This window comes from Leptidea sinapis, chromosome 14 (assembly GCF_905404315.1).
Source record: "Leptidea sinapis chromosome 14, ilLepSina1.1, whole genome shotgun sequence".
NCBI classification, from domain to species: domain Eukaryota; kingdom Metazoa; phylum Arthropoda; class Insecta; order Lepidoptera; family Pieridae; genus Leptidea; species Leptidea sinapis.
Genome location: NC_066278.1, coordinates 11,931,589 through 11,992,536, shown reverse-complemented (window position 1 = coordinate 11,992,536; position 60,948 = coordinate 11,931,589). Strand labels below are relative to the sequence as shown.

General features: G+C 34.8%; 5 protein-coding genes across 7 annotated transcripts; 4 read left to right on the top strand and 1 right to left on the bottom strand.

Annotated features, from left to right (window-relative positions):
- Positions 1–2,579: 2,579 nt before the first annotated feature.
- On the top strand, positions 2,580–29,303 carry LOC126967954 (O-acyltransferase like protein-like). Of its 2 annotated transcripts, XM_050812669.1 has the most exons (13): positions 2,580–2,829; positions 6,576–6,864; positions 8,600–8,776; positions 9,614–9,693; positions 15,960–16,153; positions 16,869–16,983; positions 19,400–19,614; positions 21,193–21,386; positions 22,155–22,290; positions 23,491–23,677; positions 25,228–25,370; positions 26,936–27,047; positions 28,390–29,303. In XM_050812669.1, exons 1-13 carry the CDS (start codon positions 2,640–2,642, stop codon positions 28,494–28,496), a joined length of 2,139 nt encoding a protein of 712 aa, XP_050668626.1. In that variant the 5' UTR covers positions 2,580–2,639; the 3' UTR covers positions 28,497–29,303. The 2 variants fall into 2 exon arrangements, with proteins under 2 accessions (XP_050668626.1, XP_050668627.1); XM_050812670.1 differs by lacking the exons at positions 16,869–16,983; positions 19,400–19,614; positions 28,390–29,303 and adding an exon at positions 28,114–28,347.
- Positions 29,304–31,792: 2,489 nt separating this feature from the next.
- On the top strand, positions 31,793–35,741 carry LOC126967986 (UDP-glucosyltransferase 2-like). Its single transcript, XM_050812742.1, has 4 exons — positions 31,793–32,661; positions 33,391–33,619; positions 34,407–34,623; positions 35,441–35,741. The coding sequence occupies exons 1-4, from the start codon at positions 31,798–31,800 to the stop codon at positions 35,712–35,714; spliced, it is 1,584 nt and encodes a 527-aa protein (XP_050668699.1). The 5' UTR covers positions 31,793–31,797; the 3' UTR covers positions 35,715–35,741.
- Positions 35,742–37,224: 1,483 nt separating this feature from the next.
- LOC126967974 (KIF-binding protein-like) lies at positions 37,225–40,246 on the top strand. The gene is made up of 2 exons (XM_050812708.1): positions 37,225–38,302; positions 39,210–40,246. Exons 1-2 carry the CDS (start codon positions 37,336–37,338, stop codon positions 40,034–40,036), a joined length of 1,794 nt encoding a protein of 597 aa, XP_050668665.1. The 5' UTR covers positions 37,225–37,335; the 3' UTR covers positions 40,037–40,246.
- Positions 40,247–46,118: 5,872 nt separating this feature from the next.
- Positions 46,119–56,362, top strand: LOC126967945 (uncharacterized). Of its 2 annotated transcripts, none has more exons than XM_050812658.1 (8): positions 46,119–46,142; positions 46,399–49,121; positions 49,300–49,362; positions 50,603–50,933; positions 52,185–52,853; positions 53,983–54,134; positions 54,822–54,995; positions 56,179–56,362. In XM_050812658.1, exons 1-8 carry the CDS (start codon positions 46,134–46,136, stop codon positions 56,324–56,326), a joined length of 4,269 nt encoding a protein of 1,422 aa, XP_050668615.1. In that variant the 5' UTR covers positions 46,119–46,133; the 3' UTR covers positions 56,327–56,362. The 2 variants fall into 2 exon arrangements, with proteins under 2 accessions (XP_050668615.1, XP_050668616.1); XM_050812659.1 differs by lacking the exon at positions 46,119–46,142 and adding an exon at positions 46,169–46,320.
- Positions 56,363–57,853: 1,491 nt separating this feature from the next.
- Positions 57,854–60,016, bottom strand: LOC126968009 (acylglycerol kinase, mitochondrial). The gene is made up of 3 exons (XM_050812789.1): positions 59,752–60,016; positions 59,363–59,661; positions 57,854–58,698 (listed from the first exon to the last, which is right to left on the bottom strand). Exons 1-3 carry the CDS (start codon positions 59,859–59,861, stop codon positions 57,860–57,862), a joined length of 1,248 nt encoding a protein of 415 aa, XP_050668746.1. The 5' UTR covers positions 59,862–60,016; the 3' UTR covers positions 57,854–57,859.
- Positions 60,017–60,948: the final 932 nt, after the last annotated feature.

The window sequence follows — 60,948 nt, the reverse complement described above, 5'->3', positions numbered from 1 at the left end:
AATTTATCCTGACAATGTCTACAATCGAATGATGTCAAAATTATTTGTAATTTTATATAATTTTAAATTCTGTTTACTGTTTGTGTGCTATTAGATGTAATTTAAGTGTAAATTTAAATATTACACAGTGACACTGTTTAAGGATATGAAATGAGGACATAAGGTCCTTATGTCCTTAGATCTATCTCACTTTGTCTTATTTTGTGTTTAAGGTTGTATCTGTATTTGTTTCCAAATAAATAAGTTTATGATTAAGGTTACATTATCTTCCCGCAAGTTCAAACAATAGATTAAATGCGAAGAAATAAACAAATGCTACACCCATATATATATATATATATATATATATATATAATATTTCATCATAATAAATATTAAATAAATGTAGAATGTAACGCCTTACGATTTATTCATAGCAATATTGGCTTTACGATATTACGCTGCCAATTTTTTTCCAGGATATATTTTTTCCGAGAATGTACAGGCCTTTTTCTGTACGACAAAGTATCATGTTGTAGTTTATTTTGCATGTCGTTTTGTGTTGCAGATATGTGTTTGAAAATGTCTTTCTATCCCTCGGAAACATTTTCTAAATTTATGATGATAATGAATGTTCAAAATTTCAAAATTTTCATGAAAAGTTCAAGTTCAAAATTTTAATGAAAATAAGAGACGAAACGAGCAGGACGTTCGGCTGATGGTAATTGATACGCCCTGCACATTTCAATGCAGTGCCGCTCAGGATTCTTGAAAAACCCCAAAAATTCTGAGCGGCACTACAGTTGCGATCGTCACCTTGAGACATAAGATGTTAATGTTTTATATTAATAAGTTAGTTAATTATTATAAATATAATATTTATCTTAAGTCTGTAATCAATTAGATGGCTATGGGATGTGGGACTCCTGAGGAGATCACAATGTGGGTTCAATTAAAAAAAGGAGTAAATCGGATTAGAGTGCGCTCAACACCAAGGAGCCTGGGACCCGGAGAAAAATCTCATCGATTTTCATGAAAAGAGAAATCTGTGTGTATTGACGTACGAACACAAGAAGTTATTTTTCGTCGTGATAAAACCATAATCATTAAAAAAAATATTCCTCGTGCTATTTTACTTTGTAGAAAAAACAATATTGTAATAAAGAAGGTATTAAATACAACCAATGAAAATATTATTTTTCCGCATACTTTAGTTAAATAACGTGTTAATAAATATCACTAAATTATAAGAGGGGTTGGTTGGTTGTGGTTCAGTAGACATATGAGTTAAAAGAGGCTTGGTAGCTTAAGTATGCTAACGTCACGGTGTCGAATTTGCGTGACGGTGTAACGTGCGCATCGTAAAAATATACTACGATAATTTTTCCTTAACGCGCCAAAAAAAATAACTTTACTATTATACCAAGTCTTGCCATATATACAGAAACAAAGAAGAAAAAATTTCTATTGCAAATAACATTTATTACTTTTACCGTGTGTTAGTTTAATACTTAAATATAAAACAATTTAAAATATAAAAAGCTTATTCTACGTGGTCTCCATTGGCTGCAATACAGTCCTTTAAGCGTTGAGGCCAGTTATCAATAGAAGCGCGCACTCCTTTCAATGGAAAAATTCTTCACTGCCAAGCGTACGGATTGTTTTAGGGACTTCAAATTATCATGGCGTTTAGAACAAGCCGTACTCTCTAAAACTGACCATAAATCATAATCCAGCGGATTAAGATCGGTTTAGTGAAGTCCGACACGTTCGTTTCCAACCAAGACTACGTAGACCGAGCTTTATGTCCCGGAGCCGAGTCTTGCTGGAAGGACCATTCTTGGTTATATAACATGGTGTTGTTATGGGGCTTCACTACCTACTCAAGAATAATATCTTGATACACTTGTGCCGAGTTTTGATACGTTTTTCACAAAAGTATGGCTTTATATACCCGACCAAACCATCACTGAAGTCGGATAGTCCCACTTTTCACTCTGTCGACTAATTGGGAAGTTTCCTCAGAGCTTTTAGCATAAATGCAGTCATTTTCTTTGTTAATTAGTTAATTAGTATTGGCGCCAAAATAAGAAAACTCAATTTACAAAGATATAAAAATGACAGATTCCAGATTCAAATGTTATATTTTTTAGTTGTAACAGTATTTATGGCCAGACTGTATATTCTTTGGTATAACTTCAAAAATATTATCAACTTCATGGAGTGGGTCAAAGGGAGGTGTTGTGCCACAGACTAGCCGAGAATTCCATTCCTAAATAGTTTGTTGCGTCTATAAGGCCAACCTAAAATGCAAAATAGGTAGCCATATATTCGATAATAATCTTAATAAGTTAAAAGACAGAAGACATAAAGTTATCGCGGCTCTAAAACAATAATACTGTATCGATCTTAAGTAGATCCTTCCTTATCCATTTCATATCAGAATAAAATTTTACACGGAACTCCGCAATTGATTAAGCATTTATTGGTTGTAAATTTAAATTTATTACCGATAATTTTTTAATTGATTAGATTACAATAAATTAATAATTATTATACCCTTCCGTTTTGGCAGATGTGTCTGTGAAAAGAATACAGTTAGATGTTACTTTTGTGCTGTGCAACATGATTATTGCGAAGTGTTTGTGAAAAGTGTAAGAATGGCATTGACAAAAGTATTTTTATTGTTAACGTGTTTCGTATTTGGAGTTAAGTGTCAGGCATCGACTATAGATGAAATTCCTACTGGACCATTTGATCAAAAATTGTTGCAATCTGTTTTAAATCCAGAACTATGTGAAACGGAAATACGACATTTGGTTTGGCAGAATCAGATAAGTTTATTGGAGTGTAAGTTCTTTGGATTTTTTTAGTTGCAAGCTTTCATCTTCTGCAATTTAAATCCAACTACACCTAACCACTATAAAACAATTGCTACTTTGTATGTTTCAATTTTTAAATTTTGGTTATTTACACATAAACATCCTTTCAAAAATTATCAAACTTATCCTCAATAGCTCATACGAGCTCATATGAATTTATTTACTTCTTTGTAAATTTCTTCGACACTCAAAATATAATCACGTATTTGTGAGTTCCAAGCTAAGACATTACTTGATAATTTTACACTTATACGTTTCCTAATGCGAATTTTTTAAGGATAATCAAATTTATGTATACAAACGTATCCAAATACAAGTAAACTAAAAGTGACGCGAACAAATAATAAATTCAACTGGGCTCAATATCTGTAGACTATTGTCAGTTGCAACGATATTCTATTTAAATTTCAACAAAAGGCTTAAATCCAAATTCCATATTTTTTTTTCAAAATCAAAGAAATCACTTACTGAAAGTCAAACACTTCAAAAAGTACCTATGACTCACACTTGAGATGGGCAGAAGCAAGAAACTCAGAGGAGTTCTTTTTAACTTCCCGCTAAGAAAATTGTAATTTTTAAAAAATTCGGGAACTTATTAATTTTACCCCGTTTTTAGAAAATCGAGTTTTCATCAGATGTCGACGTTTTAAGGTTCTAGCAAGGTTCCCTGACTATTCCCGCAATGGTGTCTGTACCTCTGTATGTATGTATGTGTGTGTGTTGGCGCCATTCGATGACTTAGATTTAGGCTTACCGAGGCTTTACTGATCGACTGAAAACTGCGTGAAAATCAGTTTATTCATTCAAAAGTAATTGCGGTTTAAAAATTTATAAATTAGGATTTTATTTAACTTTTATCAGACTTATTAGATCTTTGAGCTCAAAACCATAGAACAGCTAACTCTTTGAGCTCGAAGATCAAACAACGACACAAATTATATTTTTGTGCTCGAAGTGTTCAAAATCGTCACAAGTACAACTTGAAACGTTTAGGTATGGAATTAGCGGGAAGTTGCAGGGATGGCCTTTAGGGTCAACGATTTTCCTAATTTTTTTTTCATAAAAATTCGATATACATTTGGATTTTCTAGATCTTGTTGTAAAAGCATATACATCGCCCTACAAAAGACTTACTAACTCGACATAACTGAGTAGTAGGCATGATAAGCTTACGTTTGTTCCTGGTGTTAACATTATGGTTATGTCAGTTTCTAGCAAATTCACTTATATGCCTATGAACATATTGAACTTTGATTAACGCGAGTGTTACACATTTTAATTAAACAATTTTTAAAGTATTAAAACGCGTGTAATTATAACTTTGTTATACCTTAGATTTTGCGTAAAAGTTACATTTTTATTATTATTTTAGTTAACCCGACGAGGCCTTAAAAACTTTAATTTGGTTTCACTAGGGGCTTATCAACAATTAATGCGGGTATTAGACTCATTGAACACATCTTTGACAGCTGGGAAGAATCACAGGATGCATATAATAGTGATTTTCATTACTATAACACTAGAAATAAGGAATTCCTTGTTACTAATTATAGTAGGCTTCATAAGACACATAATAGCTTTAAGGGTAAAGCACTTTTATAATAAAGTCCCAGCCAATGTACAGTCTTATTAGTATTATCTTATTAGTATATTAGTATTATCTAATAAGTCGTAAATCCTACTACTCCACAGCTGAATATCTAAGTGATCGGACAGCATGGGACTAAAAAGAATTCTAAAGGAATCAATTTTTAAAAAATAATTGCCTTTTATGCATTTTAATAGAAGTATGGGACAGCGCCGCTAAATTTAAGTTAAAAGAATAACAAGTAATACAAATCAAACTTATTAAAACACTTTTCCATTATCCGTTTCTAACACCTACAGAGAAAGTCTAAAAAGAAACTAAATTTATGAATATATTAAAAGTTATACAAATACACAACCTGCATACCTACCTACTAATTAGGAAAATTATAGACAAACAGATTTAACATTTTGCAAAAACGGAACAAATACAAAATATACGCAATAATGACCACGTCATACTGTCAAAGCCAAGGACCAATTATGGACTGAAATAATTACCTATGAAGATGCTAAACTATACAATTACGAAGATAGTCCATCTTTGGATATCAAAAATACAGTCACTTATAATTTATTCAAGCTCCGTTTAGCCAAATGTATTTTAGATGATACTTCCTTTGTCTAATGCTCACACCTATATTTAGTTTATCATACGGACGATTCATAGATTATTATTAATAAATATTTTTCTCATGTAAGTGACAGTTTGTTATGTTTTTAATGACAATAAATAATCTTTGAACCTATTTTACTCGAGGCCGGTTTAGTTCTCTGGGACATAGAACCGAACAGGGATTACTAACTCTCGTGCTGGCTGCAGCAGGTGAATCAATAGATATCTACAGAAGCTTGCTTTCCAGAATGTTAAATTACTAAAGTAATACTGTTTAAATAATAGGCAAGTACTGCGTGCGATGCTCGAATTCTCGGGAATCCTCTGTGAACTGCTAGATCACTTGGCGTTGCGTAGAGACGTCGCTTCATTGTGTGTCTTCTACCGCATTTATCAGGGGGAGTGTTTTGAAGAGCTGTTTGGTCTGATTCCTGCCGCTAAATCCCACCTCAGATCCTCACGTCGTAAATAAGAATATCATCCCCACAATCTGGGTGTGAGGCGTGTCTCCACATTGCGGTTTTCAAGAAACTTTCTTTCAAGTACAACCAAGCTGTGGAATGAGCTTCCTTGTGCGGTGTTTCCAGGACGATACGACATGGGTACCTTAAAAAAAATTATATACATTTCTAAAAGAGTGGCAACGCTCCTGTGATTTCTCTGGTGTTGCAAGAGAATGTGGGCAGCTTTGATCATCGGGCTATAAAACATCACGTGTAAGCTCGTTTGTCCTCCTTTTCCAAAAAAAATGTATTATGCAATTGCTGTAAAACAATTAATATGTAATTTCGTTTATATCGCAAAAACTAGCAATATTTAAAATTTTAAAGAAGAAATTTTTATAATATAATTGTCCTCACTCCTGGAAGTCAATCTCCATTATTTATAAGGTTTATATATGTTTTTTGTTTCTACATAACTTAATCTGCCTGTCTGTTTGTACGCGATAAACTCAAAAACTACTCCATCGAATTTCATGCCGTTTTCACCAATGGGTAGCGTTATTCGCGAGGAAGGTTTTAGAATATAGTTATTAATGTTTTTGTGTACATACATTAACGATATTTGTTGGAGGTTTCGGACAAAATAGCCGTCTGGGAGCTTTCAACGAAAACGCTACCTTTGAGATCTAACAAAATAATGTATGGTGGAATAGTGTATCTTATAAAGTTCTGCAGAAAGTGCGCAATGGCATATATCTTTTAAGGATAACATAATATATCCATTTTAATTCTTTTAAAATTGGGGATTAGAAACCAGTAACGTAAAAGCTCTTAACACAAATACGACATTAATCATTATCATTTCATTACTACATATTATAAAATCATTCAGAAATACGTTTTATTTTTCATTTTTAACTGTTTAGCTTTATTACTTATTTCCTTTGGCTACGAGAATAACTCGATTACTTACATCTTTTTTTTTTCTATTGACAGAACAGTGTCTGTAAAATCAGCTAGTTAAATATAAGGCATTAATTTATACGAATATATATTTTTCTGTTTCAGTTCTCGATGCTGGTATTCGAATACCAAGAAGTTTGTTAATGGGAAATTTTGTGGACCTAGGTAACTACGACCAATGCCTAGGCATAAAAGCGACCTCGCGAAGTCCAGCCATCGAAGGAAAGTACTGTACAGTCAGAATACCATTAAGTCAAAATTTAACTATGCCTTTTCAATTTACAAATGGGCAAATGAAATTAGTAAATGTACGAGACTTAATAACACAGCGACTCAAGAGTAGAGGTATCGACACAGACCGACTCATGAGAAATACTGAAGAAGATTTAGTTATGTGAGTTTTAAGCCAAATTCATTTTCCATTTCCATGGACCCATCGGTGAACCATATGAGGCTCCCGTCCTTCCACGAAACATTGTTATTCATCCAGTCGTCTCTAGAAAGTAGTTCCACGATAAAGTGTTTGACAGTGATTAACATGCCTAATATGTGGTCTCGCAAGACTGAGTCTTCTAAAATCCTAAGCGTTTGCGACATCCTGTTACATGGCGTATGTGATTGTTGGTCTCACAATTGCTGTGAATAGCCATAGGAGGAGCTATGGGCGTACTCCCCAATGTGTCCCTACCAGACGTCGACGTATACCCAAGACTATTTTAGCGTTTTTTACTGCTTTGTGGAGGTGTGAATTCCATGTGAGTTTCTGGTCGAATGTGACTCCCGGATACTTAACCTCAGCCGAGAATGCTAAAGTGGAGCCGTTCAAGAGACTTCAGTTTATTAAGTTTTCGTTTTCTCGTGAACGGCACAATTACAGTCTATCCTGCGTTGACTGACAGTTTGTTAGCAGTATACCACTGTGAGATGGTGTTTAGCGTTTTGACTTATGTCAGCTCATGTTTGAAATAGGTATTTTAATATGGCGACGAAGTAATAATCCGGCTAAGTTTTAAAGCGAACAGTTGCTTAAAATGTAGTGGATTTCGGCTGCAGGGCCGGGTATTTTCTGGTCGCTACTAATTTTCCCCTATCCTAAGCCTATGTGACCTACCTCTTCAAATCCCATATCTGGGATTCTTTAATAAAGTAGCTGTTGCTTTTATTTGAGATCCTTGAGTAAATGCATAATGTGTCTGAATTATGTAGATCTTACTTGTTTGTACTTACCATGTGTAATGGTTATTCGACATTCCAATTAGTACCAACATTCAGTTATGATAATATTAATAGAATCATTTGTAACCTGTTAATATTATATTGTTTTAGTAATTATATTTAGTATATTTTTTGTAATTGTAATATTATACAATCACATGCAAAATTTTAGTGATGTCACTTTATTATGATGTTGGTAATTTCGTATTATTAAGGTTGGTAGTGCTACGAATTGCTTTCGGCTATTGGGCACTTCTTGTTGGGGCAGTCGAAAGTATCAGACGTGCTGGCTGCTAGTCACCCGACTGCCCAATTATTTTAAATCATTTAATGTTACTTGTATATAGTTGTGATTATAGTGAAATAATTGTATATATATATTCTATTCAAGTGGTTCGTAAAAGTGATTTTATCATACATGTTACTTACACCATAAATAGTGAAGCTTTACAAACTCTTAATTGAAAACTTTTATTGCAAAAGAAAGAAGTGTATATATGTATAAATCATAGTATGTGTAATGTTCGTTGGGGACAGACCAACTCAACTATTTGTGCCGCAAAACAAAACACTCCACAACAACTTTTTTTAACTTAAAAACGTCATTAACTTTAAAACGTCAAGTCTAAATAGCTCAGTAGATTCACTAGCTACGACGTCTTTTATACCGAAATACATAAATGTTTGCACAGTACTTCCAAACCATACACCTCACCAACATCCTGTCCAAAGAACTGGTACAAATCGTATTTCTTATCATTGAAATGAACTTGCTTCCATTTTACAAATAAAAAGGCCGACAACACTCCTGAGATTCCTCAGCTTTTAAGTTAGAGCTTCTGTAAATAATTAACAATGGTTATTCTTATCCTCCATAAATATAAAGTTAAGTACTAAGGATTTTTTTGTTACAGTGAAGGTCTTCTAAATATGGAATTAAAGTTTGGTATTTGTTTACCAAAAACGTGTACACCTCACGAATGGATCACATATATGCTGACGAATGTCAGTATGGTAGGACTTAAGTACACAACAGAAATTTGTCGACTCCCCAATGACAAACAGTGGGTTGTCTTCGATACCCTTGCGACGTAAGTTTATTTTGTTTGCTTTTTTTTTATTTTATCAATGAATTCTTTTGTTTGTATTCGTTAGTTCCTTTGTATCCATATATTGTAACGGCTGTTCCCAATATACTGTCTACACATAGAGATAAATTATTACCTTCTACTGTCAGTAATTAGCTGTCCATAATATGAAGCTCTCCCAATATACCCTATAAGTCATCGCCAGTTCACTGTTGAAATATCCATACAAATTTCTATCCCTGGTAAGCTATACGTCGTCTCATTGACAGACAGCGTGAACGGATAAGATGAGTTACCGTCGATAAGTTTATTGGAACAGAAAAGTCAACGATAGTTACGATTTTTATCGCAAGTTGGCCACAACCGGAGATAGACTAAATATTGGGAGTCGCCGTAAGTCTGTCATATTTTGTTGAAGTTGTACTTCTTTTGGCGCAATGGAGAAAAATGATGAGAGTGAATTTTTACGATGCGCGCGCACACCGACACCTGAATTCTACATCGTGAAGTTAGTCTAGGTGGCATGAAAATCGATAACTATGTTCAAGTTGTATATTCTAGTATTTTTTTTGTCATCATATTATTTAACTATAAGTACTAAACCAGCAAACGTTGTATTGTCATATAAATTAGGTACCCCGAGCCCGCTCATTGTATGAATTGTCTTAAGTAATGAAATGACATTGACTGAAATATTTGTATTGCGTATATATTTTTGTATCATTGTTCTTATATTATTATTATTTTGTTAAATTTGAAGAGCTACCTCTTCAAATTAAGTTTCATATTTAATTTCATATTTACTGATGTGTAGATACTAAAACTTTATTATAATTTCAGCATTGTATTTTTATTGCTCGCTCTGATAACTGTTATCAGCACCAGTTATGATTTACATTGCACCTTTACCCTAAAACTAGGTAAGTGAGTTTCAATTTACAATACAAAAAATATCGGCATAAATTAAGATTACATAACGTATTATTGAATGCAAAATTTCATCTGCAATTGAATTTTGATCTTACCACAATCACGCTTACTACTAGAAACTTCTTTCTTGAGCAACTTTGTAAAATCGGCTCTCGAACTCTATAATTGTAATGTACTTAAAATAATATTCTTTCCTTAGACGAAGGATTGATCTCCGCTGCGCTCTAACTGGATTCCGCACTGTCTAAGAACAATAAGCTTATTTATTACGGCAACTATTAGATGCTTTTGTGCGCGGCATATTGACACTCAATGGCATCTTTCAAATTTTGTAACATACGCTTCGTGTTATTTTACAGTGAAATTAATAAAATACAAAATGCTTACTGATAATATTATGTGATCCCAGTTTCTTTCTTATTTCTTGTAGAATTATACGTATATATATAGACAAAGTTTTACTACGGACCGGGCATCTTCGTTTCAATTTAAAGCAAAGTTTAACAGAACATGTGGCACGTTAATGTCACACATTGTTTGAAACTGGCTCGAGTACGCCCACTTGGGCGTGGTATTAGTTGCCGCACTTTGTGACTACGCCTGCGGTAGCTAGTTGGAGCACAGCGGAGACCAATTAACTAAGATTCATAACAGATACAAAAACTCAAAATCGTGAGTAAAAAATTCAAAAATCAGGGTTTAGTTTTCGGCATTTTTCTTCACCAAAAATGAACTAACTGTAAGGAAATTTTGGAAACTGAAGACTGAATCATCCTGCGCCGTGTCTCCAACACGATACGATATTTACCCAACCTTCAAAACAACTATGATTCCTCGGGTGTTGCAAAAAAGTAAAAATAACTGTAAAAATTATTTTCTTAAAATGCTTATTTCCCAATACTGTGACCAAATAGGCCTTATGAGTGATTTTATTAACTCACCAAATAAATAAATGAATTTTGGAGTAGAGTCATTTCATTCATAGTTTCTACTACGTTTATCTTGGTGTGATTATTTACTTAGAATATAAAAAAAATAAACAATTTAATATTGGTTCGATAGTAGATTCGAGTAGATTGTAGAAGATAGATATACCATAGATATATAGGTACAACGAGATAGTGCGGGTTTTAGGTAGCCATGTTTTAGGGTACCTAAAATTATTTATTATCTAAGATAAATGTTGTGTACAAATATATAAACAATTAAAGATCTATTTATACCAGAAATTATGCGCGTTTACCAATAAAGTACTCCATTTGTCCTATGACCGCTCTTTGACAACACTTTTCTTAAAGCCTTGCCTAGTATCGGAACACTGGGTCCCAAACACGTAAGCGATTGCCAGTTCCGCGGTCATCTTGAACGCAAAGCCAAATTGGCTTTGAAGAAACTGGGAGTAATGAATAGAGCACGGCAATACTTCAAGCCGTCCCACATTCTAGCGCTCTACAAAGCGCAGCTCGGGCTAAATATGGAGTACTGTTGTCAGCTCTGGTCTGGCACACCCCAGTAGCAGTTTGAACTATTTAACCTCTTGAACGCAGACCTGCTCGAATCGCTCACTTTCTTTCTTCTACCGTAATTATCACGGGAAGTGTTTCGAAGAGATATTTGATCTAATTCCTGCTGCCGTATTCCGCATTCGCAAGACACGCCACAAATTAGAATATCATACCTACCTGGATGTGTGGCGTGTGATTTTAATGGATCTCTCTTCCACGTATATCCAAGCTATAGAATGAGCTTCCTTGTGCGGTGTTTCCAGGACGATACTACATAGATATGTGCGTACAACTTTTTAAGAAACCGGCAACACTCCCGTGATTATGGTGTTTCGGGAGAATATGGGTGGCGGTAATCACTTAACATCAAGTGAACCGTACGCTCGTTTCTTCACCTCTTCCGTTAAAAAAAAAGACAGGAATTAGAGGAAATGTGATTGTCTTGCATTTAAAAATAATGTTTACAGGTGATGTTCTATGCAATACAACCTATGCGAATTAATTGTATTGAGTATTATATACATATTTGATAAACAACGATAATGCAAAGCCCCAAATTAAGTCTTTTTATCGTAACCGGCATGTGGTAAATAAAATATTAAATATTAACAGGTCATAATGATAACAACAATATTATAAAGTTCGCACCGAACATTCCCTGATAAATACAAACAAATAACTCAAATTAAACGATAGAATAAGTAAATAAACTGCTATTATTGCTTGAACTTTTTTATGCTGGCGCTAATCTAAGGCGCCACCTTCACGAGCGAGAGAAATTATCGTGGTTCCAAATATTTTTATTATACACTTTCAAATTCAAATGTTTTTATTCAAAATAGGATGTGAGATCACTTATTGAAAGTCAAAAAAACTACCACCCATTTCAAAACGAATGTCTCAGACCTGAGAAGAATGGCTTTTTTTTTCATCAAAAAAATATGTTTACAAAGTAAAATTGTACAATTAATTAATTTATAATTTAATAGACTGAGGGCGACCGCTCCATTCCCAATCTATGGTATAATTAAGAAAGTAATTTATGTTAGAGTAACCTTTACCACACAAACGTTTTTTAACAATTCTTTTGAATAGCGTAATACTTTTGTTTTGAACATTTTCTGGTAAAAGCATATACATCGCCTCACAAGACTTACTAACTCGATTTAGCCGAGTAGTAGGCATTATAAGCTTATCTCTGTTAACATTATGGTTATGACAGTTTCTAGCAAATTCACTATCATACTACATTTCATTATCAAGAATATATTGAGAAGAAACGGTCAAGATGTTAATTTCTTTGACTTTTACTCTCAATGATTCTTTAGGACCTAGGTTATAAATAGCGCGAATAGCCCTCTTCTGCAACACAAATATCATATTAATATCGGCAGCGTTGCGCCATAGCAATATACCATAGGACATAATACTATGGAAATAACTAAAGTGTGCTAGTCGCGCCGTATCTATGTCAGTTAATTGTTTAATCTTTCGGCGTATGCTGCAGAACTAAGTCTGTTCGCCAATCCATCAACAAGGGGGCTTATCATAGACTTACAGTAGCGTATACATAAACAGAGATAAAGCAAGATTGAAAAGGTAAGCAAATCTATTGTTTCTGTAACCAATTTTGGTTGACAGGTCGTAAACAGTCAACCACGCTTGTCTTTAGCTTCTTAGTATTTTGACTATAATACCATAATCAGAATTGGTCACACATTATAGAGCTTATTCAAAAAAAGCGCGTACAAATAAAAAAAGGCCGGCAACGCTCTTGTGATTCCTCTGGTGTTGCAAGAGAATGTGGGCGGCGGTGATCACTTAACACAAGGTGACCCTCGTTTGTCCTCGTTTGACCAGCAAAACGTCAATGTATCCTTGGAATAATCAGGGTCTCAAATAGATTGCCGTACGATGAAACGCGAACTCATCAGGATGCAGTCGCTCGTGGAGGTAGTGCCTAACTTGACAGTTCTCATTTCTTGGTCAACGGGGAGTACCTAGGCTTTGATTGACAATGTTTTAAAATTTTAGATTTTAAATTTAATATTCTTTCGCAATCCATAATTAGCGATCAAAGATTTATATTCCTATCCATCTATAGATTTTGAAATTTAATTTGACATACTATTGAAAAGCAGATTCAGTATCAACTCACAGAAGATATAAAATCTGGACTCTAAATTATCTTAGAAATCACATCAAACAACGCCTTAGTTAGCTAGTCTGTAAGTTCAAAGGTGTATTAATTTTTTACGGAAGAGATGGAAAAACGTGCGTATGGGTCACCTGATGTTAAGTGATCACCACCGCCAACATTCTCCTGCAGCACCAGAGAAATCACAGGAGCGTTTTTTTGTGGTGCCCATGTTTTTTTTTTTTTATGGAATAGGAGGACAAAAGAGCGTACGGGTCACCTGTTGTTAAGTGATCACCGCCGCCCACAATCTCTTGCAACACCGGAGGAATCACAGGAGCGTTGCCGGCCTTTAAGGAAGGTGTACGCGCTTTTTTTGAAGGTACCCATGTCGTATCGTCCCTGAAACACCGCACAAAGAAGCTCATTCCACAGCTTTGTAGTACGTGGAAGAAAGCTCCTTGAAAACCGCACTGTGGAGGACCGCCACACATCCAGATGGTGAGGATGATATCCTAACTTGTGGCGTGTCGTGCGAAGGTGGAATTCGGCGGCAGGAATCAGGTTAAACAGCTCTTCGGAACACTCCCCGTGATAAATGCGGTAGAAGACACACAATGAAGCGACGTCTCTACGCAACGCCAAGTGATCCAGCCGTTCACAGAGCACTGGGTCCCCGACAATTCGAGCTGATCTGCGCTGCACGCGGTCAAATGCATCGAGCTGATACTGGGGTGCGCCAGACCAGAGATGACAGCAATACTCCATGTGTGGCCGGACCTGCGCTTTGTAGAGCGCTAGTATGTGGGCCGGCTTGAAGTATTGCCGTGCTCTATTAATGACGCCCATTTTCTTTGAAGCCAATTTGGCTTTGCCTTCCAGATGACCACGAAATTGGCAATCGCTCGAGATTTCGAGACCCAGTATTCCGATACTAGGCGCGGCTTTAAGAGAAGTGTTCTCGAAGAGCGGTGATACGACAAATGGGGTTTTTTTAATACGAAGGGCAGCCCGAGCTAGAGTGCCCGGGGAGGGATTCTCCAACTCTGGTAGAGCCGGTACCCTCCTGGGGTAAAATCTTTTTGAGTACCGCTGTCATATTCGGGTGGACGGGGGGGGGGGGGGGGGAATGGCCACCGGTCCTCGACACTAACCTATGCGAAACATATCGGCACTAGGCCGCTACTTCACGCCGGTATTCTGTGCGAGTGTGGTAATTAACCCGGACGAGTCTGGTCCGATTGTGCTGACGTCAAAAGACGGCAGCGTGACTCTCCCACTTCTAAAAAGCCCTTAGTCGCCTCTTACGACACCCATGGGCCTGGGACTCCCCGGGAAAAGTGCAGGCCATGTCGTATTGTCCTGGAATCACCGCAGAAGTAAGCTCATTTCATAGTTTGGTTATAGGTTTAAGAAACTTCCTTGAAAACCTCACTGTAGAGGAATGCCAAACATCTAGATGGCGGGGAAGATAGCCTATCAGAATCCTTGATAAAGATTCTATAAATATGAGCGATAACACATTTGATATAAAATATATCTCGTTTTTTAAAATGATACTTCGTTTTTTATTAGTATCTCAAAAACTACTGACATTTATGGAATTTCGATAAAAGAAAGAGGAGGAAATTCTTAGTAAAAAATAGTTCCATAAACGGTGATTACAGCAGCAAGTGGCCGAAGTCACCTTTAAGGCAAATGATGCCTGTACCAGGTGTCTCCGTTTTTCCATTTCAGCAATTTGTTATTTTTAACAAAAGTTTTAATGGCATGTTAGTGAACTACTAATAAAGCTATGAAATGAATATAATAAAGTTATGAAATGAATAAAAATTTACAATTTAAATATTTGGAAAGTCATATTTGAACACCGTAACAATACAGCGACATAGATTTACAATTACAATTTTAAATTCTTAAAGTACAGGAATCAGGAATGATTACAAGACTTTTAGCACTTATCAATTAAAAGATACCTTTATCATATGGGCATAGAACACCGGTGGGGAATTTAATTACATATTTATGGTTTGTTATTTTTTAAGTGATAGGATTAAGTATACAAATTTAATGTGTACCAAAATTAATGGACGATACGGGGTTCGAACCCGCGCCTTTCGAGTTACGTCCCAGCGCTGTAGATGGAGCCACAACCCGAGAGTTGAACAAACATACGATGAAGCGGCTTGCGGAAAGTTGGCTTAGTTGATAAAGAGCACTGGGCCGTAACCCGAGACTCGAGAGGTGCGGGTTCGAATCCCGCATCGTTGATAAGTTTTGGTATAAATTAAATTAGTATACATACTTAGTTATGTTTTTATACGTTTTTAATTAACTTCACGGCGCGATTTTAACCGACTTTAAACGGTCATATTTCTTTTAAACTTCGTAAATTTATCGGGGACCGATGACAATACATTAATTTGATAAAATTAATTCCATCTTTCGATTTGCAAAATAAGATTTTTGTTAATTTATATAATTTTATCTATCGTCGATAAGACAGGAGATGTTAATTTTAAATTTCTTTTCAATTTTTTAGTTCGGTTTAGTTTTAGTTCTATAGAAAGCTTGTTTTTTAGTTTTTCTCAAACTGCTATTTTTTTAATTTCAGATCCTAAGAAAATTAATCCGACAAACAGAATGTTCTCCCTGTATACCAACACAAAGCGTCTAGTGACATTTGGAAAGACTGCTAATGCTTTAGAGTGCCTGGATGGTATTCGCTCCGTATCTATGATGTGGGTCATCATTGGTCATACATTCTCTATGTATTCATCTTATGCAAATGTGCTGGATGCAGTAGATGTGAGTATGTTGTTTTTGTTAAGGGCGTTACTTTAAATCTTATGCCAAGTTCCATTCTCCAAGAACTTGGCATTTTTTCGCCTTTAGTACAGAGTCGCATTCTTAAGTTCTTCCGAGACGTCTCCCGGCGCGAGGGTGAGTCCATCGAGCGACCAAATTAGCAGCAGCTGAAAGTAGCGAACGCTCGTGAGGCGAATCACATCTGCCTCAAAAGATGTCACTTCGTGATGACCACGACCGCTCTGCCAAGAGTGTCACGAAGAAGAAGAAGAAGAATTCAAAACAGATAGAAACGGAAATCGGAAAACGGAATCGGTCAATCGGTCCTAATAAAGCTGTACACAAAATAAAATTACATCGTCTACGTAAACAATACATTATCAACGTAAGCATGAATGTTCATAAATTGAAAACTACTGCGACAAACTATGTAAAATTTTTACGGGACTAAATGGCAACGATTCTGCATCAAACTGAAGAAGAATCACATAAAATGTTTCATAAATCTCAGCGTAATACATACATACATATAAAAGATACCAATCGAATTGAGAGCCTCCTTCTTTTTGAAGTCGGTTAAAAAGAAAACTGGATCTCTTGCTAACATTGCGTACAATTGTAGGATTATTTTTTCCACTTTCTTTATTATGTAATACATTCTGGTGATTGTATTATGTATAGTAAACCTAAATTAAAACATAATTTCTTATTTCAGTTTTTAACATCAAGCGATTCAACCTGGATTAGTTCCGGTATATTTGCGGTGGACACTTTTTTCACAATGACTGGTATTCTGTTAGTTTACACAACCGTGGGAAAAATTAAACCCAGTAAGTTCTATTGAATATTTATTATATTCGTAAACTCTACTTTTTAAAGTTTTTATTCCATATCAAATCAAATTCAAATATTTTTCTTTAAAATATGACTTAAAATCACTTATTGAACGCCAAAAATAACGGGCGTAAGAAACTCAGCGGGCTTTTCTTTTCTTAATTACGTTACAATATAGGAAATATATAGATTATAAATAAATATATATATTTTATTGTACACTAAAATTTATAATTAAATAGTATGAGGACGTTCGCTCCACTCGTAATCTGTGATTTAATTGTCTTTCATGTTTTGTTTTCATGGTAGACGCGATTCTGAATTGCTGCGTTTTTCTTCTTTGTTTTAGAATAATCCCTTCACTCTTACTAATAAACGTAAACTAGCATAAGATAAGCATTACTCACAGTATTAAATGTCTGATACATAGCCAAATTCAACATTAGTAAAACTTTAAAGAATAAAATGAAATATTATAAAATAAAACATTAACACTGGCAAAGCAACTCTCGACATGAATATATATAAAATCTTGCCCTTACAAAAGTATTCAAAAAGCCATCCTGTATATGTAGGTCACACTAAAAGTTTTGCGTCACAAAAAAAACAACATCTTATAACCAAAATATTATGTTTACATTTTAAACATTTTTTCATGCGATCGAAACATATCTTAGACCAGGAGGACCACAGATCTGAAGGCATGTTTTCTACGTGCTGATTGAACGCTATCACTGCCTCTTCGGAATTGGTAAAAGTGAAACCTCTCATCAAATCTTTGATTTTGGCGAAAATACAGAAATCACAGGGTGCTAGGTCGGGGCTATGTGCAGGATGGGTGACGAGTTGTACTTTTTCGGAAGCTAAAAATGACTTAGTTTTGTTGGCCTTGTGTGAAAAAGCGTTGTCATGCTGTATGAGAGAACGCGGCTTTTTGGTCGTCTTTCGCGAACTTTTTTAACCTGGGTAAATAAATGGTAGAATACCATTTCGCATTAACTCTCTTTTGATCTTCAAGTGGAATTGTGCAGATGGGACCCGTAGCTGAGAAAAAAGATGCGATCATTTTTTTACCAACGTTTCTCGCCTGTCTTACTTTTGTTGTCCTGTTCTTATTTTCAAACACCCATTCACAAGATTGCTGTTTTTTTTCGCGTTTAAAACAATAATTTACCAGTGGGAGGCTCCTTTGCACAGGAAGCCGGCTAGATTATGGGTACCAAGGTAAGTGTTTCGGTCTGAAGGGCGCCGTAGCTAGTGAAATTACTGGGCAACTGAGGCTTAACATCTTATGTCTCAAGGTGACGAGCGCAATTAATTTTTAGGTTTTTTGAGAATCCTGAGCGGCACTGCAATGTAATGGGCATGGCGTATCAATTACCATCAGCTGAACGTCCTGCTCATCTCGTCCCTTATTATCATTTAAAAAAAAAATCGCGTTTTGTCTCCGGTGAAAATGTCGTAAACAGCATTAGTCTGTCCGTGGCTTCATTAGCAGCTGTAAGCACCATTCCACGCGCGCCCGCTTCTGAACCGCTGTCAGTTCATGAGGGATCCAACGACAATAAAGTTTCCAAACTTTCAATTCTTCGTGTAAAATTTGCATCTGGCTCATACCTATCCCTAATAGTCCTCGAATTGTCTCATAGGTAACCCGCGGGTTTTCTTCAATAAGTCGCTTAACAGTAGCCACATTATTTTCGTTGACGGCAGTTGAAGGCCGCCCACGCTTCAGAAATTTATCATGTAAAGAAACCTGACCTCCCTCAAATTCAGCAAACCATCGCCTCACCATGCTCAAACAAGGTGCTTCTCTCCCAAAAGCATTTTGAAGACGAGCGCAACAGTCTTGCGGAGAGAGAGAACTTTTAAAATCATAAAAAATCATCGCTCTAAAATCTTTTCGACTTAATTCCATTTTCGTTGCGCAGGTAGAACTTTGATGTGTGATAAAAAACAATTGATAAGTTATTTAGCGCCAATTGTTTATTTTATTAGAAGGTTGCAACTTTTCAAAAAATATAACATTCAAAATTCAAAGAGTAGTAGATAGATTAGCTAGAAGTGCAAAACTTTTAGTGTGCCCCATGTAGAACACTACTGTAACTTCATACTAGAGTGCCCGAATCGACACACAAACGTACACACGAATTCAGAGCCCTATATTTCGAAGCAATCTTGGGGAGACAAGACTATTGAATGCCACGATGTACGCTACTGAGACTGGTCGCTGTCTGCGTTTTCATCATCAATCTTTTTGTATGTACCAACCCTAGCGCTTCGCCCAGACTTCAATAAATTTCAAGGAGAACGCTGAGTTACGGTAGTATTCTGTTACTTGTATTATGACTAAGTATATAGTTGAGTACTTAAACTTTGATAGAGCCTGTATGTAAAACAATTTTGTTTCAGTGCAACTAATAAAGGGACTTCACTTCTTCTACTTGAACAGAATATTTCGTCTATTTCCGTTGCTCGGCGCGCTTGTTCTTCTAGAAGGATCGTTCTACCACAGGATAACTGATGGCCCTCAATGGGGAGGCGTAGCCATAAACACGGACAACTGTAGACGATGGTGGTGGACCACACTACTGTATGTACAGAATTATGTGAATCCAAGAGAAATTGTGAGTTCGCTTTTATTATTTAATTAATTTGCTTTTAAACTGGATCACCGTTAGAATAGTACAACTTCATAACATTATAAGTTGAAGTTCAAGTAATTCATAATTGCAACTACACGTCATACATAACAACTACCTTATATTATTACATTATAAGTGATAGGGGTGACAAATTGCGATAATTTCAACTTCCACGTGCATTATAATAAATACACACAAATGCAATGTCGTAGTACATGACCAAAATTGACACTGCCGTATTATGTACAAAGAGAACAGTATGAAGAGTTCCATACCCGTCAGCGGACGCATCTAGATCATCCGGCTCGAAGGACCATAAAGATGTACGGTTCTGTATGATAATTAAATGATAAACTGGTAGAATAAAATATGTATAATAAACTAAGAAGCAGATTTACCGTTTGATATATTGCTTGATTGATACGCGGCGAATTACTTTACGATGGATCGCGCGGAGTGTTGTTTTGCAACTACTGAATGTTTGAAATATAATTAAGTTTTATATTGAAATATGTGTTTCGCAGCGCTTCGATGTCAGCACGAAACCGAAACAACAGATTTGATGAGTTTATTCGTACATGAGAGTAGAATGAGCGCTCAATAGTATAATAAGTTCGATTTCAATATTGAAGGAGAAGGCGATTAGAATACTTTGAACTAAGCTTATGTCAGAGTTTACAGATTCAATTCTGATTTTACCAACACAAACCAAAATAGTTATAACCGAAATGCGTTTAAATGCTCAGGCGAGTCAGTATCTCCTGAGGATGCCTCGTGTAGAGGCGAATCACGTGACGAATTGTTGAAAGACAAATCTTAGCCGAATTAACACTTAAGAAAACTCATAATATTTGGATTATTATGGACTTCAGAACCGCCTATATGGATACATATTAGTTGCCTTTGGAGTGGAGACGATGGGTCTTTGGGGTTATGGGTACAAAAACTCATAACAAAATTATCCAGGCGTCTAACCGAATTGACTAGGTAGCTCAAGGTGGAACGTACCTACGTCAGAGGATAAGTTTGGCCATGCAAAGAGGTAACGTTGCCAGCTTCATCTTAGCACCTTACCTGCCGACCGCGGTCTTCACGGTATATTACTAGCTGTAATTAATTAATTTTAAAAGTTTTAATAGTTTATTTCGGAATGCAAAATGTTGATTTTATTGCTGACAACACTGTAAATACAATGATAATTTTGTTCAGATAAGTTTTCAGAAAGTCAAGCAGCCTTGCAAATAAACGCGGGAAAAAATAAATCAATAATTAACAAAATTTCTAACTGTAAACATTTTGCATACTCTTGGTTTAAGGCTTTTTATATAAAGAGTGTTATTTATTAAGTCATCTGTAAATAATGTGAATAAAATTTCTTTATCCCGTATAATTTTTGTTATATTTTTAAAGTGATAACCCTCACTTCTAGGAAATACCGTTCGAACGGTTAGCTCAGTTGGCAGAACACTGACACGGAACGCCAGAGATCGTGGTTCGTTCATAAAATTTTGATTTCAAATTTTATTTGTATTTATCCCGATTTTTTTTTTATTGTTTCAGTGCATACCGCACTCGTGGTACCTGGCCATAGACATGCAGCTTCATATTATTTCTCCGCTGATACTAGTGTGGGTATTAACAAACAGACGGAAGCTCGTGTGGTCTGTTCTATGTGCCTCCATTATCGGTATCACTACCGCAGCTACAATATTTAACTTCTTCAAGAACCTGCCGTCTACAAACGCTAGCTTAATGTAAGTATGACTTTCTTAGAACATTACTACGTACTTTTTTGAGAAATTATTATTAATACTTTCAAGAAATTATCTTTATGTTAAAATGTTTGTATTTTGGATTTTTTTAATGGAAGAGGAGGAGAGGCGAGCGTACGGGTCACCTCATGTTAAGTGATCAACGCCGGTCACATTCTCTTGCAAACACAGAGTAATCACAGAAGCGTTGTTGACCTTTAAGGTAGATATACCCGTTGTATCGTGCCGGAAACACCACACCTTGAAAACCGCACTGTGGAGGAATGCCACACTTCCAGATGGTGGGGATGATATCGAGTGTATGTAGATATGTGGCGTGTCATGTGAAGGTGAAATTCAGCGGCAGGAATCAGGTGAAACAGCTCTTCGGAACACTTACTTTGATAAATGCGGTAGACGACACATAATGAAGCGACATCTCTACGTAACGCTAAGCTATCAAGCCGTTCACAGAGCACTGGGTCCCCGACAATTCAAAAAGCTCTGCGTTGCACGAGGTTAATGGTTCGAACTGATACTGGGGTGCGCCAGATCAGAGATGAATCCTCCAATCTCTTCCTCCTCGCAATCCTCCATGTGGCCAGACCTGCTCTTTGTAGAGGGCTGGCTTTAAGTAGTGCTATAGTATACGCTATTTATGATACCCAGCTTCTTCGAAGCCAATTTAGCTTTGCCATTCAGATGACCATGAAATTGAATTAATAATTTCATTTCATTTCATATGTAAATCTAATTATTTTTGTTTCTCAGACGTAATGACGAACAAGATAGGTACATGGCGGTGTTCTATCAAAATACTCTGACTCGGGCATCGCCTTTTTTAATAGGCATGGCATATGGATACCTATTAAATATTACAAAAGGGAAGAAAGTTAAATTACCTGGGGTATGTATTTACTTAAATCTATGTTATAGCTATGATTTATCAGTGGGCTTCTTTGCACAGGACGGCATCCTGGGTTAAGGGCACCACAACGGCGCCAAACTGTTATTGTGTTTCAAGTGAGAATTAACATCTTATGTCTGAAGGTTACGAGCGCTATTGTTTTTTTTATGGAAAAAGTCGACAAACGAGCGTACGAATCATCCAGAGGAATCACAGGTTCGGTGCCGGCCGTTAAGGAAGGTAAACGGGATTTTTTTTAAGATACCCATGTCGTATCGTTTCGGAAATACCGCACAAGCTCATTCCACAGTTTTGTAGTATGTGGTAGAAAGCCTCTTGAAAACCGCACTGTGGAGGACCGCCACACATCCAGATGGTGGGCATGTAATCCTAATTTGTGGCGTGTCGTGTGAAGGTGGAATTCGGCGGTAGGAATCAGGTGAAACAGCTTCTCGGAACACTCCCGTGATAAAGACACACAATGCAGCGACATCTCTACGCAACGCCAAGTGATCCAGCCGTTCACAGAGCACTGGGACCCCGACGACAATTCGAGCTGCTCTGCGTTGCAAGCGGTCAAATGAATCGAGCTGACACTGGGGTGCGCCAGACCACATATGACAGCAATACTCCATATATGGGCCTGCGCTTTGTAGAGCGCTAGAATGTAGGCCGGCTTGAAGTTATGCCGTGCTCTATTTATGACGCCGCGCTTCTTCGAAGCCAATTTGGCTTTACCCTCCAGATGACCACGGAACTGGCAATCGCTCATGATTTTGAGACCCAGTATTCCGGTACTTGACGAGGCTTTAAGGGAAGTGTTATCGAACAGCGGTGATACGACAAAAGAGGTTTTTTTAGTTGTAAGCGCACAATCTTCAGTCTTCTGGTGGTTAAATTGGACAAGGTTCAGTGGTCGTAAATGAATAAAGTGTAACTTTTGACATACATAAGTTCTTGGACCTAAGTTAATGAAGTGATTTTGATTTGATTTGATAGAATACAGCCGTTCACTAGCCACCGTCTTCATACATTTGTTTATATTTTTCTACTAGCATCAACTTTAAAAGTGCTGCCTTGTTTTTGGTACTCTTGGGCTCTCTTCCAATCATCTTGACTTTCTTTCTTTCTTCATATTCACATTAGCAAAAAGTAATCGCTTCAAAAAGAAGTGTAATGTTATGAAATTTTATATTACAGGTATTAGCAACATTGCTGTGGATATTGGCGGGCTTCATGTTTGCTACGGTTTTCATCATGTCTTATAATATACTGCAGTTAGATTGGGATAATCAGTTGGGCGATAATATGTACAACTCTTTCGCACGGCTGATCTGGTCGACGGCTTTGGGATGGTTGATATTTGCTTGCGTTCATGGATACGCAGGTGAGAATGTTGAGAATATATATTAGTGTTGCCGCTATAACATTAAAGAAAGACGTGGAATTCTAAATGTAGTAGTACAGTGATAGATATCCTTCGTTTGCGTATTCGACTCGTATTTGTTCAGCTTCTTTACGATTTTCGGCATTCAAATTCAAATATTTTTATTCAAAATAGGATGTGACATCACTTATTGAAAGTCAAAAAAAACTACCACCCATTCCAAAATGAATGCCTCAGACCTGAGAAGAATGGGCGCAACAAAATCAGCGGGCTTTTTTTTTCATCGAATAAATATGTTTACAAAGTAATATTGTACAATTAAACTTATTATTTAATAGCCTGAGGGCGGTCACTTCATTCCCAATCTGTGGTATCATTAAGAAAGTTATTTATGTTATAGTAACCTTTACCACACAAACGTTTTTTAAAAATCCTTTTGAATAACGTTATACTTTTGTTTTGAACATTTTCTGGTATCTTGTTGTAAAAGCACATATCGCCCCACAAAAGACTTACTAACTCGACTTAGCCGAGTAGTAGGCATCATAAGTTTATGTCTGTTCTTGGTGTTAACATTATGGTTATGACAGTTTATGTCAAATTCACTTATGTGCCTATGAACATACCTACATTACATTATCAAGAATATATTGAGAAGCAACAGTCAAGACGTTAATTTCTTTGAATTTTGCTCTCAATGTTTCTCTAGGATCTAGTTGTTGAATCGCCAATCCTTCAATATGGGGGCCCCATTGTAATTTGGAATCTAGAGTTATGCCAAGAAATATAGCAGTTTCCACCGGTTCTATCACCTCTCCGTTTAACAAAACATTTACATTTACATTTTTGACATTTGGTACGGTAAATTTAATGTATTTAGTTTTCTTGCTATTTAACATTCATCAAGTATTCGTTTTCAAAGCACACTGGAGTTTTATAGGCATGAAAGGATTTTATTATCTTAAAATTGATTGCTTTAGAATTACATTTGATGTCAGTTCCAACACTACCACTGCTTCGAAAACAAATGGCGCTCTGAGAGAGAAGAAACGGCGCTAGAAACTCTCCCAGCATATTTTTTGCGCCCTTCTGTATTGAAATAAAATAGACAATATTGCACTGTCATTGTTATTGCTATAAAATAATCATAATCTAGTCCCAGGCTGTCCAATCGCTTAGATATTCAGCTGTAGAGTATATACGACAAAGCCATTTATTAATAAAACATTTCAATTTATATATAATTCCTGAACAGCATCTGGGACTTTATTATAATAGTGTATACATAATGATAAGGTGAAAATTATTGTGTCTGATTATTTTTATAACTTAAGTGCCATACTATTACAACTTAAAAACTTCTACGATATTTTATGAATTCAAATTTTAAACGTGTTTATTATTAGAAACTTCGATCATTTTCCCCCACTTCACATATTTTTCGAGGTTGATAGTAAATGACACTATTGTAATGGGGTAATGAAAACAGAATTGCAGTGAGTGCCCCGTACAACAGCCGCTACAAAACTTATAATTCGTATTTATTGCAGGTCCACTTAACTGGTTCCTATGTCTTCCTGTTTGGAAGCTGCCAGCTCGTATATCGTACGCCATGTTTCTCTACCACTACGCTTTCATGTTCATTTACAGCGGAATGAAACGAGCGCCTATATTCTTCACGTTTTCATCTACGGTAAATATAATCTTTTCATATGGTGCGTACAGATTGATGAAATGTTTGCAATGAAAGAATCCGCCGTACACATGGCTGCAAAGTATCATGAAAGGTAACTTGGTAACAATTTCTCATCATTTCTTGTTTTGTGCGCGCAAAACGAGCAGGCGACACTAAATGCTAGCGACCTTGAGCGATATGTGTTCACGGCTGCCGGCCCGCCATCTATGTAACAAAGCCAACATTTTCAAAATTCTTGCGAGGAAATCGTTATATATTAACAGGCGCAAACAGTTTATATGTTTATATACAATTCTCATTATTGATTACTAATCTGAATAAATGTACCTACACAAAAAAGTACAAGCTATATAAATACCTTTTCTGAGAATAGTAGTAAACAAATGCGTCATGCCGAGAAAAAACTTGTTTAACTGCAATGAAAAGTGGTAGTTCAAAATAGCTCTGAAGTGTGTAAACACTTAGTAATAGTAATATAACCAACAGCAAACATTAGAAACCTACAAATAAGCCTTAAGGGTATGTGTTATATGATAAAATAGTGTTCATAGGTCCAAATGGTGTATTTTCACTGCTAAACTTGTCTAAAAATGCCTTGTTTGCGTGTTTTCTGCTTACCCTTCGCCTGAAGATAATTTACCTACAAGCAACGCTCGGAGCGACCTGTGATTTGTCCATTTTTCGAACGAACCGGAGGGGCGCGTTCGCGGCTGAATGCCGGAAGTAGCTGAACGTGGCAGGTTCGTAGTGAATGAGGGGTAGGAGCGCGCTATATGTCCATGGTTGCAGCGAACATGCAATGAAAAGTAGAATTATATATTTCATGTTAAGTTTCACCAGTCTGTACGCACCTTTACTAACAGCATGCTCTTATACGATTGAAGTTTTAAGAACCTTTATCTATTTTTCGAGGACGACTCGAGCGAGATATTCCAATGACTCTCAGGATTCAGCAATTCTGGGCGGAATTGCAGTTGCACGCGTCACTGTGACACATAAGATGTAACATTAGCAAGCATATTTCTATACCAATGTTCAAAGTACTATATCCGCGCCTCAATTATAGGGCTACTGGAAACCCAAGCACTGGCAGCTATTTCGATCAACGGATCAACCTAGCTATCGCTATGCCCAATATATATATATATAACGGAAATGCTGCCAGTATTCTTGATACACTTCTTCGCAACGATAGTTTTAATGTAATGATAGTATAATAAGTATAATTATAAGATTTAATTTATTGGAATTAAGTATAATATACAGGAAGCGAAATAATAAATAAAATTATTTTCAAATTAGATCTTTTTGTTTTTGTTAGTGCTAAAGTACTTCGACAGTGCTAGTTTTATAATACACGCTGCAAATAGAAGCCCAGAGTATAAACCTGAAACTAATAAACGGAATATTTCCTTCCCGTTCACTTTCCAAAACTTTGTTAAGATTAGATAACTTTCGGGGGATGATATTGTCGGGAACTAAACCCTTGTTTTTGGATTTTTTAAAGCAGAGAAATCGACAATGTTGTACCACATTTCTGAAACATTGTTTTTTATTTCCAGATGGTCGACTTTTTCGCACTCTTGGCGTGGTCGTACATTGTTGGTTTTGTTGCCACCGTAGTTATAGATGCGCCATTTTCTATTCTATTGAAAATGATGATGGGAGGTGGAGGTGAGTCATATTGATGAACATTATATTTTATTTGACCCCCTCTTTCGCCCCGAGCGTAGTCACCGGCAGCGACTTTCTTTGTTCACTGAAAAATAAACGAAGATAATATTTTTTATTAACTTTTCTGAGAGTAAAACTTTAGACATTGCGAGGCAATAAGAATCTCGAAAAACACGTGGTTGTAGTATGCCATACTCCAACATGAAGCGGGTGGAATTTTGACGTAGGTAATGTGCAGTTGTTGAAATACGGCTCATAAACCCGAACAACCCCTCTGAGCACTCCGTGTCATATATGCGGTAGAAGATGCAGAGAGATCGCACAGAATTGATCGTCGGTGATTCGAGTCTCTCTTCGTCGAATGCGGTCAAATGGAAGAATCTGTTATTGGGTAGCACTCGCCCATGGATGAGAACAGTACCTACTCCATGTGTAGACCGAATTTGAGCCTTTTATAGTTGCAGGCGGTAGTGAAGTACTGTCTCGCCTTACTGGCCAATTGGGCCAATTTGGCGTTCCCTTCCAAATGACCACGAAACTGAACGTCGCTCGATATGTCAAAGCCGATTATACCTACTGATATATTTTTTTATGAAAACAAGGGACGAGACTAGGACATTCAGCTGGTGGTATTTGATACCCCATGCTCATTACAATGCAGTGTCGCTCAGGATTCTTGAAAAACCCCAAAAATTCTCAGTGCACATTTGCGCTCGTCACCTTGAGACATAAGATGTTAAGTCTCATTAGCCCAGTTTCTGTGGGAATTAGAGAAGTGACCTCGAATGGGCGGTTGCCTCACGCCTTCCCATCACGTGAGCCTCTTGTTTGCCCCCTTTCATATAAAAAAAAATTTGTTTTTTTTTTTCAATTGTTACCTAAATTAATATTAGTAGGTACCAAACATTATAATCTTTTTATATAATAACAAAAGTTAGTTAAATTATATTATTATGTACACTGCTCACCGAGAGGAATGCTACATGCTAACAGCTAGGTGTAGAATATAATATACCTACTATTAACGTTGTGTTAGTTTTATATGTCCCATGTCGTATAATTCTAGATACAAGAAAAGAAAAGAAGAGAAAGGACGCTCAATCCAAACTTTGCTTGTATACGTCAGAAAGTTTCTCGGAACTCAGCAAAATACCTTCCGGACTATCTAAAGCTGTTGCTCTATCTATTCTGTTGCACAATTTGCCATATTTTACTTTACATTCGAAATGTCTGACATCTCAATGGTATTCGCGTTTATCATTGATTACAGAAAACGCCTGATGCAAATTAATTTGATACATCAAATAAAAGTCGTAACTCATCATCATATTATGTTTTCCAGGCGGCAAAAAAAGAAGAGAGCCTCGTCCCGCAAAAACTGAAGCACAAGTAGAAAACGGAGAGCCCACTAGAACAGAGATTACTAACGTTGATGAGAAAAAAGAATGATTTAAATAATCATTGCTAAGGTCCATTCATAACGTTCATAATGTTTCGTTACAGTAAACGATACATAATGATAGTCAGATTATATAACATAAAGATTTTCGCACGTAAGTGACACAGAATATTAATGAAAGAGTTACAAAAGTTTGAAAAGTACAAAGAGGAATCCATCTATAAACCTACTTTTGTCAGGAGTTCAAGATAAATGGCTAATGTATTTATTTCTTATAAAAAAATTACACGCGATAATAGTATAGTTTAAAAAAAAATGTAAAGCATGCTATAAGATAATATAGTCAATAAATCAAATAATATGCATAATCTGTACTAATTAATGGAGAGCCGGTTTTTTCCTTCGATAAAATAGCATACCATAAGATGCAGCGTGTTTCGGAGATTTTAGTATATGATATGTTTGTGATTACTTATCCGGGACATATATTTTTTTGACTTAGAAATAGTTGAAAATTCACAATACAAATAATTCAATCAATGATAATTCATACAAGATTTTATACAATGATACTTACTGGGTACTTAATTTACGTGTAATAATAATATAATGTACTATTTTTTATTGGGTTACAATTTCACGCGTTTTAATCCTAAATGTGTAACACTCGCGTTAATTAAACGAAATAATTTCGTCTCCCTTCTTCATTATATGGCTATATTAACTTGAGAAGCGTTGCTCATAAATTTTGGACAGTTTAAAACTTAGTCATTTCTTAATTATACATTTAATTTAAGCTCAATTTTTATCAAACTTGTTTCAGAGAGCATATCATTTTATAATATTTATTTATTTATTTATTTATTTAATTTAGGTACAAAAACGATTACAAAGTAAAACATGTGTAATATAAAATAAAAATAAAGATCTTATCACTATAAAATTGTTAATCTAACTATTGTACACAGCGTTATATTATTTACAATCACATTGAAAATATGTAAGTACAACTAATATTTGAGTTCTATGGTACAGTGCTTCTTAATTGTTAATTTCAAATTATATAAACTTTGATTAAATATGTCAATTTCACAATTAAATTTCAAAATTAATACTATTTAACTCGTTATATAATTGGCACATACGATGAAGTGGATTATTATATGCGACATTGTTGTAACAGTGCGGTATTGCAAAAGTTGTAGGCATACGAGTGGCTTGCTTGCGAGTAATAAAGTGAACATCTATTAATAAATCATTGCTAAAAGTCCGTAGCACAATCCTGTGTAGGATAGCCATGTCATATATTATATTTAATGACGTTCTAAATAGATATATTAGGACATATCATTCGCAGTCTGATAGCGGAACGCTTTGCATAATGACAATGTAAGCACACTTTTCTCCTTAGTCGTGTGAACTGTCACTGTCCGAATTGGGTGGTTGGTGTGTGTCCGAATGGGTTCTAAAATCAACATACGTAACCTAAACTGAATAAATGTTATACATTACAGCTTATTCACCAAGAATATTTTAAGCAACTGGAGTAAATGCGGCAATGTATAGATACAGCGGTCGAAACATAATGGTATTATTTGTGACATGTTCCATATTTCGGCGTTGTTTTTATACGACGTGATTTATCTATATGTATAGATAACAATTAATTCATTTTAATGTTTGAGGTAATCTCAGATCTCAGATCAAAATCATGTTAAAGATTTTTAATTAAGTGAAATAAAATAATTTTTAAGCAATATTTTGTTTCTTTGTCATGTCTTTCAACCCTTTTGCTATATCTCCCCAACAACCTTTCTTGTCATTATTGTACATATTCAAGAATGGCAGTTAAAAATAAAATATATTTTATAATCAATAAAAGATTTTATTAAAAAATAATCTTTTCTTACAATATCATATTATACATGAAATTTAAGTCCTAATAACCTAATCTTTTCTCAAATTGAACAATTTCAATATTCAATAGTTCAACTTGGATTAGCCTAAGTTGTCACTTCTGTTGGGCGTCGGTAATTTATTTAATAAAAATGGCTGAGCAAGGCAAATTGTTCCTCGAAAACCGCGTGGGTTTAGAATGTCAGATGTCAAAATGCGGGTGGAATTCCCCATTTTGTCGTAATTGTTCAGTTGCTGGTATCAACTCGAATAACTCCACTGACCACTCTTCGGGATACAATTTTTAATGTAAATTAAACGCTTTGGAAATCGAGCTTTCACTATGATACACGAAACACCCAATTCCTTTCATCGCTCTTTTAATAATATTACCATTAACGAAATTATATACATACATAATGACTAAAGACAATCACAATCTAGTCACAGTCACAGACACCTGATACTTGAGCTATTGATCACCAGACCAAGAGACCAATCCTTTATCTAAGATCATGACCTTATTATCTACAGATGAACACTCGTCTATCTTATGTATAATTTATTTCATTATTACAGTTTTTTAATTCATCATTATTTGCGAAACTATTTTCGTTCAACAAAGACCACATTATTGTCTGATTATCAAATAAGTTACAATTAATTAGTGCTTGGATTGTCTGTTTATTTATTGGGAAACTGTAAAAACATAATTCACACAGATAACTAATAGGGTTAAACATCGTTCATTAACTGCAAATTGTTATCTCTGTTACAATTAATACGTTGAGATTAATTAAACAAATTTGGAAATAATGATGTGGATTGGTATTTAATTAATATTTACGTTATGTGAATTTTAAATTTAAAGAATACATTTTTAAATGTTTTGAACCACAGCACCACTATTCAGGACTAGTATTTTATATGAGTACTAAGTATGTTGAGTAATCACAAAAATTTAGGAAACAACATAGACACTTACTACTGTTCACCATTCTTGTTTTTTTTTTTATGGGATAGGAGGACAAACGAGCGTACGGGTCACATGGTGTTAAGTGATCACCGTCGCCCACATATTCTTGCAACACCAGAGGAATCACAAGAGCGTTGCCGGCCTTTTGTTGGAATTGGGGTTATCTATTTCAAATATGTTTAGTGTCAGTTCGTGACAAAATAAAAATTTTATTTTGTTAATTTTATTATGTATGTATGTGTTAAGTCAAAAATAAATACTTGCTTTACTTTAAGAAGTGATTGGTACTTACGAGTAATCTTATCATATTACTCGTAACTACTAATAACTCATCATCATTCATGGACTCTGGTATAGCAATGTAATATTTTGTGTAAATTAATCAATCAGCATCGTTGGAAAAAGGATAAATCGATGGCTAGGTCGCCAGTTTAACGCTTACTTCGAGTCAGTTCTGCCTTTGATACCAGTGGGTCAACATGGTTGCAGTACTGAGTTTGTTAATATGGTGTGCTGTGATTGATATTGTGAGCCCGGCAAAGATTATCGGTATATTTCCATACCCTGGTTTTAGCCATCAGAAAGTGTTTGATCCGTTGCTAAAAGCGTTGGCCGATAGAGGACATGACGTCACAATTGCAACATTCTTCCCAAATAGATATCATAAGCAAAATTCCTCGGAAATAGATTTGCGAAGTCTCTCAAATATAAAGGTGAATGATATAGACATGAAACATTTGGAAAACCCAAGTTGGCTCTTACAGTTACCAGTGATCGGAAACGTAATACGCCAATACAAGAATCTGGTTGACAATTTAAGTGTATCATCTGTAAGCATATGTGAGAAACTGGTTTTGTTTACACCATTAATGGAAGCATTGAATAAGACTTACGACTTAGTAATCGTGGAACAATTTACGAGCGATTGTGTATTAGGTCTTTTAGAGGTTTATGGTAATACGGCACCAATTATTGGAATGTCAAGTTGTTCACCGATGCCCTGGACCAGACAGAGGTTGGGAGTGGAACATAATCCTTCATTCGTTCCAATAATAACTTCATCTCTTTCGTCACAAATGTCATTTTTTGAAAGACTTGAAAATACATTACATAATATCATGATGAGAGAAGTGTATTATTATAAAATACAATTGAAAGAACAGGCCATCATTGAGAAACAGTTTGGTAGGAAGATATCTGATTTACACGATGCTGCAAATAATATTACATTATTGTTTGTTAATTCACATTATACTTTAAACGGTGTCAGACCGCTTGTGCCTGGATTAGTAGAAGTCGGAGGCATTCATATGAATGCTTCTGAAAAGAAGACAATTCCCGAAGTAAGTCTTTTTGCTTTCAAACTTTCAAATCAAGTGGGTAGGTTCACAAGCTCGTAGGCAACAACTTATTGGCCATATATGGCTGGCCTCGCACCGCACTTATGTAATTGAAATACTTATTACTGTATGTACTGTGAATTATTGTCTTGCTCTATTAAACACAGCCAGTTTTTTGTAGTTAATTTAACCTTGCTTTCCAGTCTATCTCAACAATGGCAGTTGATTGATTAATTAATATAATTAGTATTGACACTATTTATGTAAGTGGTTAGAATCGAATAAATATTAACGTTTCAATTCATTTGATAACACTGATTGAAACTTAAAACGCAGTCCGCGAAATTTATCTTTATAACGTATAGCTCAATAGAGTTGCGGATAAGATGTTGTTTTATCGCCAGACAAAAAGATAATGGACAATAGTGACCAGAATTATCTAAGCTATAAATATATATTCATAAAGATATAATATCGTTTAGTAGCGTTTACATGTTAACCAACACGATGTAAGATGTTCAATCAAATTCGATTTCTCAAAAATAACAAGAAGACCATATTAGATAGCCATCAGTTATATATTTGTTCAAAACAAAACAATGCTTAGGCACTTTTCCGAAAGCTGATGTCAAAAAGGATTTTAAATAAATAAACTTAACAAACATAATTACTTAGATCTGTAACATAGTGGAATCCTTTTGTAATAATTTAAGAAATTTAATTATTTTTCAGTACATTGAAAAGTTTACTAACAATTCTCATAATGGTGTTATACTGTTAAGTTTTGGTTCGCGGTTAAAATTGGATACACTATCCAAAACTAAGCAGGACACGCTGATACGTGTATTTTCAAGATTGAAGCAAAGAGTGATATGGAAGTATGAAGGTGCTTCAGAAACAGGCACGCTTGTTGGAGAAAATATATTGCAAGTAAAGTGGCTACCCCAATACGAGTTACTGCGTAAGTTTAACATAGAATATATCTCACCCCCCGACCATTTATGACATACTGACGGTGAGGCAGTAAAGTCCTCGAATGACGACCGCATTCCGGAAGACGCAGTGTGCATTGGCGCCCCACATAATACAATAGGTTGGATGAGGTCAGCGCAGGACCGATCGTTGTAGGGATCTTTGGGGGAGGCCTTGGTCCAGCAGTAGACGTCTTCCGGCTCATATGATGATGATTATGTTGAAATCTATTATTCCAGAGCTGTGTGGTTAGTTATCACCTGGCTTCACAAAGCCATTTTGTGGAATCGTCGCCCGCTGTCGCTTGGTTCAGGTATACAGTATACCTGACATGACTAAGTGATCTTTAAGTTTAGAGCATAACCTCTAAGGTTCCGCATAAGGAAGTGGAGACAGCTCACTGTTGTCTTGTGTGACATAAAGATGCAGCTTAAAGACAAAGCGGAGTTGTACATACACCCGCCACCTGGTTGATGACAGTCTTAAAATACTGAGTAGAAATACATTTAACAAATTAACATGGTGCAAAATCATGCGGAATGGAAAAAATAGGACCAAGTAATGTGTGATATGTTTAGTATTAATTTTAGTAAAGTACTTTTAAACTTACTTAGAGAAATGCATCTCATTTATCACATATACCTAAAACCCTTTCCATAACTCCTCTTACCAAAATGACCTCTACTATATTATGTAAAGGTTAGAATAATCACAATTCTAGTATTAGTATTCAAATATGATACTTAATTAACAATTACTGCATTGTCTAATTGCAGACCATACAAATGTATTGACTATAATATGCCATGGTGGATACCTGGGAATGACCGAAGCTATATCTGCTGGTAAACCAATGGTGATAATACCAATGTATGGAGACCAGGGGTCCAACGCGGCTTCAGCCAAAGAAGTGGGTGTTGCTGAAGTTCTGTCACTACAAGACCTCAACGAAAACAATCTTATGAAGGCGTTGGAGACTGTATTAGGTCCAGAGTAAGCAAACCTTTTTATATAATTTTCTAGAGCCTAACTGTCACCTTGTGGTTTTGTTGGTGATTTCAAGATAAATCTCATTAAACTTGTGAATTTTCTATGTCTCGGTAGAATTCATTGGTCAAACTTGTACTGAGTGATAACGCTCCCAACAGCTAAAGCGGTTTACGTGCATACAGCCGATAATTACTTACACCCTGACCACAGCTAAGAGTGGCACAGATTGCAAGCGCTGAGCGGTGAAAATAAATAATAGACAACATTAATTAGATATTAAGACGTATGCCACAGCCACCTGCAGCGTGAGTGAAACAAATGTACTAGCGAGCAAAGAGGCAGCCACAGCACAGAACGCATCGCACGATCGAAATAAATAAAAAAAAATTATCGCGTGTTGAACTTTATAAAATATAATGGATACGGAACAATATAACCGCTGGCCAAAAACTATGGCCACGCCCTTACTCTAGCCGGTGATGAGCATATTTGTACGCTTGTACGAGTCGAACATCGTACATCACGTTGCGCCCTGTCAGCGGATACGCTGGCGCGTGCCGTGTTTCCATTTTTCCCCCAGCTCACGTTCGAAAGACTTTCGAGTATCAATCGCTTCGCGTGTGCTCATTACCTTTTTCCATTTTAAACTTAGTACAATAAACCAATTGTTCTTAAGTCTCTTTTAATTTATAAACCATCAATTCACTAATCTGTACGCCAACCATAACACCGTCCAACGCTAAATAAATCTAATCGTCATAATCATACCATTAATTGCAGAAAAAACTCCGTAAATTTACGTAAATTATCCTGATTCCAGAAAACAAGAACAAGCTCGGCTGATTTCACAAATCTGGCGTGATAGAGCAAATACACCACTAGACACCGCCGTTTATTGGACGGAGAGAGTCATCAGATGGGGTCATAGATCACCATTGCATTCGACAGCGAGGAACCTATCTCTGTATCAATATGCTTTATTAGATATTGCATTGTTTGTGATTGGGCTAGTGACCTCTATTATCGTGGTCATTCTCTCTTTGTGTAGACTTCAGAAGGTTATCAATAATCGTAAAATAATAAAGTTAGAATAACTAAAATAGAAAACAATCATTAATTAAGTTTTCTTGTTTGCTTTCCATTACTCGAATGCCTATGGCTCAAAATATATTTTCTTAATTTTGATTCCTTTTTTTAAGGAAAAGGAGAACAAACGAGAGTATGAGGCACTGGGTGTTAAGTGATCACCGCTGCCCACATTTTCTTGCAACATCAGAGGAATCACAGGAGCGTTGCCGGCCTTGAAGGAAGGTGTACGCACTTTTTTGAAGGTGGGATGTTGTCGGAGAAAATCTTTTAAAAAACTTCATGTGAGTTCTAATATAAGTAAGTAAACATTGCAACCGTGTGTGTGTCTGTGTGTAAGAATGATGTCCTCATTCAATATTTAAATACATAATCGACGCTCAAGTGCCTTTATTTAACTTTTTATGCACAGTTCTGAAGTCAATGACAACAATACACAAAATACATAAGAAAGTACTAACTGCTTACATTAAATAATCATAATATACTATTTATAAGCTATGTTTGAATAACCGGATATTTAACACAAAATCAGCGGCTTTCTTTTGTCTTAGAAATAATATTCAATTTACTCAGTTAACAAGACACTCAATGACACTTACTACATAAATATATATTGTAGAATTTTTCTTCATAATAATAAGAAACCGCACTAGCGGTTCCTTATAGCAGCATGTGGTGTCCTTCTAGCACTAGCTAGCACTCACCAGCCGATCAACGACCGATAATACGGCTTCCTCTGTAGTCGATCAACTGACGATCTTCTAGTAAGTATGCATAGCGCATAACTAAATGAGTTATGAAAAGCAATGGAGGAGGTCTAGCAGGTGTCTGCATAGTGCAAAGGCAGGAGTTTACGTGAGTATAGCATCTCAGTATTATATTCTTGATAATGTTCTTTATGTTCATAAGAACAAGCGAAATACTATAAATAAAATAGCGAATTTACTAGAAACTATGACAATCATAATAACACGAGGAATAAACATAAACTTCGTATGCCTACTATTCGGTTAGTAAGTCTTTTATTGGGTGATGTATATGCTTTTACAATATGATTCATCATTTTCAGTTGGTCACAACTGAAAATTTACAACACAAAATATGTATTACCAAATTCAAAAGAATCGTCAAAGATCTATCAATTTAATTATTATTTAATTAATTATTGTATGGTACAGGTGAAAAGTAAGCGTGGAAGCAAACTCCTATATTTTTATATTATCTATCGTATTGGCAAAAAACTATATATATCAGCCTAAACTGTATATATCGCCGAAAGGACTTAACCTTTCTATTTGTAATGAAGTCACCGAGTCTACTTCTGTAGTGTTCAATTCGAAGGAATGGACTGTGTAGTGTCACTAAGGTACACAGGGTCGACAGGTAAGTATTAAATAAAAGTCTCATAACTCATTACCAGGCCATATAATCTTATAAAAAAAACTATGGTACACCTTCCAAAAATTGTAAGTTGAAGTGTCAACCAAATTGACAATTATCAACTGTCATTTTGACACGACGAACCTACTTTATTTATATTTGAATCATATTTTTCATATATTTTTTTTTAATATTCCGTATTTTGAAATTCATTTTCATCTTGACCCATTATAATTTATAATTGAAATGATTGTAACAGCAGATAATATGACTGCTAAAGAAGTTATTAATGATTTTAAAGAGAACTATGGTAAGGTAAGAAAACTCTTAGACGAAGACAGCAAGAATGACCCACCAAATGAGCCTTATTTTTCGAAATACAAAGCAAAAGACCTTCTAAAAAGCATTTATGATGGCTTAAAATCGGTAAATTATTCCGAGTGTAACTTAGATCGCATTAAGTTGGACGCTATGATGGGAGTTGTCTTACTAAATATTGGCATAGTGGATATGGAAGTTGAAGAGCTTTCGGCTAGTCTAAATATATTAAAAGAGGCTGAAGAACTTCTATTACCCAACTCGTGTAAACCTGAGATTGTCACAACATTAATTAACATTGAAAATAATCTTGGTATACTGTGGTCTAATCTGGATGATCCAGAAAAAGCTAAGTCATACTTATTTAAGGCAAGAGAATTATATGAATCATTCAAATGTACTATGCAAATGCCTTTGCCCATTGAACACATAATTAATTACCCAAATGATAGTATAACTGGTGATATTATGTTACTAGAAAAAGCATACACATTAACTCTGTACTATATGGCACAAGTTTTTGGTGCTCTAAAACAGAACCTAAAATCTGCATTATACTGTCATGTCACTTTAAAAAGACAACTCCAGTATGATGATTATGAGCCAATTGATTGGGCATTGAACTCCGCCACCCTCTCCCAGTTTTTTGCTGAACAAAATGGTTTCTATCAATCAAGGCATCATTTAGCTGCAGCCTCAACAATTTTGGACCAATACGAAGTTAAGTTGCTTGAGAGTGAGACAAATGATGATGCTTATTTAGCAAAGAAAGAACAGTTTAAGCATAGATCCGCTGATGTGGCTCGGTGCTGGGTTAAATATTGTTTGTTTTTAATGACTACTTCAAAAGTCAGATTAATGGATGACAGCGAGCATTTAAGTGAAGCTATCACAGGTATAAAGTTTCCAAAAAGTTTTAGTGCATTTTATTTTAGTTATATCCAAATACTGAGTAGAACTTGTCACTTGGTATTATAATCTTACAGCATCAATAAAGTATGTGTTTAGTGTTATAAAATAGGATATAGAACTCATGGACTGTATATAGATTTGTAGCATGAATCTCTTATTATTGTTTTTTTTTTTGATAAATATACATTTAATGACTGACTTAAAATAACTTAAAAATTCGGGATTAACCTTCCCAAATCTCCAAATCTGCTGTGCCCCAGGGCACTAGATTTTTCAGATACACCAAAACCGAAAGTGCCGTATGGCACCCTGTCTTCCCTCACCAAGTTCTGACTCTTATTTTGTTTAAATAAGATGGTTTATTTTGCATGGTCTTATAGCTTGTTTCAATAGCTCTCTGATAGATTTACTCAAATCCAACTAATTACAAGCAATCTATTGCCACATGTAAAATAACACTCATTGACAGAATGCTGTGTGCCAAAATCGCGACGTTCTGAGGCATACTGCACAATCAGAGTTTCTTGTAACGGAAAGGTCAAGTGTACCCTATATCCTTTCCTACACAAACTGTGTATAAAGTCTCATTATTGTCTGTTTAGTCACAGCATGATAGCATAACATACAAACTATATAATATTCAAATATTTTTTGAGTATTGCACTGTTATTGTTTCAAGTCAACATGCCAAGACAGTTGCCACTGACAAAGTATCTTGCAGTTAGTTTATATATACATATTAATGTTATTAATTGTTATTTTGTTCAATGGTTAAAATAAAGCTGTATGACACTATCATGTTTACACAAAATTTATATTTTTCTAATATAATATTATAATCAATTATAATTTTTCCAGTATGATATTAATGTTATGTTCCCTTTTCTCAGATATGTCTAATATGCAGATAGAAGATAGTGAGAATATTTGTGAAGGTGACCTAAAAAATATGATTTTTCCAAATCTGGATGTTTCCAAGTATGAAAACAAAATAACTGATAAATTTCTTCTTACCTTCCAAGATGCCAGGGAAGTATTTCTTAATTGTCAAAGTTGGCTTAATAAAGCTAAGGAGTATTATAAGCTAGACTCTCTGGCATCAGATTATATTGAGTTAATACAAGATAGTTCACAATCTTATGCCTATTTAGCTTTTTTTGAGGAGAATGATGAACGACAAGCAAAAATGCATAAGCGTAGAATTGATATGCTAGAGGATTTAATAAAAGAGATTAACCCTACATACTATCTACAGTACTGCAGGCAAATTTGGTATGAACTGGGTGAAGTATATTCTGATATTCTAAATATAAAACTCGATAAGCTTAATGAAAGTAAAGAGAAGCCAACACCACATGCCCTAAACAAAATAAACACACTATGTGAAATGAGTATAGAAAATTATGACAACTTTTTAAATTCTGTCAAAGATAAGTTTGGAAAGATGCCTGCTAAACTTGAATGTGATATAATTAGACCTGTAATAAGTGCTTATGCATTCATTGGTAGGAACAGTATGAAAAGAATTGCAGTTGACAAGAATATGCAACTGGCAAATGTTAAAAAAAGCTTTGATGCATATCAAGCAGTTGTAGATATTTGTAGTAATGATGAAGATGCTGCGAAAATGATGCAGGAAGAGTTCAGTCTCTGTCAAGAAATGGTTAAGATATTACCTTTAAAATTGAAAAAACTTGAGAGTGATCTTGTGATGTAATCTGATATTTATATTGATCTCACTAGCTTTATTGGCACTTCATAGTAGTATTTAAATAACATTAGAATTACTCTGTTATTTGTTCTAAATGACATGGTGTTTCAGCTTTTGGCAATCTATACCTAAAAAATGGAATGACCATTTGGAAAAATTGCTACAAATGTTTTATGAAGTTTAAATCATGATTAGCTAATAAAATAACCACTTACAGCTGTTTTGTTTTATGTGGAATTGAAATTAATTCCATGTTATACCATCCCCAGAATGATAAATAGGTGAAATGACAAAATCTTCATATTTACTTGATCAGTATTTGGAATTTATGATTTACTGGACTTACTACTAAGCTTTAAATTTATTTTTGTCCAGAGACTTGGTCTGTTAACTTTCTCCCATATATTATAACCAATCTGTGGTATAAACTTCCTTGGAAACTGTTAGATAAACATGACACAAGGTATATTAAAAAAAAGGTGTTCAAACTCCTGTGGTTCATCTGGTGTTGCAAGGGACCATGGGTGGTGGTGATCACAGACCATCATTTGGCCCATATACTATATTTTGATGGTATGCAAAACTTCAATATTAAGACAATCTCATTGTGTCTAGGCTGACAGTAATTATTAAAAAAAGATTTCATACTATTTGTATTTCTATTACATAATAAAAAACCACTAGATTGGTTTTTCACCAATGAACTACCATTCAAGAAATAGTGAAGTATGTGAAGTTTTTACTATGGGCATTGGAGTACAAAGCCATAGTTTGATCAATATAATTGTAATTATGACAAATGTTGAGGAAAATGCATTGTTATGACAAAACCCATTGATAACACCATTCAGTAGCCAGTTCCTAAAGCGCAAAGTAGCACCCGCATAATCTGGTAGACTGGCTCTGTGCATCCTCACATTATTATGAGCGCACCTGTTGCCTCCGGAGGTCCATTTGTGTGGCTTGACCACACTAATTCAATACTCAGGCCAAAGTGCCTTCAATATTATGATAGGGTCTGCATTAGAAATTTGCATCCTTAATAATTATATTTTCATCCTTAATTAATAAGGATGTATTAATTATATTCAATTAGGGGTGGAGGAGAGGGAGGGGGTAGCGATATATAGCCCCCCCCCCCCTTCAACCCCCCAAGTGCGGAAAGGAGTAATTTTATTTTTAATTAACTTTTTAAATTTGAGGATATGTTAAATTACTTTTGAAAAGATTGTGCAAGCCAAGCTATGATCAAATACATAACAATGATCAAATACATGTCCTAGGTATGTTGTCAAAACGGTCGGTAGACCGTTTTATTATAAATGTCACGACTTCATTTCTTACAGACCAATTAAGTGACATTCTAATGTCATGGCCCGTGGGAACTACTGAGTACTGACCCCGTTTGTCAGCTATTTTTTTGTGCCTATTTGAAGCGCCACTAGCAAGCGTCCTGAGAACAAATTTTGACGTACAAATGTCTGCGAGAGAATCAGGTACCTACTCTAAATATTTTTGCATTTTGAATTAATTTCCTTCGATTTCCACGTTATTCATATTTCAGGGATTATATAAAAGATATAAAAAATGAGGTCATGCGTTTATTGTAAGCGACGCTACAAAAAAAATATCGAAATATCATTCCACATGTATGTTGTAGTAGGCCAAATTATTTATCAAAAATTGGCATTTTACGAATAATTTCATGCCATAAGTACTTATTTTTTTTTATACTTCAATTATGTAAGCAAACATTTGTAAAATACGTCTGAATAATGATTGTTTTAATACAATTCTCATTACTAGTGCTTGCATCATATCGATAGTATAATATCAGAACTGCATTTTTTTTTGTATCTCAATTCTGATCTATTAAATGGTATCGCACTACTTATATAAAAATCGAGGTGGACTCACGTTTCCATCACAAAGCATTCTATATGCTTGTTAGTAGAATCGCTTTTTCGACAAGCCTCCTAAAATAACAATGGAAAGCCGGCGGTGGAAAAAAGATTTCCTGCAGCTCTCGCAAACGCAATGAAAGATTTGATATTAAAAACAGATACTTTGTTTCCAGAACTCCGCGTTAATTTTCTTGAAACAATGATGTTGGAAACTTTAAGTAGTCATTATGATGTATTGATCAAACAAATTTATAATTAAGTTCTTATATGTGAGAAAGTTTGCAGCAACGAAAAATTACTCTCTGTCAATTACAGGTCAAAATATACGACATTTCTTAACCCTTCAAATAATTTGGGCACGTCAATAATTACTTAAAATAAAATATAAATACATGAAATGTATATTATTAACGTTTATTCTTCATTACTTATCATTTACTTATTTAAAATTTGTTTCTTTGTTTACCAGTATTAATTATTCATTGGCTTCGAAGCTAATTGGTAAATAAATATCTACTTATTACGGTATCTTAATCTATCATAAGTTGATAAGACTGGAAAAGTAAGAAACATCTATAAAAACGCATTTTTTATCAGTCTGATTAAGGCAAAGGCTTATAAGAACGATTAGTTTAAAATATAATTTTAAACGAGACGAGCAGGACGTTCAGATGATGGTAATTGATACGCCCTGCCCATTACAATGCAGTGCCGCTCAGGATTCTTGAAAAGTCCAAAAATTCTGTATCTGTATCCAGTCTGATACATTGACCGCGTTCACATCAACATAAAACATACATGTTTTTAACAAGTATTGTTAATTTTATTGAAGTTTATGTATAATACTTTTTTAAAACACGTTTTATACTCAATCCATGCTTGGTGGATAAAGTTTTAAACATTTACCGGACAGACCGCTTTTTTTTAGCGGAAAAGAAGAAGATAAATGGAGTGGTCACAGACATAAGCTTTTTTGGCAATATTTATCTCGGCTTACATTAAGATATTCTTTCGATACTTTTATAATCGTCTCGCAAGCATGAGTAATGCATTAACTACATTTTGCCTTTGATATCCGATGCAAATACAAAGATGATTATGAGTCACCAGTAGCTAGAAATCTCAAATAAACAGCTAACAAAAAAAGCGCGTACGCCTTCCTTCAAGGCCGGCAACGCTCCTGTGATTCCTCTGGTGTTGCAAGATAATGTGTGCGGCGGTGATCACGTATCACCAGGTGACCCGTGCGTACGCTCGTTTGTCCTCCTTTTCCATAACAAAAATAATTTCTCTGCTGGAGTGATGGCATCTCGATACTGTGAATTCTGCTAAGAAAGGTATTAAAGGCTAACTTTTTGAAGCAAATTTTCCAAATTAACTGGTCTCATTCTGACAACTGACACAAAATTTCTGAATCCATTTCTGTCTTCGATTCTTAAATCATTCAATAAGGAACGATAGGCCCCTTCTTACTGTCGTCTTCTCAAAAATGATCGCGACCAGTACTTGCGTGGCTTCCTTGAATTCCTTCATTCTGTATATGTTACCATTTATGTTATCTGAGAAAGTTGGCTCTGTAACTCTGTCATTTTTTCAATTTTAGCAAAAATAATGCATACAAATTAAATGAATTTTTAATAGTGAAATTCATAGCGTGTGTGTTCCTGAAATAGTTATAAATAATGAAAACAAAATATCTAAAATATGTGATTGTCCTAAAGTACCTATAGTCGAAAATGTAATTCGAGATCAAAATTCAGAGTTTATCAACGCTTTTCTAAATAGTTTAATAATATAAACTTATTTTGATTCATAATACATATAATATAAATATATAAAAATAAATTATTTACAAATATCTTTATTTGGTAATGGTTACCAAACTAAAATAAATAACTTCCATCTTAATATTTGCTCGCTGATTTGGGGGGTCTGAAGAACTTGATGACGACGAATTGGAATTATATATATATATTGTATTTCCCGCAGCCAACTTGTCCACAGCAAAAGTTTGATGATAAGATTTTTCACTTTTTACGATTTCTATCTGAGCTTTTATCATACTTTCTTCATAATTTATATTTTTGGAGCCATTCAGTAATTTGCGCTTTCCATCGGCCAGTTGTGGGGTGTAACCTTTGGGGGTGGTACGGGACATTAAATTAATACCGAATTGGTTTTTAGCTTTGGCAGTATGCCCTTTAACCACTTTTTATGATAAGCGAGTTTTCATTGTTTTTTTTTTTGGATTCGAACATTAATAAGGCCCTCTAAGAAGGCTTGTTTAGGAGGTTTAATTTGAGTATCAAACCACATTTACTGTTTTATTTTATTTTACATTTTTTGGAAAACTTACAGCTAGGTTAAAAAATATAAGTTATATACATAATTACAGAAGGACAATTAAAAGGCTTACTATTATTAACTGTAATCATAAAATCTCCATATTGTATAAAAGGAGATCATTTAATCTCCACTTTTTTTGCAAATATAAGGTACACAATATACCTACCACTGTATTTATTATAGAGATGTCTTATAAATACACACCTTCATTGACCCTTTAGTCCTGGTAATATATAAACCTTCCTTTTCTGCGATATTATTTTATGGTTACGAAGTATCGCTTTCTCCATAATATCTTCTTTTCTCGATCTTTTGAACTGCTGCGGCGCTTGCGGGTAGCATATTTAAAATTTATATGTTTTAGGAAGATTCTGTGCATTGAAAAATCAGGCAGATCGGGATATGAATTTACAGGTTGAGCAATCATAAATAATTGTTAATATTTTAATCACACATATCAAAAAACTAAGCAACAGTAGGCAACATACATACAAATAACAAAATGTCCAAACTATCTAATATCATTACAGATTAAGTTTTACATAAAAGTTATACTGTTAACATTTTAACCTTTTTTACTGAGGGTACGTCTGTAAAAGAAAGCATGCACTTTTTGTCTTATTACTAAAAAAGTAAATTCGTCAATTATGTCTGGAATATTCTTTTTAGCGCCGGTTTTATGTGATTTTTTAATTATTCAGTGGTTTTATTTTCAATTAATACTTTTGCTTACTGTCACCGCATAAATACCTACAACCTCTGTAGTCTTATTTGCGCAATCAGCTAAAGACCAATACTGATGTTTGGGCCATTTTTTGTAGATATGCTTATAGGCATTTACTTCACTAACCTTTTCACTCACAGGAATAGGAGAGCGTTGCCTCTTTTTTGGCGGTGACAGCATGTCCTGTTTGGTCGACGAACCTGGATCGTGATTTGTATTGATCAACAACGAAACAAAACAAAATTGATAAATAAAATAAAGGAAACAACAAGCAAAAACCTATCAACTAAAACGGGAAAGCAAGAAGAGCACATTCAATCATGACAAACAAAACGATATGGCGACCCGTCATACCTGTCACTAAGGGCACGATGTTTTTTAACATTACTAGCCGGGCTCCACCGAGCGCACACGCTCGCGCGGCAGCCTCGACCTGCGGCTCGTGAGCTTGGCCTCGCGAGGCAGTCTCGGTAGTTGACCTAGAAACACCGAGGTGAACCTCGCGAGTCAGGCCGAGCCATAATTCCTCGAGCATACAAAATGGACAGTTGTGTAATTTCTGCTGCGACTTTCATAGTAGCTTATTGTTTACAAAATAGGAGTATATAATTGAATCAGATGAATTGATTGCTTTTCAGTGTTCATGATGATAAAACTTTTCGTAACAAACACCAACAAGTCTGTAGAATAGCCTCGCGAGCCGTTACGACCGTCCACATCGAACGCACAGTGCCCTGAGACATATTTGAGCGCGTCCCGTTTACCGACAACAATCGGCTCAACCCCGAGGCACGCTCGGCCGAGGAAACGTGCGTTCAAACGACCCCTAGGCACGTCTACACAGGTCACAGACCGAGCATTTGGCTCGCAAGGCTGCCGCGCGAGCGCGTGCACTCGGTGGAGACCCGGCTATTTACGTTTTTCTTGTGTAGACGAGCCAAATGTTTAGAGCTTCTATCATATTGCTAGTGTCAAAGTTTGCACAATAAATTTACATTTTAATTTTTGGATGTATTTTATGCTATATTACAAAGATGAATACCTTGTGCATTATTTAGTTTTATGTATTTATATTTTATGCTACACTTATAATTTTAAAATGATATTTTAGTATATTTCAACACGCATAATGGAAAAGGTTATTTTTAGTCGGCAACACCAATGTTTACATTTTTGATCCCGAATTACATTTCCGACTGTGAATTTCATTCAAGATCGTTTTTATTTTTAATTACTATTTAAACAGATACTGAAAACTTACTAGTTACTACTTACTGAATAGTCTTATAAGTACTTAATTTGTTGTATAGAACACTGTAAGATAAATTTGGATTGCAACAAATTTCAGTAATAATCTTTAGTAAGGTTAAAAAAATTTAATGTTTATTTTTTAGGAAACACAAATAATGCTATTTGAAGATATAGTATCCTTTATGGATGTATTGGACTTTGATGAAGAACTTGTGGATTCAAGATTGGAGTCTCTCATGAAGAGAAGCACTTTCACAAATCAACATCTGTTTAACATACTTCATTTACTGAAGTATAAATATCTGATTAATTTAAAGGAATCTGACGAATGTCAAAATGATGCAGAGTTTGAATTTATTTGCAAATTAATTTGTAAAGCAGGTGAAGGCAATATTGATGTGATTTGCAAAATATTAAATGTCATTCTGTTGCTTAACCCTAGTACACTAGTCGTGAACTCGCAACATTTGTTACAGCAAATCCTCTGTTTTGACATCTTAACTTTAGAAACTAATGACTATTATAGTAGAAATAACTTACTTTTCCATCTCAAGTTGTGTAATAGTGTTCTTGATGCAATATTAAGTATGAAAGAAAAGCTGAATTTGCCATACCTGGAAGTACCTATTCAAAATATTTTATTTTGTGAAAAAGAGGATATTAAGAAGATTTTTCTTACTATGACAGTAAAAAAGTTTTTTAAGTCTGTCACAGGATATAATATATTGGATAAAATTTGGGAATGCATAAAAAAATTTGAATCAGATCCGTTTACATCACTTAATGTGCTGTGTGCACTATCAAATTACTTCTTACCTCTTCCTGATAGTAACAGTCTTGGTGCGTATGAATCCACATTGATAAATCATACAGAATTTTGGGAATTAGTGGTATCTGGATTAAGTTCAAATGACACTGCTTTACGAAAACTAGCAACATACTCGATAAAAAGGGCTCTTGATTGTCTAGCATTTCTCAAAAATAATGTTGAAATATCATCAACCCTGGTTACTTTTCAATGGGATAAGGCAAAAGAGAAGGAATTACGTAAAACATGGGATAATTTTTTTATTTTAATGGACAGTTTAGAAGAAAAGCAGAGTAATATTGTGCTGCCATCTTTAAAACTTTTTGAATGCTTGAGATTACAAGCACTGTCCTACTGTTGGGTTAACTGTGCATTTAGTATTGGACTCCGACATGATAATTTACAAGTAAAGATGGGCTGTATAAAACATAAGCTGGAAACTGATGTAATAAATGACAATGACACTGTAATTTTACTGGAATCCTTGAATGATATAAATTTGTATCATAAAACACATTACTGTAAAGATTTGAAGCAAAAATTACAAAAACTCATTAGAACCTCAGAAATATATGCTATGATAATTAAAAACGTACCTCATGTAAACTGGTCACCTGTACCATTTTACCACTTGTGTACAGTGTTAGCTGAAATAAAGATAACAAATCTTGTACAAAATATTGGAAATGATCAGTTATCAAAGATATTAATTGATGTATTAAGCATTCCATGTAATAATATTGCAATAAGAAAGGCAGTCCATATAAAAATTGCCAATATTATTACTGAGAATTGTAAAGAATTGCACTGGAGGTCACATGTGTTATTATTTTCACATCTAAATATAGATATTAAAGTAAATTGGATTTCTCATGAAAGGTACAATTCGGATCAACTTAGTAAGTATACAAAGTTTATAAGGGAGGAGTTAGTAATAGACACTTTTGCATTTTGTTTATTTGTTGAAGGCACAAAGTGGTCACTATCCAACATTGATTTTTTAATACTTTACTTATCAGGACATAATGATCATCATCAAATTTTTATGCAGTTGTTAATTGGAAAAGTTGTTGAAATTGCATTTTTTACTAATGAAAAGAATACAGTTGATATTGATAAATTTAAATATATTTCTGACATATATTTTATACTAACATTTTTAAAGTGTGTGAATGACACATCTAAGTATAAGATTATAACTGATAATATAATTAAAGATAGTCTAAATATAATAGAATATGTGTTAAATGCACTGTCTGACACAAACATAAGGAACAATGAAGAAATGGCTCTTATTATACAAAATATGGATGTTATTTTCAAATATATGAATGACAGTGATGCTTATGAAAACATATACAGTTACATAGTACAAATACTACTAATAAGCAGTGATATTACAATGAAGAAATTTTTTGGTGTTTCTCTGTTAAATACTTTATTGAACTCAACAAGAGAAAGTACCACAAAAAACATAAAAATAGATGTTTGCGGATTTATTGATATTTTGCAAAAGGTAGACAAATTTCACACTGAAAATGAGGAATGTTGTGGGCGATCAGTGAATGATTTTACAAGTAAAGCCTGTGAGCTAGTACATACTCTGCTAGAAAATAAAAACAGCTATCAAATAAATTCAGTAGTATGTTTCATTAGATATATGTTAGAGAGTGGAGGCTATGGGTGTCTGAAGTGGATTTTAAAAATTGTAAAAATAATATTGCCAAAAGCCCTCAGTGATACGAAAACTTTTAATGTAGAACATTTTCTTAATGCTGCATGGAATGAACTAGAAACAATCAAGTCCCATAAAGAATATGTTGAATCTATGCAATGTTTCATTAATATAATTACTAATGAAGAAATAATGAAACATCCGATGTTCAATAATTTGGTAGTTTTGTACTGTAGCAGAATTATTGGACATTCATCTGCTAAATGTCTGCCCTTGTACTATTTGGTGAGAGAAATGGATAGGAGTACATTCAAATATAGTCATATGGTGTACATTTTTTGTGACATACTACTAACAGTTCCATCATTAAGAAAAGACCAAAGGTAATTTTATTTTTGGCAATATTCTTAACAACAACATTGATATATTAATTTGGACCTATTTAACAAATACCTACCTAAATTACGTATGTAAAATTTTACAATTTATGATGATGATTTGATATTACCAACAGAACTTTTTGAGATAATATTCCACATAAAAATTTTTCACGCATTACAGAATTATCCAAGATGTGGAGGTTGAGATATTAAATTCTGAAAATACACGCTTTCGTTATGAACAGTGAGTATTGGGATTTTTATGTTTAACATTTATATATACATACATATATACCTATAATTTTTTTTCTATATAATAAGACAATTCCATCAACAATATCACCAACCATAAGGCCTATCGCAGACGACAGACTATCCGTGACCGCGCCGTATAAAAGGTGCGCCATAAAAATATAACGTCCGCGACTACACGCGTTAGACGACGCACAATTTAGTCTGTAGTTTGCAGTTGCTAGTGATTGACGTGTATCATGGTGCTAGATATCGATGTATCGATGTTGATTCAAGAAATGGAAAACAGACCAGTGCTGTATGATACATCTTTGGCAGAGTATCATGACAGAAATTTAAAAATAAAATCGTGGGATGAAGTGTGCAAATATATTTGGATATAATTTTAGAACTGAAGGTTTAGTATGAAACAGTCCCTTTAATAATCTTTCTGAAAGAATAGGATTTATTTATTTATTTATTTATAGGACAACCAGTATTTGTTACATTCTAATATGCTTAAAATACATCAAATATTAACAAATAATGAGTTGAATGTACAACAAATTAAGGTGTCACAACATGCACAGTCTTTGCTTCCGTGACACCAAGAAAACAATTATATAAAATAAAGCAAAAATTATAAAATCAAGCTACGAATTTGAAAAGAAGGAAAAAAAAGAAGAAGAAGAATATTAATCATATTTTGGCGCCTAACAATCTCGGATGAACCCAAAATTCTTTTTTTATATCTCAAGTACGAAATAATACACCGCAATCTCTTTACTTCCATTTCGTGTACATCCCTACAGTTCATCGAAAGTGTGCATCGCGTGCGTTGAATTGCATCCAATGCAGACTTTTTGTGTGCCGCAGATTCAATCGCACTAAAAGTGTGTTATCTACGATAGGCCTAAGGGGACTTGAAATTTGGTAAGAATATTCCTTTCGCGGAGTACCATGGGGTCAGCTGCTAAGAGCGGATTTAACGAAATTCCACCCGCGAGTTTTCTTTTTTTTAAGAATGTCGTGTCATAATACTATATGAGAAAGTATAATATAATCATCCTTAAACCACATATGGTCTGGATTTTATGAAACTTACTTTAAAAGAACTATATAAAATCTTCTAGATATATTTGTGTTATAGAATAATAAAATGAAGAAAGAAACAATTTAATAAAACCGGTGTAAAGCAGGTAGTCATTATTTTAAAATCAATCAACAGATTTTTTTATAACTACTCTTTTCAGAATTGGCGTACTGACTCATTTCCACATACAATGCGAATCTGCATTGATTCTATGCCAGTTAGACTGCGAGATATTAGATGCAATCGTATCAATAATTATGAAGAAAATTGATAATATATTGAAAAATAAACAGCGGTACCATGATAATTCTTCTTTACACCGAGTGACAGAAGTTGGAATGCAGCATTTATTGTTTATATTGTTGAGGCACAGATCAACGAACATAAAAAATATAACGACATGGTGTATTGAGCTTTTAGGAAAACTTCCACATCAACCATCTGTTCGTCTGTACCTGGAAATGTACATAGCGCTCTATTTATATATTAAGGTATGTTAAATCAAATCAAAATCAAGAATAAATCTTGTAGGTCAAAAAATGTCACTTAAGAATATCAAAAGTTTCTTTTCTTTTTATATTTACCGCCACTTCGGAAAGGGTTGAGCTTTAATGGCAAGAAACTCATTGCCACTCTTTTGAATCAACATTTACAGGTTCATCTTTTTACAAACCATTTCAGTTACAACATAATATTATGTAAAGTAACGCAACAAAAATACTCAAACGTCAAATATTCAATGCCTTACACGAGTTCTTCTTCTCAATCGGTCACTCTTGTCAGACTGGTCGTGGGTGCTAAGATGATGCAATATTAGTCGCCGTTGGTCTCCCCCAGTTATGGGTCGCACTGCCTCCCGCGCGAATCTCCTCCACTTTTTACGGTTTGTAGCATTGCGGGAGCACTCCACCACAGGTGTCTGGGTCACTGTTTGGATAAGATCCGTCCATCGCGGGAGTGCGTCCTCTCCTTCTTTTCCCCTCCACCTTGCCCTGCACTATCAACCGCTCAATCGATCTTTCATTTGTGGAGATGTGACCAAAGAACATCAGAATTCGTAGTTGCAACGTCGACGATAGTCTTTCTTATATCTTCAGTTCTTTTAAGATGGAATTGTTGGTGCGGAAAGCCGTCCAAGGGTTCTTCAGGAGTCGCCCCCAACACACATCTCTAAGGCATTATACAAATACAAATATAGTAATAATAGTTACGTAGCTGTACAAGCATTAAGTACAGTAGATGCATCAATCCACACACACCCTAAATACATAAAGGCGAGCATTTTATTAGCGATTACAAATAATATAATAACTTTAAACACTCTCCGCAGCCCATACCTACTCTCTGGTAACACCAGAGGAATCAATACGGACCTTATATGGCATTGAATAAACGTACACATGAATTCAAAAACTGAAAACTAAAAACTTCTAAATTTAAAACCTTTTCAGCCTTACAAATATACTTGGTATAGGTAATGTTACTTATACCTGAGAATAAACTAAATATGGGTAAAATGTTAAGAAATAAATATTTTGCATAAGACTGGTTTGTTCGGACGTGTAAAGTTTCCCGCGCTTATTTGCAAGGCTGCTTCACATTCGTAAAACTTCAGAACTATCATTTTATTGACAGTGTAGTCAACGATATAGTCATCATTTTACATATTCTTGGGTTATTCTCAGGTAACTTTATACCAAGATTATTTGTGATGCTGTAAGAGAAGTAATTATTATTTTCAGGATGATGCCATCAATGAAAATGATATAAAATCACTGACTAATGTGCCAATCGTGTCACAGTTCAGAATATTGTATTGGGTAATCACGCGAAAAATAAAAACAAAATCCTGTAAAAAGCGAGAGTACGAATTAGTTATGGATTATCTGTTAGAAAACACCATGGGACCCACATATAGTGTAAGATTACATGCGCAGTATTTGGCATATCAATTAAACAAATGTAATGAAGTCTATGGCCATTTGGAATGTAATGCCTACTCCAAAACTATATCTATAGTAGAAAAGACAATTAATGAAGCGACTAGGGTTATGGATAAAAGTTTACAAAAAATATTAGATGATCCATTTTTGGATAAATTTGATATAATCGATATAACACCTTGCTTAATATATACCTATCCTATTTATAAGAATGGTATTACCATAGATAAACTTCATGCTGTAAATAGTTTTCAAAGTATGAATAAATGTTTGCAAGAGTCGGCGCCAGATAAGTTTTTGACGGAATGGTTGCAATCAGGAAATATCAATCAGATTGAGATAAAGTACAATGTTTCGGAGAAGAATGAAATGAATTTTGAAGAAGAAAGTGAATTTGGAACGATCCAGAAGAAATATATTCCTTGGAAGAGCATGACTGACATTGATGTTGTTGAAGCTGAGAGAAAGGTGAGGAAACTTTATAGAAATTTTGATTGATTATTAAAGTGAATTTTTTATTTTATCGCCTTAACGTACTAACGCCTTACAATTGTAGTAGGGGTGAAGTTGTATCATTAATTTCAACTAGTGCCTTCAAGTCTGTGTGGCCGCGCGGTCTAATGCATTAGATTCAAGCTGTGGTTCCCGAGAGGTAGAGGGCGAACCCCCATTATTTTTTCCGTTCCCGCCCGCTTCGCTGGGTGAATTTTAAAAGGAAGGCACGTAGGAATTCGTAAAATAAGTAGCCATAAACCATCTAGGATAAATTTCGCATCAAATGGTAGAAGACTAGCCTTTCCCGCCCGCTGCGCTGGGCGAATTTTAAAAGGAAATAAATTAAACAATAAAATATAAATAATAAATAATAGCCATAAATCATCCAGGATAAATTTCGCATCGAATGGTGATAGTTTCATGTCGATACGATCAGTGGTTTAAGCGTGAAAGAACCTCAAACATAGACCATTTTCTTTATATATTTATAGATTACATATTTACAACATTTTATTGGATGTTTTTTTTTTAATATTTTCCTTGTTTTTAAACATTTTCCGTTGAAGCTTCACTTCTACTATATGTCCCAGCACATATTTCGTTTTTTTTTATCTGATATACATACTACGGGCATTTTTATCTGATATTAATACTAACTTCTGTATACGACTTCGATATTAGGTCTTTTCTACATAAGTTCAAATAATGACGGCGAACGAAATCTCCCTTCTGCCGGAAGTCGTCCACTGCTGGACGAATGCCAAAAGATCTTCACGACGATCGGTCCTGCGTTGCCCTCAACAACACTACGTCTTCCGGTACGTGGTCACATTCGAGGACTTTACTGCCCCAACGGCCATCTGTCCGTCGAGCTTTGTGCCTTTAATACTGCCACTTCAGTTTCGCAAGAAACTGAGCTATGTCTGTGACTTTTGTTCTCCTACGGATCTCCTCATTTCTGATCTTGTGGGGGGTCTACCGAAGTGCCAGAAGTATCCCTGAATTTCGGTACCTACAAATAAAATTTGTATATTTAATCCCAGAAGTGAGGAATTCTACTTAAAATAACAAACTGTTGAGATGTTTTTTTTAATAATGTTAGGCGAGCCAAAGTGAACTTATCGTAGTCGCATCGCTGATAGACAAGTTGCCGAACCTGGGCGGGATGGCGCGGACTGGGGAGGTGTTCGGCGTGCATACCTACGTGGTCGACAGCCTGAGACATTTGCAGGACAAACAGTTTCAAGGGCTGAGGTAAGAGTGGTTCATTACTTGTGGTGTATATAATCCTAAACTATTATTCTCGGCCACATTATCTCTGGAACGTAAAGCCCCTTCCCGTTCCACTTTCACCCCCTCGCGCTCGTCCTGTTCCGTCAGTACGGTTTGCAGTTGCATGGCCGTTAGGTACGGTACGTTTCGTGATATTTTCGTGCTATCACTGCTTTGTTTTTGAAGTTTTCATTGATACGTTTTGACTTTTGTTGTTAATAGTTCTGTGTCGCTATAATAGTTCTGACAGAAAACTAAATACCTACTCTTTGTACTTAGCCTTGATGCTTCCATTGATTTTTCATCATTATAATTTTTCTTATCAGTATCACAACACCTATACATCAGTCAATAAAAAAGATCGTAGTTAATTTATAAAATGTTAACATGCTAGTGATGCTTGTTTTGCAGACCGTAACAAAGCGACGATGTGACGTCACGTAGAGGTCCACAGATAATGTAACTAGTAGTTATAATTTTGTTTTAGAACCTACCTAAATATCACGGCCAAGTCCACGTACAGTATGGATTTCCATTTCAATAAATGTAGCTTTATGCGATACGATGATGCTAAAATTTTTCAAACAATATCTCCATTTTCTCTAAATACGGTTTCTACGCGTGTTTTAAATCTGAAACGTGATTTTCTTCTATTAAATTATTTTGCAGTATGTCCGCCGAAAAGTGGGTTAACATTATAGAAGTGAGACCTGGCGCGCCTTTGTTGGATTATTTGACGTCGAAAAGGGACGAAGGGTTTTGTCTCGTAGCAGCGGAGCAAACATCCACAAGTGTGAGCCTCCAAACATTCAAGTTTCCAAAGAAAACCGTGCTGTTGCTTGGGTAAGAAGACCAGCTATCTTCTTTGCCTATTACCCATGCTCTCTGTGGAACGACATCATTGAATCGATAACTCGAATGAACGCCGACAGATGTCACTGCCTTAATAGGTTAGCTTTGGGTTAAGGGCTTCTTCATAGGTCTCAAAATACGAGACAGTATACTAGTACTCACTGTCCAAAAATTTAAGATTTTGTATTAAAACTTCTTTAACTAAGAAGGCTTACTACTTATAGTATAGTAGATTATATAGATAATAAATGACTGGTTCTGCGCAGGCCACCAACCACAATTGTTGGACTGTTATTTTAAGGGAAAAATCATTGGGCCATTTGAACTATCCGGAAACTTATCTGGCTAAATTTATTTGCATTTTGTACAAAATTATCTGTCAAATTTACAAAATGATGGTTGTCTTGCAAATGTCCGTGCGTATTTAAATAAATGTATTGGTTGTTTGGGTCCAATTTTGTGGCCTTTACTTCCCCGGACTTAAATCCATTAGATTTTTTTTACTGGGACTGTCTTACATAGCAACTGTTAAATTGCAAAAAGTTAAGTTTATACATTTTTTTTCCAAAAAAGTACAATAGGTACCTTCTAGTAGTAGTAGTAGGATGAATAAGATACCACCAAAAAGGCAACAAATTTCGTTAAGTAAGTCAATAACACAATTTTTTTTAAACTTCATTATTTGAGCATAATTGGAATTTTTTATTTGAGCGCCTGATAGCAGCTGTAGGTACTATTACACTCCAGGATTATCCATTATTTCTGGGACACCCTATATATAACTATTATATATATGATTACCACACTCAACGCGTGCATAAAATATCACATAAGTAATTAGTGCTAACATTGTTTAGTTGTTTTTGCGTTTTGTTCGGACTCCGGGCATAATTTTATACAGACAGACTAAAATTATATACCTAACACTGTAAACATAGCGTACAGTATCCTTCAAAAAAATATTTAATGTGCAGTTATTACCTTGTTAAGATTTTATTATAGTTAATCATTGTATAGATAATTAACACAAACCTACCATATTATGCTGTAGTACAAAGTACCTACCTACCCTGATAAAATGTATGTGGGACTTCTGTTAATTAAGCTATTATTTTGACAGCTGCAATGAATTTATAAATGAGATAATTCAAAATGTTTTTTTTTTCAATTTTAGAAATGAAAAAGATGGTGTGCCATGCAACCTCCTTCCAGTAATGGATCACTGCATAGAGATTCCACAACAGGGTGTGGTGCGATCGTTAAATGTTCACGTCACAGCTGCTATTTTTATATGGCAGTATTCAAGTCAAAATGTTCTTTAGAACTGCTGAGTAATTAAATAAATGTTTTTGATTGTTCTATGTTGTTTTAATCGGAATAAACAATAGTTACATAGCATCACTACCAACAGACTTAGTTAGGTGCCTACTTAAATTGTTAATAGCTTTTTGAAATAACAATATTTTCAACTGTGAAAATAAATACTTTTTTGTGAAGAGATGGACAATCAAGCGTCTACACTGCCGCCCTAATTAATACTGCAACATCAAAGGAATCACAGGAGCGTTCCCACTTCTCGGCCTTTTACCAATAATGCGAGCTTTTTTGAAGGTCCCCAAGTCGTAACATTGTTGAAATACCGCACAAGGACGCTTATTCCTAAGTTTGTCTGTACGTGGAAGAAAGTCTTTTGAAAAACACTATAGATGCCTCTATATCAGGACCACACTTTATTGTACATTAACGATAATTTATGTACTATCAACGTATGATATTCAATAGTACACTAAGTACTATAATTTCTGTTATGACGCAAAATTTGAAAATTATACTAATAGTCAATATCCCAATATCAATTTACAGGTGTTTTTTGCAGCGAGTGCCATTGGCTCATTTCTTTCTTAGGAACAGACAGTTAGGTGAAAACGTTATGCTGCTGCTTCATGGCGTAATCCTGTCATTGTTTGCTAAATGCTATTGCTACTGTTTGCCAATCAGTGTCAATGTCAATCTGTTTGCGATCGATATCGGCCACAGAGTACATAATACTTTTAATATATCTTCGTTTTCGTTCAATGTGATGTTTCAATTTTGGTCACATTTATCATAAAGATTTTTAAATTTTTTATTGCATTAAGTTTTAAATTTTGATCCATGTTCTATAAATTTACTCTCATGTGAGATTTGGAAAGATTTAGCTTGATCCCCTCCCCCCTAGAACACCTTACGTAATTAATGGACACCCCCTTGTCCAATAGGTTATATCGAATAAAAAACATTTCCATCTATTCATATTCCCTAATAATAGGCATGAAGCAGTAATATTTAACATACTACCACTATTGAAATCATATTTTTATCTGCTATTTTTTTACCATGTTCTGTTACACTCTCATACAAAATTGTAATTTAGTCATAGATAAGGCAATCTACAAGAATCGGATGATTTATATACATATAAGCCGCTTAATTTAACAAAATCACACAGTTGTGTACAATAATAATTATTGTCATATCATGAGTATGTACTGCGAATAATAAGTGGCACACTCACACAAATGATCTAGTATTCCAGAGGCATAACCTGTATTATGGCTGATAGCAACAATATACCTACTTGAACGTATATCTACAACTCAGAAACATTCAGGATCATCATGCTATAATCCCTAGCGTAGTAGATTGGTTTCACTAACTAAAGCATTTGGCAATGAGCTTCTTGTGACTTCTCCTCATTAAAGCAAGGTGGTGCTAAATGGTAAAAGATTGTGTCATTTCCTTAAGTTTAGATTAAATAGTGTTAGATTTACTTTGGAAGAACTATCTAAAATATAAACTTAAAACAGATCAACAGTTCAATAATTTAATTGTGGTTTACAAAAAAACTTTACCATCTTAGGTAAGTATGTGATTTTTATCGGTTTAACATCAAACTCCTCCTTATCAATTTCTATCACTTCTTCAGGCTTTGGATTAATTGGCCTTAATTCAATAGTCCGAGCTTCTATCAATTGTTTTAGGTCCTTTTCTCCTTTTATTCGCCTCCAGCCCTCAGATACAAATTCTGTGTACGTGTATTTATTTTTACCTATACCAATGATAAGGGCGGGTAACCCATCACTTTTTTTTTGATATATCCTGAAGTCACATGTTCTAAAACACAAATCAGTAGTGATAGAACATTCAGGGTTAGTAACAGTAGCTGGGTCAAAGCTAGGAACAGTCTGTTTGCTTGATAGTAAAAAGGACCATTTCCTTTTGATTTCTGGCTTTTTCCTTAAGCAATTACTACAACCTGAGCATGGTGGAGTATATTTTATTTCACCTTGGCAATCCCATGTAAGTGTGTTTTTGTATCCATTGAAAATATATGATGCATATGAACGCAATGGCCCATATATCCAATATTTATCCTGTCTGGCTTGTACATCCCTAAATGCACCCCATTCCAATGAAGATAATGCATATATTGGCTTGTTCGGGACCTCATATTCATCTGCTATTGTTTCTACCTTCATAGCATCTCTCCATTCAGTATTGCCTTTAATTATTGCCATGCTAGCTTCTATTAACTGTTTAACTTTTTCAACACCCTTACCACCAGGAAACAACAAGTTCCCAAGGCTATTTGTTTTTCCTAAGGGTAATATACCCAAAGGAAACTGATTTGCATCGTCATTTCGTCGTAATAAACCTGAAAAATAGAATAATTTTTTAATTTGTTATATATCTATAAAATATACAAACTCATTATGAATCTTTTCTTTTTGGTCTGTTAAAGTTAGGGACAAGCCTACTCTGTATTAGGGTGATCATCACTTAGTCCAACTTTGGGTCCAGTGCAGTGTTGTTCAACTTTACATAAAACCTTGGAATTCACAGAGATGTCATCTGTTTTTTCTTTCAACATAAGATCACAAATAAAAGTACATACTGGTGCCCTTTCTACCACCATCAGTAATCACTCACTATGTAAAACTAGTATCTTAGTCCACTTGGGTCACCAAATGATTGGTGATTTTGGCACCCATACTCTATTGCAACAATTGGATGTAATTCCAGAAAAACGTTCCAAACCACAATCATGTCGAAATTGAGTTAGGAACACAAAACTGGTCACGTGATTTATATTAACGGACTGACAAAAGATGGCAGCCCTACTCTCTTTAAATGACATTATTACGGATTAGCCCAACCCACAAGGATTCAATACACTAATATTTATTAAACTTTAAACACGAATTCCTTCAAATGTTATGTTTGTGGCTTGGAATGTTTTTCAGGAACTATGTCCAATTACAAGAATGTGCCTTTACGGAATAGGTTCCAGAAATTTGTTCCTTTTTCTTTAAACATACCTGTAACTGTCTCGGATAAAGTGCCATCACCTCCAGCAACAATGATAGCTTCAGTTCCCTTTAGATTTTCAACAATCTCTTTAGCATTGCCCTCTGAAGTTGTTTGTATAACATCTACTTGTAATCCGGCTAAATGCAATAATGGTTCACAGTACTTTTCATATTCCTTCTTCGCTTTTCTCTTATTTGCAACTGGGTTCAATATAACTGTAACAACTGTCGGATTTCTATCAAATTCTATCATAGCATCTCCATACTTTAATGCTTCCTCACAAGCGGCACGCATGAGAATATTGATTCTGAAAATAAAATAAATGTTTAATATCATATAATTACTATATTAGAGGAGGAATAAATTTAGAAAAATGATGAAATCGATGTGTTCATACTCGTATTTTTCTTTTACGGTCGCAGTTCCATAGTACAATACGATAGCACCAAATGTTGACTTTTTCCAATTATTTCTTAGAGTTTTAGCGATTTTAAAAATTTTGTCCATATTTCTGTATAAATCTGATTAAAATTATATTGGCTGAAACTTTTACATGCTTTGTGATAATATAATTTAACAAGAAATATACGTAATGGAGGTTATTTTCTCTTCTAACAAGTTCAACAGAGTAAATTTAATTTTGTACTATTAAGTATAGTAACTATAGTCGGAATCGGAAATATAAATTCGAAATCAAAAATGTAAACAATGGTGTTGCCAACAACAAATAGTAACCTTTTCCATTGTGCGTGTTGAAATATACTAAAATATCATTTTAAAATTATAAGTATAGACTGAGATGTATATAGATACATATAATTAAATATTGCACAACGTTTTCTCTTTGTAATATAGCATAAAATACATCCAAATATTAAAATGTAAATTTATTGTGCAGACTTTGCTTTGACACTGGCAATAAGATAGAAGCTCTAAACCTTTGGCTCGTCTACACAGAAGAAATACATAAATAATGTTGCAAAACATCTTAGTCGTCGTGACAGGTATGACTGGTCACCACATTATTTTGTTCATTCGGTTTCTGACGATTATCGTGATTGAATGTGTTCTTCTTGCTTTCCGTTCTAGTTGTCAAGTTTTCTTTATTTTGTTTATTAATTTTATTTTATTTCGTTGTTGTCATAACGAATCAAGGATGCTGAGCCAAGTTTGTCGACGAAACAGGACATTCTGTCACCGCTGAAAAACGCGCGCAAATAATATTCCAGACAAATTTGATGAAATTACTTTTTCAGCAATAAGACAAAAAGTACATGCTTTTTTTTAAAAGAAGTACTACTAAATAAACAGAAGTAGTACTAAAACTAAATTTGATATTAAATATTAAATAATCTTTATTAAAATAAGAAAACAACCATTATACAGCTTCTTAATCTATATAATTAACTAAACACAATAGAACTAATTATTATTCAAAGTTAACTTTCATTATTATAGGTAACTTAGTGGCTTACATTAAACTGATTAACCCTATCGTTTCGTACTAGTAAAAACTGTATCACGAAATTTAATCTTTTCATTCATTCTTAATGTAAAAGTTAATCTGTCATGATGTTATTATGGTAGTTTGGAC

Excerpts from the sequence above, each read along its gene's own strand:
- LOC126967954 (XM_050812669.1), top strand. The coding sequence starts at position 2,640 with ATGGCATTGACAAAAGTATTTTTATTGTTAACGTGTTTCGTATTTGGA. Across the intron at positions 19,615-21,192 it reads ATGTGAATCCAAGAGAAATT|TGCATACCGCACTCGTGGTA; the intron begins GTGAGTTCGCTT and ends TTATTGTTTCAG. Across the intron at positions 23,678-25,227 it reads TTGCGTTCATGGATACGCAG|GTCCACTTAACTGGTTCCTA; the intron begins GTGAGAATGTTG and ends TATTTATTGCAG.
- LOC126967986 (XM_050812742.1), top strand. The coding sequence starts at position 31,798 with ATGGTTGCAGTACTGAGTTTGTTAATATGGTGTGCTGTGATTGATATT. Across the intron at positions 32,662-33,390 it reads AAAAGAAGACAATTCCCGAA|TACATTGAAAAGTTTACTAA; the intron begins GTAAGTCTTTTT and ends ATTATTTTTCAG. Across the intron at positions 34,624-35,440 it reads GAGACTGTATTAGGTCCAGA|AAAACAAGAACAAGCTCGGC; the intron begins GTAAGCAAACCT and ends TCCTGATTCCAG.
- LOC126967974 (XM_050812708.1), top strand. The coding sequence starts at position 37,336 with ATGATTGTAACAGCAGATAATATGACTGCTAAAGAAGTTATTAATGAT. Across the intron at positions 38,303-39,209 it reads TTTAAGTGAAGCTATCACAG|ATATGTCTAATATGCAGATA; the intron begins GTATAAAGTTTC and ends CCCTTTTCTCAG.
- LOC126967945 (XM_050812658.1), top strand. Across the intron at positions 52,854-53,982 it reads TTGTTGAAGCTGAGAGAAAG|GCGAGCCAAAGTGAACTTAT; the intron begins GTGAGGAAACTT and ends TAATAATGTTAG. Across the intron at positions 54,996-56,178 it reads AAAACCGTGCTGTTGCTTGG|AAATGAAAAAGATGGTGTGC; the intron begins GTAAGAAGACCA and ends TTTCAATTTTAG.
- LOC126968009 (XM_050812789.1), bottom strand. The coding sequence starts at position 59,861 with ATGGACAAAATTTTTAAAATCGCTAAAACTCTAAGAAATAATTGGAAA. Across the intron at positions 59,662-59,751 it reads ACCGTAAAAGAAAAATACGA|AATCAATATTCTCATGCGTG; the intron begins GTATGAACACAT and ends TTTTATTTTCAG. Across the intron at positions 58,699-59,362 it reads TTTATCCGAGACAGTTACAG|GTTTATTACGACGAAATGAC; the intron begins GTATGTTTAAAG and ends TCTATTTTTCAG.